The sequence below is a fragment of the Python bivittatus genome, unplaced genomic scaffold, assembly GCF_059951505.1.
Source record: "Python bivittatus isolate LINGU-HERP-01145 unplaced genomic scaffold, Pbiv_v1 ctg000820_np1212, whole genome shotgun sequence".
In the NCBI taxonomy this organism is placed as follows: domain Eukaryota; kingdom Metazoa; phylum Chordata; class Lepidosauria; order Squamata; family Pythonidae; genus Python; species Python bivittatus.
The window spans coordinates 1,738,069-1,809,594 of record NW_028277107.1 but is presented as its reverse complement, the minus strand read 5'-3'; the positions used below and the strand labels follow the sequence as shown (position 1 = coordinate 1,809,594).

General features: G+C 43.4%; 3 protein-coding genes across 3 annotated transcripts in view; 2 read left to right on the top strand and 1 right to left on the bottom strand.

Moving 5' to 3' along the window:
• The window catches only part of LOC148214052 (vomeronasal type-2 receptor 26-like), an 8,727-nt gene extending 6,762 nt beyond the window's left edge, over positions 1-1,965 (top strand). Inside the window, exon 3 of the mRNA XM_088128883.1 lies at positions 1,067-1,965. Within this exon, the coding sequence (XP_087985009.1) occupies positions 1,067-1,965 (899 nt within the window). The remainder of the gene's footprint in view (positions 1-1,066) is intronic.
• A 31,731-nt stretch (positions 1,966-33,696) lies between these two features.
• On the bottom strand, positions 33,697-40,024 carry LOC148214051 (vomeronasal type-2 receptor 26-like). Its single transcript, XM_088128882.1, has 3 exons — positions 39,731-40,024; positions 35,423-35,549; positions 33,697-34,607 (listed from the first exon to the last, which is right to left on the bottom strand). Exons 1-3 carry the CDS (start codon positions 40,022-40,024, stop codon positions 33,697-33,699), a joined length of 1,332 nt encoding a protein of 443 aa, XP_087985008.1.
• Positions 40,025-52,459: 12,435 nt separating this feature from the next.
• LOC148214050 (vomeronasal type-2 receptor 26-like) lies at positions 52,460-61,507 on the top strand. Its single transcript, XM_088128881.1, has 5 exons — positions 52,460-52,476; positions 52,710-53,001; positions 54,029-54,160; positions 58,169-58,340; positions 60,612-61,507. The coding sequence occupies exons 1-5, from the start codon at positions 52,460-52,462 to the stop codon at positions 61,505-61,507; spliced, it is 1,509 nt and encodes a 502-aa protein (XP_087985007.1).
• The last annotated feature ends 10,019 nt before the right edge of the window (positions 61,508-71,526 follow it).

Sequence of the window (71,526 nt, the reverse complement as noted above, 5' to 3'; positions counted from 1 at the left end):
CTACACCTGATTAAGGGAGTCTGGATTCCCAATTTTGAATGCCATTTTGCTTTTATTTTTATAATGCTTTCCATAGTTGTCATGTTTTATAGATGTGGACTTGGGAGCCACCAGTCCCAAGATGCTTGCAGACTAAAACTGATGAGGAACAGTAGACAAATACACCAAAAACTGAGGCAGCAGAATCACTGGAAGACAGAGTTTATTTATTTATTTGTTTCTTTTTTATACAGTATATGCAATTTTCAACTGACATAATCATGTGCCTTATGGTGGTTTATGAAACTGAAACTAGTACAATAGCCATTCCTAAAATGCTATGTTGACCTTTAAGAGGACTCCTGGAACAGCTCCATTTGGCCATTTCTCTCAAAGGCCAACAGAGGCAAGGCAAACCTCATCTCTCACTGTAAACTATTCCACAGTCTGGAAGTGAAAAAGAAGAAACATCTCCTCCTAGACTCAGATCCTTTGATCTCCCGGAAGGGAGATTCCAGGATAAACAGCTGCTTCTGTTAAATGGACCTAGTCTACCATTTCTTTCCTTTGATGTCAACCCTAATTTACCATCCTTTATGTTCCCATTTTTCTGCTCAGAGTCTGCTTCCCTCCAGATGTGTGGAAAGTTGTCAGTCTGGATTTTTCAAGGTGGGTCAGGAAGGGGAGCCCATTTGCTGCTACAAGTGTGTTTTCTGTGCGGAGGGGACCTTCTCCTCAAAGGAAGGTGGGTGACTCCAATGGCAGCAGCCCTTCAATAAGAAGGCTAGCACTTCTCCCTCCATGAAGAACCCACCTTGCTTGGTTTATTTCTGAAACATATTAAAAAATAAACAGACCAGGAAGCCAAGGAATCAAAGATGAACTGCTAACTCATTCGCATGCATCCTCCACCAAGGTTAAAAAGCAGAAAACTGCCCTTGGCGTTTAGTAAACTTGCTCACAGTCCCTAAAATTTCACTTTCTTTTGTTTTTTCTATTTCTTACACCATGCAGCATCTTTGGTGATGGCATAGAAAAAACTAAATTAGTGGCTGAACCTGGGAAATGTTACTTTTCTTCTCTTCAGATGCAGATCACTGCACCAAATGTCCTGAAGACCAGCATCCAAATAAGAAGCGAGATAAATGTGTCCCTAAGGAAATAAGCTTTCTGACGTACAATGAATATCTGGGAACCATCTTGGCTTCCCTTGCACTTTTCTTGTCCTTACCTACTGTATTTGTACTAGCAATCTTTGTGAAACACAGAGACACTCCCATCGTCAAAGCCAACAACCGGGACCTCTCTTACATCCTCCTCATCTCCCTCCTACTTTCCATCTTGACCACCTTCCTCTTCATTGGTCGGCCAAGGAGAGCCACTTGCCTTCTCCGACAGACAGCCTTCAGCATCATCTTCTCGATTGCTGTCTCTTCTGTCTTGGCTAAAACAGTCACGGTGGTCCTTGCCTTTCTGGCCACAAAGCCAGGGAACAGAGTGAGGAGGTGGCTGGGGAGGAGTCTGGCCAACTCCATCATCCTTTGTTCTTCCGGTATCCAGGTGGTCACATGCAGCATCTGGCTGGTGGTCTCTCCGCCATTTCCTGATTCTGACATGCACACCCAACCAGGAGAGATCATCCTGCAATGCAATGAAGGGTCTCTTGCCATGTTTTATATTGCTCTTGGCTACATGGGCTTCCTGGCTGCCATCTGCTTCATGGTGGCTTTCCTGGCCAGGAACCTCCCTGGGGCCTTCAATGAAGCCAAGCTGATCACCTTCAGCATGCTGGTCTTCTGCAGCGTCTGGGTGTCCTTCGTGCCCTCCTACCTGAGCACCAAAGGGAAGTATATTGTGGCCGTGCAGATCTTCTCCATTTTGGCCTCCAGTGCTGGCCTGCTAGGTTTCATCTTCTTCCCTAAGTGCTACATTATTTTACTAAGACCAGATCTAAATACCAAGGAGCAGCTAGTTGTGAAAGCATAAATCAATATCTGATTACTTCTGCAATCTTTTTCTCAAAGTCATAATTTTGTGTACATTGTATGTGTTTCCCATCTCTAAAAAGATTGGTAATACACTAGGCTTCCTAGGGTCAACCTCTAAATACCTCTGGATGGCCTTGCCATGGTTCAGCCACGGTTCCACTGCTACCACCTATTGTGCTGAAAGCAAACTGGCCATACTGCTCCCTCTCCCCATCCCTTTGCACCCACTCCTAAGTGGTTTCATTGAGTTAAGCCAATATTACAAGCATTGAGTAATTCTCAGGCTGCACAACTTGAAAAGGAGGTCTTAGAAGTTGTCCTCCTCTCACCATCTCTTCACAGTCTCCAAAGTGGGGTCTCCCTGGACAGCTGAAGGAAGTCCTGGGAAGTGAAGGAGCGGAAATTTTGCTTTGGAAAATTGGTACAGGTCCAGCTAGGAAATTTCATTTTGTCTGTCTTTTTATCCAGTAAAGTAAAGTCTAATGCTTTATTTCTGTGTAGAAATTAGGATAATTGGATGTGTACCTCACCCTTGCATTGTCATCTTGCAGGTGGGCAGGAAAATGTTAATTTTGCTTATAAATGTCTGGTAGTCTGTAACATCAAACTGCAACATCTCCCATCTTGAAAGGCAAGCATTCCTTCATAGCAGACCATCCTCCTTCTCTGGTTTTCCTGAAATGTTGTGTATACTTCTGCACAATTCTTTTAAAGTAAAAAGGGTTCATAATCCTTTTTGTTATTAAGTTTGATTTTGTCTTTCTTTTGTGATATTGCTCTGTTTCTCGGGAAGGGCAGAAACCAGTAGACACATGCATTTAAGCCACACAGTTGCATTATGGCAATAGAATTGCTCCATATTTCTCCCTAATTTTCTTCCCCAAGGAGGTAGCCCAGAATGTAGGAATGCTCTCTTACCCATACAGCGGTTGGGGGAGGTTGCCAGGCCACGTAGTTCATGGAAAATACCAGCTTCAACCTTGTTCTCTTCCCTTACATCCTCCAGGCACCGAGTTAAAATATTTCCAGCATCCCCTACGACCCAGAGTGGCCAGATATAATTTGGCATAATCAGCATATTGATGGTACCACACACCAAATGCTTAGGTAACCTTCCAGTGGATTCATGTAGATCTTGAAAAGCAGGTGAGCCAGGACTAACCCATGAGCTCTGTGAAAATCAGGTTCCACTGGGGTGACCTTTTATCAAAGAGGAGGAGGAGAAGCCACCAGTGTAAGACAATGCCTCCTATCCCCAGCCACTGTAGGAGGTCCACCAAGATACCATGGTTGACGGGATCAAGAAGCTAAAAGGAGGACTAAAAGGGACAGTGAGAGACATCAAAGCTCCCTAGTCCAAAGCCAGAACTAAACCCAGGATGAAAAGGATCCCAACAACCCATTTATCCAGGGTGCTCTGTACTTGCAGAGTGCTCCCTTGCAACTTGATCAAGGTGTGATCTGGCCAGAGCAACATGCTCCAGATCATGCTACATCTGGACAGTCTGAGACAAAGTAGAGGTCTCATGAGGACAGCCTCCATGTGTCCAGCCTGAGATTACCTGAGACAAACTCCTGGCTGTCAGGGAGACCACGATTTCCTGCTCCTTACCAGACTTGAAGATGAAGTCCCCCGAGCACCGAAAAGTTTCCCTTTGTGCCCATGTACCTGAGCACCATGGGTATGTGGGAATGACCGTGGGAGAGAGGAGGAAGACCCACAGCCTAGACATCGGTCTGAGAAGAGGCAGCTCAGTCCACAGGTGGGGGGAAAGGATTTCAGAAGAGACCTTCCCTGTGTTTAGGGAGTCTAAAAAGAGAAGAGGGGAGAAATAATTTCAGTCTTGCAAGATTCTGTTTAAGGGAACCTTACAATAGAGATCATGCTGATACTCCTGGTAGTGTCAGGTTCAGCCCAAAGGACTCCACGAGACAGTACAGATACAGTTCTGTTGCATTTATTATCTTCAACCTCTCAGACAGAAATCTCTCCCAGACTGAATCTACACTTCCCAAGCCAGCCAGCCCAAACACCGTGAATTCCTTAGGGTGATGCCAGTCTCATCTTCTTAACCTTCCCACGCTCCTGCTGGGGGCTAAGGAAATAATTATCTCCCTGAGCACAGCCTTCATCAAACCATTCCATCACAGGTAGTGCTTGTTGCCTGGACTACCTCAGAGGGCTAACACAGGGGAAGCCCTTGGTGTCTGTGCAGATTTTCTCCATCTTGGCCTCTGGGGCTGGGTGGCTGAGCTGCATCTTCCTCCCCACGTTTCACCCATTCAGGGCTGATGTGGATACCAAAGAACATTTGATGTTACAATAAAATAGAAGAGTTACTTTTAGCTAGTTGTTTCCCTAGTAAGTCCAAACAGTAGTATTTAACAATTGAAACTCCTAAACAATTGAAAAGTCCATCAAGTTCTTTTAATTCCATGTCTTGATAAAAATGGATTAACAGCTGAATTAAATATTTCATACCAATAGAAGCTAATATGTGTAGCTCAGGATTAACTGGGGAGTCCTTGGGGTTCTCTGAGCTTGGTTGTTTTCTTGCAAACCTTTTGTTACCCAGCTAGGTAAAATCTTCAGCGCTAGAATGGAATGGAGTTTGCCCTCTGTTTATATACTGTGGCATGCCCTGCAAGTGTCGGTGGGGGTGGGGGTTTTGTTTTATTTTTTCCATCTGGTAGTTTCTTGATTAGGCTATTGTTTACTGCTTGATTGTATGTCTGGTGGTAATCTTGGTGTTAATCTCTGCTTATCTGGGTGATGACTGCTAGTAAGGAGCTGTAACAACCACTGTGTAGGACAGACAGAGAGAAGGCTTGCAGAGCACATCCATGAACACCAACTAGCTGTCAGAAGACATGATGAAAACTCCTTCATCTCACAACACATGGATAGACTTAACCATAGTTTCAACTGGGAAACTGTCAGCATCTTAGACCAAGCTAAATCCAAAAATGCGAGGGAATTCTTGAAAGCTTGGTATTCAGACAAGGCAGCCATCAACAGGCACATAGAGATCAACAACATCTACACACTATTCAAAAGAGACAATAGAAAGGAAAACAAAAGACCAGAACATCTCCTCATATATATATCCTGAACATAATAAAAAGAGCATTTTATTTAACCTTTTTTAATGATAATGTTTCTAATCTACTCCATATTAATAGATATTATTAGTTTGATTTCAAAGACATGGTCCGAGTTGGTGTCTGGAAAAGAACTTACCTTCTGTGAAACTTCATTGGAAGTTTGACTTATCCTTCTATATAAAACATAGAATCATTGAATCCAAAAGTTGGAAAGGCCACTTAGACCACCATTTGTACACTCAGACACATATATCCAAACACATACAAGGAGCGGCTGTGACTGTTAACAAAGCCAGCATGTTATCAATCTCTGGACAAGTTTTGATTTTGAAGTCCTTGAGTGGAGACTGAACTTCCATTGAAATCATTACACAATTACAAAACCTGGCATTATTTAAACGGCAATCATATGTCAGGTTCAGCCGGCATGGCGTGGCACCGCTAGCAACTTGCCCAGCCGCGCTGAGTCAGTTCTACCGCCCACTCGCAAGCCAGGGGAAAAAGAGGAAGTGAAAGCCACGGCTGATTACGAGCCACCTGCGCCCACTTAACAGGAAAACCGCAGAGTGGAAGTTTTGTATCCGCTCTGATTAACTGTGAGCGCCGAGACAAAGGAATAAGCCGCGGCCCGTGGGAAGACGGTCACTGCGCAATTGGGAAAACCTCGGCTTTGTGCGCAACTGAAAGGACCCAGAGGAAACACGACCACGCCGGTGGGGCAGAGCGATTAAGGGACAATGGGGACTGGCTGAACCTGCCATTGGAGTAGCGGGGGGGGGGGGAGGAGATTACCGGGGCAGTTGGTAAACTGCAACCTGCAATATGTAACCTAGGAACGGGGCAAAGTGCGGGAAGGGGAGAACTATAAACTGTACCATGAAGTGTGCCAAGCCAGTCCTGGCTTTGTTTGTAACTGCTGCGTTACGCTTGAGTAAACCTCTTTGTTGAACACACGTGTCACGAGAGTTTTTCTAGACGAACGGGGCATTCCTTATATCGTACACATTTCAAAATTCAGTGACTAAATGAATTCCTTTCTGTGATTTCTTCATATTATCAGTGAATTTTTGTCCAAAAAAAGAATGTGGAGGTTATCTCATTTTCAATGCAGGGAAAAAATACAGCATTCCTGCAATTTTGTGTCCATGTTGACAAGTGAGGGATAGAAGGGAGTAACCACCCTCCCCATCCACAGTCTGGCTCTGCTCAGAGGATGTCAAGGAAAGTGAGGTGAGAGATACCAAAAGCAGGAGATCAAGGTGACAAAGGCTCCTAAGGCTGGAGGGGGGCTGTCATGCAATGCAGGCAGATTCACTTACCACAATAATTCAGTAGAAGGAGTTGTGTTGAAGCTTAATGGTTGAAACTTAGCCCTGGTTGCAGAGATTATGCCACCAATGAAAAGCCGTCCTGGCCTGTAACGATTCTGTGGGTCCACCCCATCCCTCTTCAGAGTCAGGAGGCATCTGGCCTTGAGCTTCATACAGACTCCCTGGGGCCACAGAAGCAGCACAAGCAGCAACATGACTTGTGTTCCTGACTGAGCCTCCAGTTCTGTGTCTGCTCTGGATAAAGATCAAGACATAGAAGCCCTCTTCCAAGACAGAAGCTTCAGGGGCTTTCCTAATCCAGACTGAGTCCAGACCAGGCTTCCCAGCTGAACGGGAAGGGAGTAAACGCAGCACCCTCCTGCCTGAAAAGCCTCCCCACACTCTCTCTTTCTCCAGACCTGTTTATGCACCCAAGAATTTCCCATGCCATGACATCAGCCAACAAGGCTTTACTGTGATAATGAGGTGAACGTCTGCTATTGACGCATCTGTGTCAAGCCTTCTGAAAGTTTGCAGAGAATTGATTTAGAACCAAGACAACAAGTAAATCATTATGATTTGGATAATGGCAAGGAAGAGAGGCATCACTTCCTCTGAACTTTGAAAACCTCCCAAAGGGAAAAGTTGCAGATGGGGTCCAAACTCTGATGGATATCTTTAGATCTCTTTAAATAAATGTCTGATGTTTAGAGAGTCTACAGCAGTGTTTCTCAACCTTGGCAACTTTATGATGTGTGGACTTCAAGAAGCTGGTTAGGGAACCGCCCAATCTCCTGTCACAATTCTAAGCTAGCACTTCCTGACCAAATAAATGTGAGGTGACCTAATCCTTAACGGTATTACCAAACCAAATCCCACCACTTTCTGCTCTGGTAGCTTGGACCAGGTAGATTAGTGCTGGTGACCTCTACCTTGCCCCCCCCTTACCCTTTTCATAAAACTCTTGTACTTTATCTGAAGGGAGGGCCAGAATCAAAGATTCAGTTGCTAAAATTGGGGGGGGGGGCTAATATAGTCTCCCTAACTTCTTGACAGATAGGAAAATTGGACGGAATGGAGTGGAGAGCAACTCATCTATTATAGAAATTCTCCCACTATTCTGAAGACCAGTGTTTCTCAACCTTTGCAACTTTATGTGTGGCCTTTGTAAGGGCAATCCTTCAGCCTCCATCTGCATCAGTTGGAATATCTAAGGATTGCAGCTAAGGAGGCACCACTGTAGAGCTTTTTTTGAGCAGATGCTAACTGGAGAACTTTTGATTTTATCAAAAGTTTTGGCTATTAACTTTTGTGTATTGACACATTCATTGTATTAATTCTGCTCTTAAAGTTTTAATTCATTTTATGAATTTTTATGTTTCATAATTACCATTGATTGCTACCCTACTTAGGTTTTGTATTCTGAGTTGTATCTGAAAGAATACATGGAAGGATGGATGGAAGGATGGATGGATGGATGGACGGACGGACGGACGGATGGATCTCCAGTAGGTGAGGATAAAGAACACCCAGATGCTGCAGAAGACCAGCCAGGAAAGGGCTGAAATCCAGAAAGAGATTGCTGAAGCCAGTGCTTTCCCAGCAGGTTTACGCATGGGAAACAACTGCTTAAGGCTGCCATGCGGAAAACCCTTTATCCTCATCAGGATTGACACCATTAGCGGGTACCACCAGGGCTGCGAATTTAACAGAAGAACTTTGATCTGAACCTTGTTTTCATGGAATGTAAGATGTTGGGGATGTGTGATCTCCATCACGTAATGGAGAATTTGATCCTGTTGCCTGGAGCCTCTGCTGTGCTGCTATATCCACCTTTTTTAGGGATCAAATGCAACCTCATTTGACCATTGAACTACTTCACTGGATAGCAGGCAATAAAAATCATACTTAAATTAATCTTGTACAAATTAACCTTCTACACACACACAACACACAGCAATTAAATCATCCATAAGAAGTGGCTGTTCAGCTTCTTCCTCAAAATTTCCAGAGTTGGAGAAAACACAGCCTCCATAGTAGACTCTTCCCTTCCTGTGCAGATGTGACACTCAGGAAGATTTTCCTAATATGTAAAGGAAAAATAGGGACCTACAACGTTTCCTCATTATTTCTGATTCTAGTTTCTGTGGCCATGAAAAATTGTTCTTGACCATCTTCCCTGTAGCTTCCCTTCATGTACCTGAATATGGCTATCATATCTGCCTTCAGTCTTCTTTTCTCCTGACTGAACAACCCAACTGCCTTCAGGATTTTCTCACAAGACATGTCCTCAAGGCCCTGAATCATTTTCATTGCCCTCCTCTGAACCTCTCTATCCTATCAAGATCCCCTGGAAATATGGTGCCCAGAATTTTACACAATACTCCAGGAGTGGTCTCACCAGTGCTGAGTAGAGGGAAATAGGGATATGAAGGGGCTTTGATAAATTGCTTCTTCCAATGATGGCCAGCACTATTGGGCCTGTTCTGCCAACTACATTTAATTAGATTCTTGAGGCCACAATTCTGGAATCATCTACAGGTAGTCCTAGACTTACAGCCACAATGGGACCAGAACTTCCATTGCTAAGTAATGTGGTTGTCAAGTGAGTTGAGTGCCCAATTTTATGACCTTTTTTGCTGAGGTCATTAAGCGAATGATTGTGGTCATTAAGTGGATCGTGTGGTCGTTAAGCGAATCCAGCTTCCCCCACTGACCTTGCTTGTCAGAAGCCCCTGGGAAGGTTCCAAATGGTGATCACGTGACCCCAGGATGCTGCAACTGTTGTAAATACATGCCAGTTGCCAAGCACCTGAATTTTGATCACATGACTGTAGGGATGCTGCAACGGTTGTAAATGTGAGGGTTGTAAGTCACTTTTTTCAGCACCATTGTAACTTTGAACAATCATTAAATGAATGGTCATAAGTTGAGGATTACCTATATGTGATTCTTTGTTCACTAAAGTTTTCTGTGTTGAAAAGGAGAATACCATAAACAGCTGCATCCTTTGAACTTTCTGCCTGTCTCCACTCTCTATGACCATCCTCTTGCAGAGAGAGGGAAGGGCTGGATTGAAGGCCTGTTCCATAATTCAGATGGCATTGTAAATGTGATTGCTATCTAAGAAGAGGACTTTATCAATCTCTTCTTGAGGGAGGGTCACCAGTTATTTCTCTGTGACTTTGTGTAAGCTTTCATAGACAGAGGGGGCTTTGTATATGAGCAATGGCATGCAGAAGCTGCAAACTGGTTGAAAGATTGATAGAAGGATAAAAAAATGTCACATTTTGTCCTTTGCTTTGTCTGGATGAAGAAGGAAAAAATACCATGGATGTGTTGGAAAAGCAGAGAAGTACTAAGAGTCAAGTCCAAGGTTGGATCTCACAAAACTGTTGTGATCCACACACTGCCTACTATGGCTTCTATCAAACCAGAAATCAGCTGTCGAATCATCATCAGTCCATTAAAGAAGTCATATATCTCATTTGCCTCCACTTGTGAAACAGAATGGGATGGTTCTGGACCAACACATTATCTTGATTTAGACCTGAGGAGATTCTTTTTGAGACAGTAACCCAAACTTTAGAGGACTCTTATGAAGTTAAAATATTTGGAAGGAAGAAGCAGACTGTAATTGTCTCAATGGAGGAATAAGTATTAAAGGATTGCATCAATTGGCTTCCAAGGAGAATGACAAAGAAAAAGAAAAGGAAAAAGTAATGTGTGTGATGGAGCTGATAAGAAGGCAAATGCTAACTTGGGGTGCTTCAGCAGAAGCGTAGTGTCCAGATCACAGGCAGTAATTGCCCTCCCCCACTCTGCCATGGTCAGATCCCATTGGGAATCCTCTGCACAGTTCTAGGTACCAGGGTTTAAAAAGGATGATGTAAAATTGGAGTGAGCTCAGAGAGGGCTACCAAGATAATGAAGGATCTGGAAACCAAGCCCTACAAAGAACGGTTAGAGGATCTGGGCACGTTTAGCCTGGAGAAGAGATGATTGAGGGGAGATAGGATAAAGTTACACAGGAGAAGGAGTGGACTTATGTTCTATTGACCCAGAGGGCAGGATCAGAACCAGTGGGTTAAAATTACAAAGAACTGGTTCAGGATAGACATCAGGAGAAACTTCCAGACTGTATGACCTCTTCTGCTGTGGGGTTTTTCAAACTGAGTTCTGCAGAACCCTCAGGGTCCACAAGGACTTGAATGGAATCCATGGGACTAAATGGGTTGAGGAGGGGACTGTCTGCCAGGAAGAGAGTTTTCCCTTAGACCCTTGCAGAGGGAGCCCCCCCCCCTTAACTACTAATATACAGTGGGAAGGCCAGAGCTTCTCAGCTGACATTCAGAAGCACTTCAACACAGCTTCTGGGATTTTGATTGATTGATTGAACAATTTTTTGTTAAATTGATTTAACAAAACAGGTTCTATGGCCTGAAAAATTATGAAAGCCTCTGCTCTGGTGGATCCTGCAATACACAGAGGGTTAGGCTAGATGACCTCTAAACTTCCCAACTCTATTATTCGATGAATTAAGGAAGATGCATTTCCTTAAAGAAGATGGAAGGAGTGATTTATTTATTGATCCTAGCTGGTGTGAAGGTAACTTTTAGGAATGGCTGGAGCCATTCTCTCTGCTTTGCTCACCAGGTCACAGTTAAGAATTGCATCAGACGTTCTCCAAGTGTTTTACCTGCACATGGATTCATCCCAAAGTTCAGGAGGTCAACAAAGTGAGGCTTCTCTTTGTAATTAACAAAATGATAGTGATTTTTAGTTGTTTTTCCATCTACTCTCTGTGGACTTTTTCAACTCTCAGCCTAAACATCAAGCTAAGGAACAAGACAAAGAGATTGCTTGCACAGAAAGGCCAGAAGCATAAATCCTTCCAGCGTGCTCCTGAGGCTCTGGGATGAGTTTTATGGGAGGGGAGGGGCTGCATCAGTGATCTTACCCTCACACAAGTCTTGGGTGGGTCCCATCTCTCTTAGCCAAGCGATCAAAATCTCAGTCCTGCTGGGACAGGTCTGTGGCTTCTATCATCGACTGATTGAGTCGATTAGAGTTTCTGACACAGCAGGACCAGGTACCCTTCCAGGTCTAGCAAGGATGGTGCTCCTGCTTCTCTTCCTGATGCAGCTGCCCTTAGCAGCCTATGAGATGCTGAGAGTCAAATGCCCCTTGACTTTGAAAAAGGATGAAGCAGATCCATGGAATCATTACAGGCCAGGAGACCATCTCATTGGGGGATTCATTTCTGCAACATATGCTCCATTTAGAACCTATAGTTTCAACTCGGCTCCTACTACTGAAGTTGCCTTGTAAGTCACTCTGAGAAGGTTATAAGCACAACAATTCTGTACTGATTCCTAAAGGGGTTGTCCCCTTTCTCTGGGACTTTCTATAAATTTCTGTCCTAGTTTGACTCCAAAGAGTCCAGGGATACAGCAGTTGAAAAAACAGTGATTTCTTGCATCTGGAGAATATGGCAGGGTCTTCTGCTGGATTGTTCTACTGAACTCCAGCCCTGGGCAGAAATGAGCTCTCCCTCTATGCAAGTCTTCAGGCAGAGAGAAGATTCCCATCTGTCGATCGGCTGTTACTGTTATTTCTCATTTTAGATCTTCCCTTGAGAATGCGATCAGTTGGATCAGTACATTTCACCTTCTAGGTCTCACATTCTGCACTAGTGCGAATGTGTGAGGGACAGCATTTTTCAGTAAAGGAGGAGCAGGTCCTCTCAAAAACTGTTCACAGTATTCAAGCTTTCAGTGGTTCTTGATCTTTCATGTCTTAAGTTCCAGTGAGCTCTCTGACAAAGAATCTGGGTTCCACCAAGAAGGACATGCTTGCATCTGAAGGTAGTCTGTCATTATCAATTAAACTTTTAAATTTTAAATTGTACAGTTGACAATAATGTGATTTTTGTAAAATAGTGAGTGATGCTAACTGGGACTGAATCCATGCTGTCCAAAGACTGCCTAAGCCCAACCTAATCCAGCCCAACTCAGCAACCCAACAATGAAAGAATACTAATTAGTATGAAATGTATTTTATTTTATTTTATTTTATTCCTTACCCTAACCCTAACCCTAACCCTAACCAATTTAGAAGATGCTCCAGTCCTGGGAAACCCTCTGCCAAGATCCTCAGTTCCTTTCCTCATTGCTCTTCCCACTTGTTTGGATGCTGGTGGTTGTGGGTCCTCCTTTGCTTCTCTCTCCTCCTTCTCAGGGGCTTTTCCTGAGTCAGAGGAGCCCCGTCCCACCCAGCCTCCATCTACAGGTCATCAGTAGCACAGATATGACCACTGTAGAAGCCCACCTTTGAAAGAACAATTCTGCTGGAGTGTGGAACAGAGAATGAAGGTGGGGGTGTGAATCTTTTTGTGATCTCAATGGCTGCTTGTGAGCATAACTGTGGATTTCATTGCACTGAGGCTGTGTTGCCATCTCAGCTTTTGACTTCCCACTTTCTGGACAATATGTAAATAGCTACAGTATTATATACTGTAAGCAATTTAGATCTAATAACAATAAAAATGTTTTTCAGATATATGAACTCAATAGGTGTCTCTGGCCCCAATCACTACATTCCCCTGACTTCCTGTGAAGGTATTCAGTGACAAACCTTAAGAAGTATGACAAAAGTTGTGGCCACCTTTAGATGGTGTTGGACCAAGGTGAAAAATATTGATACAGGACTTAAAGTTATGCTATGGGCTTGAGAAGATGGGGACATATATTTGTGCCATGGATCCTTGTTTCGACATGGAAGCCAAGAACAGTTGGTCCTGGTAGATGGGAGACCACAAGAGACTCCCAGGGGTGCAGGCAAGACTGGGAAGACAAAAGAACATCCTGAAAGGAGGCAACAGTGAACCTCATCCCTACTAGTCTCAAGAAAGCTCCATGGTGTTGTCATGTAGTCCCCAGGGGTCAAACTCCACTTGAGGGATCTTGATCGGATTTATTTTTATATTCTGAGATAAGGCATGCTGAAGGCACTGCACTGGGTCCCAGTTGGCTAAAAGGCCATTTTCCAAGTTGGGCTGTTTGTTTAGCAGCTCCGAAACATAGCATAACAAGGTCCACCTCTTCCCTTAGTCATTGTTGTGGTCTGTACAATCAAAAGCCTTTGTTTAATCAATAAATAAGAAATGGACATTTCCTTGGAATGCCTTTGCCTTTTACATCATCCATCAGATGTCAGCAATGTGATCTCAGGAGCCCCTGCCTCTTCTGAATCCCACTTGGACATCAAGCAGTACTCCTTCCATGTAGTGTGGAAATCTGGATTGCAAAATCCCGAGCTTCATTTTACCAGCATAGGAGATAAGTGAAATAAATCAGTAACTTCAGTATTCCCTATAACTGATCTTTTTGGTATTAAGATACAAACTGATCTGGGCCATTCCTGCGTTTTCCATACTTCCTTACAACTGCAGGTAGCATTTTACACAGTCTTGTAAGCTTTTAAAGAGCTCCACTAGCATATGTGAGTTGCCCTTATGGACTCGGGAGGCTGCAATGTCCCAAATCATCATAGAACTCATCAGCTTCTGCTTCTTCTTCATCTGTGGTTGGATTAGAATACAGTGGTTTGCCTGGGCTTGAATTAAGGTCATTCAGTCATCTTTATGTTTATTTTTATTTCTTTATATATCAAATTTGTCACCATCCATCTCACTAAAAAGCAACTTTTTATCAAAGTTGTTTTCTACAAACCTCCCCCAGATCCATTAACAAGGCGATATATTTCCAGAAAAGGATCCATGATGGCAACATGACTTCCTTATTTCTAAGAGGGAAGCAAAACAGCCCATTTGCTGTCCTTTGCCTGGTCCGACAGACTCATCTACCAACTGTAATGCCTCAAAGAGGCTCCTGAACCTGGACTTTGCATGCACAGCATTATTTAGTCAGCTTCTGGAAGCCTCTTCTCATCTTGCAACTCTCGGTTGAGACTATGAGGTCCTGCCAAATGCGTTATTGAGGAAAACGGTGTTGCCTCTCAGCACGATGGGGAGAATCATATTGCCTTTGTCTCCCTAGAGATAAATCAAAGCCACCTCCCTCAAATCAATTAACAATACGATATATTTGCAGGAAAGGATCCATGATGTATTGGAAACTCCTGTCCTTCCAGATCGCCATCCAAGAGATCAACCAGAGTCCCCTGTTCTTACCTAATATCTCCCTGGGCTACACCATCCATGACAATTATTTTGACCCAAGAATGACTTCAAATGTTCTGTTGGACCTGCTTTCAGTTGGGGAGGCCAATGTTCCAAATTACAGCTGTGGAAAGAAGAAAAACATATTGGCTGTTCTTGAAGGGACAGACTCTGACTGCTTGATTCAAATTTCAACCATGTCAGGCACCTACAAAATCCCACAAGTATGTTTCTATGAAGTTAGCTGCTGACTGATTTCTACTCAGATTTCTTCACAGAATTTCAAGGAGAGGTTTTTTTCCTAACCATTGTTACATTCAGGGAGGCTCCTTATTGATGGTGGGCCTCTCATCTTTCTCTTGGAAAAAAAATGTATGGGAAAATCCCATTCATTGGGAAAAATTCTACTTAGGGTTAGAGCCTTGTCAAATGTATTATTCCCTGATAACTTTGGGGAGATCCTATATTTGTGCCTTTGACTTTTTCCTACCAGAACATAGAACATCTTCCACCATTAGAATCTTTACTTTCATTTTTGGGTTGTAAATACTTTTGACAGTCAATTTACACAAAATAAAACTAGCCTCTTTCTTTTTCCAGGTCAGCTATGCTTTTGCTTCACCATCTCTGAATGATAAGACTAAATTCCCATTTTTCTACCAGACAGCCCCCAAAGAAGGGGTCCAGTACCCAGGAATTATCAAATTGCTCCAGTATTTTAAGTGGACATTGATTGGTCTTGTTGTTGCTGACACCGACAATGGAGAGCAGTTCATCAGAACATTTACACCCATGCTCATCCAAAATAGTATTTGTGTCGTTTTCTTCCAAACAATCTCATTAGATTTTAAAAAACTGAAGCTTGATGCTGTAAGTTTCCTTAAATGGAGTCAAGTCAACGTATACCTTTATTATGCTGAATCTCTTTCCTTCATAGAGGGAATATTCATTATACAACATATCCTTGGATCCTTGAGAAAGCTCACTGTAGGGAAAGTATGGGTCACAACTGTTTTGTGGGACCTCACTTTTGAGATCACATATTCTCCTCTAACTTTCCGATACACCCATAGCATTTTTTCCTTTCTTATCCAATCTGAGAAAAGAACAAAATATGATGATTTCCAACATTTTTATACTTTAATCAAGAGATTTGCAGATGATGCTTTTCTATGTTCATACGCAAAGCATCCCTTGGCTGTGAAAGGCTGGACCAGATGCCGAGAGAAGGAGAAAGTGGAAATCCTGCCCCAAGGAGTGGTTGAAAGGATCTTGACTGTGGACACTTACAACATCTACAGTGCTGTGTGGGATGTTGTGACCTCCATAAATGCTGCATATTCATCCAGATCCAAGAGAATGGTGACGAAGCATAAGAAGAGGTTAGAAGGTGAAAAGCTGCAGCCATGGCAGGTATTTCTTTTTCCCAAACATGGACAACTCTGCCTGTCTTCCCCCACTTAACACTGCTACTCAGAGAGCTGCACAGATTACTGTAGGATTTTGGATGCAATTCAAAGGTTGTCATTTTTAAAGCCCTTCATGGCTCCTGAAGTCTTTGAGACTGCCTGTTCCTAATAATTTCTGCCTGTCCAATTAGGTGCTCCAGATCTCTCTCTTCAAGTAACTCATCTGCTTCTCAGAGGTGATGCCTCTCAGCCACAGCCCCCTCTTTGGAACAGCATCTCACCAGAGGTTGATCCTGCCCTTATATTACCAGGATGTAGGAAAGCAACCAAAACTCGGTTATTTCTGCAGACCTTTGAGGGGGAGATGCATTGAGAGAGGTTCTTCCTGGGAATGAGTTTATTTAAGTTTTATGGTTTCTCAACATGGTACCATTTTACTAGTATTGTATCGAATTTGTGGATGTAATATCTGTTTTTATCTGGTCCTATTTTTAGTTGTTTTAATCCTGTTTATTTGAGTAGAACTATATGATGCTTGAAGTTGGTCAATGAGTAAAACAGTTTTTAAGCCTAGCTAAATAAATAAATAAATAAATAAATAAATAAATAAATAAATAAATAAATAAATTCTAGCAACAGAATGATTTAGTAGCTCCTGAAGGATGCTATGTTATGGCTGAGCCTTCTTTCTCTTCTTCCTCACTGCCCTTCTGTGAAGCAGGAAAGTGATGGGTCTCTTCACTTCTAACCTAGAAGCTTGAGTGGCAACTTCATCAGTCTGAGAATGAACCACGCTATTCCCTGTCAAAATAACTCTCCTCTTTTCTCCATTTTCTTTCTCATTCAAGCTTCACCCTTTTCTCCAAACCACCCAGTTTCACAACACCTCCATGAACAGCATATATTTGGATCAGAATGGAGAGCTGGCAGCTGATTTTGACATTGTGGACTGGGTGAAGTTTCCTAATCATTCAGTTGTCAGTGTAAAATTTGGAACTCTCTCCAGACAGGAGTCCCTGGAACCCAAACTCAGCATCAACCAAAATGCCATTGTGTGGCCCAAATGGCTCAATCAGGTAGAGGAGATCACTGACTGTATTTCTCCATTTCCTAAATTCTGTCTTAATTCTCAGACAGATCTGTCCTCCCGCAGAATCCAGATTGACATGAGACACACTGCCTTCAGTTACAGGCTTGAGGTCACTTGAATTATTCTTAATGTTTGGATGATCTGAACCCTTGTGCCCAAAGGATATCCTTTTGTTGACATTGTTTGTCAGGAATTAGTTCTTTGAGTTCTCTTAAGCTCATTCTTCTATGCTCGGCCACAGTATCTAGCCACTGTGTCTTCTCTCAGCCTTTTCTTCAATTGTCTTCCCTTTTTCCAATAATTCTTCCTTTTATATTATGTGTCCAAAAAAATGTACTCCATCGCCTATTGAATGCTTTGTCCTCTTGAAGCCCCAGCTGTCTTCAACCATTTTCTCCAGCATCATAATGCAAAGGCATCCATTTTTCTTTTATCAGCCTTTCTGAAGGTCCTGCTTTCACATATTACTGTTGGAAAACCATGGCTTTGACAATAGATACCTTGGTTGGCAGTGTGATGGCTCTGCATTTTAAGATTTCATCTAGATTTCTAATAGACTTTCTCCCAAACAGCAGACATCTCTGTCTTTCAGGGCTACAATCACCATCTCTGTGAATTTTTCAGCCAAGGAAAATTAAATCTGCTTTTCACCTTTTTCTCCCCTTATTTGCATTGGGTTGGCAACAGGATAATCCTAGGATTTTTTTAATATTAAGTGGCAAACCAGCTTTTTGATTATTTTTCACCATCCAAATATACCTTAAGTTTTCATTGCTTCTAGCTATCTGACTGGTATCAGCAGCAGATTGAAGGTGGTTGATGTTTCTCCTAGTGATTATAATTTCAATCGATTCTTCTTCTAGTCAAGCATTTCTTGTGATACTGGTTTACCTTGGGTGCAGGTACATTTATTTTTCTATTCTGACAAGTAGAAAAATAAATGTACCTGCACCCAAGGTGTTTATATTCTAATACTAGAGTATAAACATTTGTTTATATCTGTTGTACACCTCCCAGAGTCACCTGTAGTGAGATGGGCAGCTATATAAATTGATTTAATAAATAAATAAATAAATATTAGATAGAAGGAAATGATGGAGGAGGGAAAGGAAAGAGGTATCTCTGAATCGTAAGAGTTCTGTCAGTTGTGCTCTTGATTTTTTTATGATTATTAAGATGAGCAGGCTATTGAGAGAGAGAGGCAGAGAGAGAGAGAGATTAAAAATGTATGCACAGCTGTGTTTATAGGAACTAATGTTCAAATTTCATTTTCAGTAACAACTTTTAAGCAATTTGTCTCATGCAAGTTCTTCAAATCTCTCTAGAGCAGCGGTCCCCAACCTTTATGGCGCCAGGGACCGGTTTCATGGAAGACAATTTTTCCACAGACTGGGGGGGAGATGGTTTTGGGTTGATTCAAGTGCATTACATTTAAAGTCCATTCATTCAGTGAACATTCAAAGTTACACTGGCACTGAATGAAGGGTACTTACAGCAGGTCCTCATAGTTGTGACTGTCGCAGCATCCCATGGTCACATGATCACCTTTTGCAACCTTCACTGCCGGCTTCTGACAAGCAAAAGCAGTGGGGAAGCCAGCAGGAGGTCACAAATGGTGATCACACCACTGCAGGATGCTGCAATTGCATGGAATTCACCTTACAACAACAACTGGGACTGCTGGAATTCCCATCATAAGTCAGTGCACTCACGTGATGTTACACCTTACAACCATGTCGCTTACCAACAGAGTTCCCAATCCCAATAAGTGTTGGTAGGCAAGGACTACTTGTATTTTTGCATTAATATATTTGTCATTTGGTGCAAATCAAATTAATTAAAGGGACCAACAGAGCTTGTCTCTGGTTTAGAATTAAATCTAGGATAAGGTTTCATTCTGTCTTTCATGTCCTTTGCCTTGATGTTCCTTCTCCTGCTCAGGCCCTGCCTCTCTCCAGGTGTGTGGAAAGCTGTCCTCCTGGGTTCATGAAGGTGCCTCAGGAAGGGAAGCCCATCTGCTGCTATGACTGTCAACCCTGTGCGGAAGGAACCATCTCCACCGTGGAAGGTAGGTGCTTCCAAGAAAACGTATTTCTAAAGCTGGATCCTTTCATCTCTTGCTTGGTTCAATATCCACAATCAAATCCACAAGGAGAGTCTGGGAGAATAAATGGGTTTGAGGTTTTGTGATACTGTGGATGGAAACGTGAGTCACAAGGTTCTTTTGTAGAAAATTCCCTCAACACTTTCCCATTTTTTCCCCCCAAAATGTATTTGTAAAACCTGAATCCTTTCTATTTTTTCCTTGGTTTAGTAGCCACCAAGAATTTAATACTTTTAAAGAAGACATTCCTATCAATGGTATTTCACATGTGATCCATGCTAATTTGCACTCCTTGGGAATCACAGAGAACCAAGAGCTTCATGCTGGTTTGTGTTGGGTCAGCCACAGTTTGTCCCTCTCGCCAACTGCACAGGGTTCTTGTGAGAATAAAATGGGCTTAATTCAAGGAAGAAGCACTGGGTTCAGACTAATACACATTTTTTAGTCTTCTCCATCTGGAATTCAACTTACCTGACATCCTTCTTATGTTGGGGCATCATATAAAAGTTGCTTCAGAGTCACCACAATCTGCTAGATCCTTAATTCTTTGGCCAATGACTAGCAGTTGGTTCTTTCAAATTAAATGGTTCAACAAAAAGTTATTGTTAAAAATCAAATTTTTCTGAAGAACATGTGGGCATGTTTATTACATAAGTGGGTTATTGTGGAGGAAATTCCTTGCAAAAAAGCTATGGATTTTATGCATGGAGTGGAAGTGTGCAGAAATAGGAATGCAAAATTGATTGTAACATTTTTTTTAATAATGGATGGAGATACTGGATCCCATTAATACATCTGTTTGAAAAAGATGTGTGCAGAAGTAGTGTTTTTTTAAAAAAATAAATCTCAACATTGTATTGCATTATTGTACTATTGGCTGGAGTTTCTTTTGTTCTCTTTTAAAATCTTTTTATAATTTTTAGAGGGTTTTTTTTTTTTTTTGCTTTTTCAATGTTTTCTCTGTTTTTGATTGTTTTTCCTTCTTTTTTAATGTGCCTTGTTTAGTTTAATTATTTTTAGATAGGCGCTTTTCAATAAAAATGTAAATGCAATGAAATCTATTACCTGTGTTCTAATTTGTTAAAAAAAAATTAAAGTTATTTTTTATAGCATTTGTCTTGGTTCAAAACGCGAAGGGTTCTATATTGATATGTGTGTATATATGTGTAGATGTCTGTATGTGTCACAAAGAGAAGCAAAATGAATAATTCTTCATTGCCTAAGCAAGTTCCCCACTTTTGTGATAATACAGAAGAAAAAGGTCAGTTTCTACTCCCAACCCTCAATCTCAGAATGGTCGTTGTGAACACAGTTTACAAAGAAATGCTGGTACTGGTGAAAAGAATAAGTGGTACCTCAGTTCACAAACTTAATTCGTTCCACAATTCTGGTCGCAAGCCAAATTGGTCGTGAACTGAATCAAATTTCCCCATAAGGTTCAATGTAAATAAGGTTAATCCGTTCTGACCCCTACGAACGTGGTCGCCAACCGAATCAAATTTTCCCATAAGGTTCAGTGTAAATAAGGTTAATCCATTCTGAACCATATGTATTTTTTTTTAACCACAAAAATATGAAACAAAGTACAGTACAGTACAGTATGAAGAGAGACAACACTAACCTTGCTTGAGGCGACACCAAAAAGCTTCACAGTGGAGGGCGGAGCTGGCGTCGCAGCGATACGGCGGGCAATCCTGGGCTCCCAGGATCGCAGCCAATATCTCCCCCCCCCGGATGGTCCTGATGGACCTAAGCCGTCCCGTAGAGATGGCGATCGCAAAGGGCGCGTCCTGTGGATCTCAGGGACACCGCAAATCCCAGATTGATCCCAGGAGAAGCTCTTGAAGCTGGCGGAGGAGAGGCAGCCATTTAATGACTGCGAAAGCCGGGACAGCTCCAAAGGAAGAAGAAAGAGAGGGGTGTCAACCGGGTGAGATGGACCTTTACTATTCAACTATTCTTAGAGAACACCTTAAGTAACTTAAAGAGATTTTTAAAAGTGAAGAAAAGTGGATTAAGCGGCGAGATTGAGCCTTATAAAAAAAAGGGGAAAAAAATATTTTCTTTTTAACTTTCCCTTTTTAGTGGAATTGGCAAGATGTTTTTCTTTTAAAAAATATATATTTTTAACTGGACTGGCTTTTTCTTTTCAATACTCAATAATCTTTTATCTCAAGCTTCTTTTTTGATTAAGATTTTTCTATTGTTATAAGAAACTTATATTTTTTGATTTGGAAATGGGGAAAGTGGAGTTAAGAGAAAGTAAATGAAAGAAAGTTGCACTGCCATCTAGAGGCTCGATATAGTGTCTTTTTTTTCATTGTGACGTATGCTCAAGGACCCTGGGCTTTCTAAAAAGATAGTGGGATGTGCATGTTTATACAGGTGCCATCCGAATAACTATAAACAAGAAAGCGGAGTTGAAAGCAACTTTGAAAATATTCAAGATGGAAAGTTTGAGTTAGTCACAAGAGCCTTGATTAGTGGCAGTAGCTCTTCTTTCTGCTAGAAGCTCTGCTTTGCTCTCTATTCCCCCCCCCCAGTTGGATTTTTAAAGAGACCTAGCCTTTCCCCTCCTCTTCTTTTTTTTTTCTTTTTCTTTTTTTTTTCTTTCTTTCTCCTGGCAAGAACAAAGATAAAGAATCCTTTGACTTAATGAAGGTTTATACAAGATAATAGACTATACGAGAAACACAATGCAGAAAAAGATTTTTAAACTATCGAGGATGACTATAAAAAACTGGAAGAAGAGCTGCAGAAATTCCCGCAAAAAAAAAAAAAAGATATTAAAGCTAAAATGGACTTAATTAAACATAAAACGGGATCAATGGAAAAGGAAGAAATAGCACAAGAAATCAGAAACACTAAACAGAATTATTTTGAGGCTTATAAACTGAGAATCAAAAGGGTTAATCAATTGATAAATGAAGAGGGACAGACTTGTTCTTGGTACTGAGGGTGAGAAAAAGATTATACAAGATTATAATGGAAAATCGTACTAAGAGAATGCATAAAAAGAAGAAGTAAAACAATATTGAAAGAAACTACTCCAGATGTCTAAAGAAAAAACGAGGGGAATACAACAATGATGGAACTGACAGAAGCTTCAAAAAGCAGAATGCTTGAAAGGACATTTATTATTGCTTTCTCTTATCCAATAATATAGAAAAAGGAATAAACAGTCAGATATTTTGGGATATTGAATGAAAAGGGTGAACTTAAAACTATGCAAGCGTTTGAATAAGGTATAAAACTGAGATATATAGTAAAGAATTGTATTTGATTGTAAATGTTTTAAGAGATTAGACTAAAATTCATACATGGTTGGATATAGTAACATATAGATTTTAAACTAGAGATATTTTTGTTGAAACATGTAGTGAAGAATTAAGTATGTTTTGATAGTGGTTAGAACTGTAACTTTTAAGAATTGGAAGAATGAAAAAGTACCTATGCAGGAGGAAGTTATTGAAAATTATGGAATGTGCAGAGATGAGTTAAACTGATATTTGAAATTAGAGTAAGAAGATAAGCAATTTTATATGACACGGGATTTGTTTTATTCATGATTGGATGAGAAAATATAGTAATGTAATGGATTAGGAAATTTGATAATAGAAATTTGATATTAATTATTATATATATACACATATAATCGATGGATAAAAATGTATTACTAATCCTACTGAAAGCTAAAATTTCTTGTAATAAATGATTCTATAGACTAGCTATGAATGATTAATAATTGATAACTGATAAGTATACAAGTATATTTTGAATAGATGACATGAGAATTTAAGATTATGAAAGGGGCACCAACGAGTTGGTAACTGGTTGACACATGGTATAAAATGGAAGATGTTTTTTTTTTATGCCTTTGTATGTTTTTGTTTGTTTATGTATGTTTTGTGTTTGTTGTAAAGAATAAAAAAATTTATTAAAAAAAACAAAACAAAAAGCTTCACAGCAAGTGTCTGTCTGCGACCGCGATCTCGCCTAGAGGAAGCCAGGACCACGTGTTAGAGCAGGGAAGATGGCTGCGGGTTGTGTTCATCACCTGATGTGGAGTTCGCAAACGAAAGCAAAAATTTGCAAACGCTGCTGTTTGCGAACTGAGTTGTTCGTGAACAGAAGCGTTCATGAACCAAGGTATTACTGTATAGAGGTTATGAAAAATTGACTTGCAAAGAAAAAAGACAAAATAGGTGATGAAAAATATAGAAATATATATATATATATTTTAAAGGATATTTCAAGGTAGTGAAATGTCCTTCAAAAAGGTCAAGTTAATGCAGCCATAGGATGAACCAAGTTTATCAGGGGAAAATCGGAAGTGGAGAGAAACAAAAGTAACATATTTCCCCAACTTTCAGAAGCAGCAGTTGTTCTGCAATTAGTTTGACTGTGTCTGAAGAGAAGCAACACCTGCTACAGGTGACAATTGATGGAACGTGTTTTCTTCCAATGAATTTCTTCACTTCTAACCATGTCACTTTTTTAAATGAAATTTCTCCACTCATCACCATAAACAGATTCTTTCATAGTTTGTTTTTCTGGTTTTGGGGTATCAATATTTTTTCACAAATTCAGAAATACAATGGGAAATTGCCAAGCAAGCAGTAAGGATAAATGTTTCTGTTCTTCCTCTTATACTTTGCAGATGCAGAACAATGCACCAGATGTCCTGAAGATCAGTACCCAAACAAATATCGAGATCAGTGTATCCCTAAAAAGATCAATTTCCTCAACTACAAAGATTATTTGGGAATCATCTTGGCTTCCATTGCCATATTTTTGGCCTTAACCACAGGCTTTGTTTTAGGAATCTTCATTAAATTCCTAGAAACTCCCATTGTCAAAGCCAACAACCGGGACCTCTCCTTCATCCTCCTGGTCTCTCTCCTGCTTTCCTTCTTGATCTCCTTCCTATTCATTGGCCAACCAATGAGAGTCACCTGCCTTCTTCAACAAACAGCCTTCAGTATCATCTTCTCAGTTGCCGTGTCTTCTCTCTTGGCCAAAACGGTCACAGTGGTGCTGGCCTTCCTGGCCACAAAGCCTGGAAATAAAGTGAGGAGATGGCTGGGAAAGAGTTTGGCCAACTCCATCATCCTTTGTTCTTCCACTGTCCAAGTTATCATTTGTTCCATCTGGTTGGGAGTCTCTCCCCCATTTCCTAGTTCTGATATGCAATCTCAACCTGGAGAAACTGTTCTGCAATGCAATGAAGGCTGTCGTGGCATGTTTTACACTGCCCTTGGTTACATGGGCTTCCTCACTGCCATCTGCTTCTTGGTGGCTTTCCTGGCCAGGAACCTCCCTGGGGCCTTCAACGAAGCCAAGCTGATCACCTTCAGCATGCTGGTCTTCTGCAGCATCTGGGTCTCCTTTGTGCCCACCTACCTGAGCACCAAGGGAAAGTATATGGTGGCTGTGCAGGTCTTCTCCATCTTGGCCTCCAGTGCTGGCCTGTTGGCCTGCATTTTCTTCCCAAAGTGCTACATCATTCTGCTAAGGCCAGATCTAAATACAAAAGAATATTTGATGATTAAATAAATAGAAAAATGAGATGTTAGGAAGCTATTTCTCAAAAATATGATTTCAGTAAGTTCAAGTAACAGTATTTGACAATTTAATGTTTATAAAGAAATGAACAAAAAGCCCAAATTACAATTGAAATAAGGTACTTTTAAATAAATACGATTTACTCCTCTGTGTTTCCTTTGTTCTTGAGTGTAAAGAATACATATGAGTATGTGGGGGAGGGGTGTATGAGTGATTGTAAAAACTCTGATATTTAAATCATGATACCAAAGATATCTATGTTCAGTCATGCTCAAAAATTGTGAACTATTCGTTTTCTCAAAGAAATAGCTTAAAATTGCACTTGCAGAACTGAAGTTAAAGCAGTGATGTGATTCTGAGCAAAAGGTCTCCTCCTGAGGACTTTTAGTGGATTTTTGGGGAGGTATAACTGAAAATCAGTAAAACCAACAGGGCGTCCTAACATGGATCAATTGCTCATGTCAAAAAGGGATCCACAGCTTCCTGGAGGCCTATAAGCAAATCCTCCTAGAAAGAAAGACCAACTAAATCCAGGTTGATCTGCAACTCTGCATGTCCATGCCAAAAGTCTCACTTGATTTAGGTTTTTTTTTTTCTCTCTAAAAGCACTTTATTGGAAAGCTTTGTGGACAAATCTCCAGACTCACTCACTGGCCCATCTTTAGTGTTTGGACCCCCATCTGTGAGCTTTCCCTTTGTGCATCTGCGTGTCAGGTCACATGGAGTTCATAGAGATGTGGCCAAGATAGTCAGGAGCTTTTGAGAGAAGAAGTGGCATGCTTGGAGAATGCTTCAGAAGAAGGGATTTGGACCAGGAGCGAACTCAGCACCTCTCTGCTGTTCATTAAATCAGCCCAACTTTTTTCAGGCTTTTTTTTCCCCCCAAGATGGCAGCGCGAGTGGTGGATGTGTCTTGTGGGCTCAGTTTGTATTAGATGGACTGGCACGTTTTAGAGGGTGTTTTTGTGTATTGTAGAGGGTTTGTGAGGTGATAATGGGTGAAGAGTGGATTATGTGGCTAGTTGGTGGGTTTCTGGACTGGCTCCCAAGCTGGATCAGCTGGGCTTCAGGTCTTGTACTTCTTCTCGGGCTGTGTGTTGTGAGGGAACAGAGTTGCGTGCATCTGCTGCTCCTGCAGACTTACATCGGTAACAGGAGTTTGGCTAGGGCAGTTCAGGCAGATGAGGAGGCTTACCAGATCAGTGCAGATCCAGTCAAGCAGATGCCATGGTGATGCTGGAAACCATAACTGGAGGCCTGAGTAGAGGTGCTGGTGAGAGCGGCCCTCTGCCTACCGGGACTGTTTTGTGGATATGCATAGGTGCTGGTTGTTGTCACAGCGGCAATGACAGGAATGAAGCAAGGGACAGCAGCAACATGATGCTTGCCCGGCCTCTCCTGGAGAGGGATGGTGGGGTGGGGTGTAGTTGGTGATCCCCAGATTCAGCCTGGGATTTGAAGCTTTTCCTGATTCCACCCTTGGAGTTGTCAGAGAGGGGTGTTTGGCTGAATTGAGAGAGAATAGCATGGTGGTAAAAGGTACCTCCCCATACAGCTGCACCAAACCTCTGGGATGCCCCCAGTACCTATGAACTGCTGAAAGTGCCCTTGTAAGGAAACATTCACAGCAAGCTGAATTGACCCTGAGGGGTGACAGGGAGAAGACTCAGTCAGGAACCAGGTTCTTTTCTTCCTAGTGTTTTTCCCGCATGTACATGGTCAGCTTCTTTCAGATCGGCCGAATGTTGATCCGTGGGTTGTGATAGGAATTGGCTGACTGGCTTGTCACCCTGACGTCAGGGGCTGAGAGAGAGTGACTGGCCCAAAGTCACCCAGCCGGCTTTCATGCCTAAGTTGGGACTAGAACTCACCGTCTCCTGCTTTCTAGCCTGGAGCTATAACCACTAGACCAAACTGGAACTCCAGTCAGGAACCAGTGTGACCCAGTAAATGGAATTGTTTGTATTCACTGACCATATCTCAAAGATGGTGTGGCGAGCATGCTGGCCTAGTAGGAAGGGAGAAATAATAAGAAGGTCACTCAGATGGTTTATCTATAACATTCCAACCTCATGCTGCAATTTCCTCTGCGTCTGCCTTTTTCTTTATCTTGCCTTTGCGATGTAGGAGGCCAAGAGTCTATAAGCCCCGGTTCTGCCTTTGCTCGGGGCTGCTCAGCAAAGTATTAAAGCTTTGCTGGGGGTCCGGTATATACTGTTTTCTTGTTTGCATGCTAATAAAATTATGTTGTATCTTCAAAGTGACTTGGTTGCTTTAGGTGAGCCAGATTATGCCACAACAGTTTGGTGCCATGACTCGGATCGGAGGGATGAGAGGGGAGGCAGCCGATCACTTGCAGCAACTCCTGCCACTCTGCAAGCTGGTGCTTTCTGCCACTTCCCTTTTCCTCTCCAATCCTGCACCTGTTTGGAGATACACTCAGGGGAATTATAAATTGGCCAGGGAATTTTTTATTTTGGGAGAACCCTGCGAGGTAAGGGTTCCAGTGATTAGAGGCACTGGGCAAGGCTGTGAGGGTGCGGGCATGAGTGTCTGAGTCTGCACACTTATTCCCAAAGTTCAGTAAATCCTCTGGAGACCAAACAGTTCCATCAAAGATTTCTTTATTGGGAGATATGCACAGCAGCTATAGTTTGTTGAGTCTAATTCTACAAAGCAAAACCCTTTCTTTTTAAGCCCAAACTCCCCCCCTTGTTCTTCTCTTTTCCCACTTGAAATTCTTCGCACCTTGCTCCGGTTCTCACAGCGCTTGCCCTTGGAGATGCCTGTGTAAAGATAACAGCACCTGGCATTCTCTCCCCCCCCTTCCTTCTAACTTCAATGGCAGGTCAAGCAAGCGGTTTGCAATTAGCATTTTACTATTAACCATTTAATATACATTGTGAAAACTAAATTAAAAGCAATCGAAGGTTCTAGCTTGCGCAGATCCTGACATGCCGCCCTCTAACAGAATGAATGGTTTCACATTCGGAAGAAAACCTGAAAATCAGAAGTAACATATATACAGACTGGTGATTATAATATAGTTCATTTAGGTTTATCAGGATATTTTGAATGGAACAAAGAAATGAGTTTAGGAGCTTTAACATTTGAACTGTCAACTCATTCCTGTTGAGTTTTTGGGAAATGTTTCCATTGAACCAAGTATTGTAGTTTGCCTTTGAATTTCCTAGAGTCCAATATGTCTTTAACTTCAAAATGGCTTTCTCCTTCAATCATGATGGGATTTGGAGGTTGTATTGTTGGATGCCAAGTATTTGATTGTTCGAAGGATTTTAATAAATTAACATGGAAAACTGGATGTATATTCCTGTAATGTTTTGGCAGAGTTAGTTTAAATGCTACAGGATTAATAATTTTTTCAATGGGGAAAGGCCCAATGAACTTTGGGGCAAGCTTTTTGCATGGCTGGGAGGATTTTAGGTTCTTGGTAGACAGCCAGACCATGTCACCTACTTTCCAGGGAGGCTTTGCAGAACGTCTTCTATTAGCAAACTTTTTATGTTGGTTTCTGGCCTTTTGTAGCGATTTTACAGTTTGAGGCCACCGTTGTGTGATATTGGTTATCCATTGATCAGCTGAAAGTTCAGGAAAGTTCTTTAATGGCAGTTCTGGAAAAGGTAGAAAGTCTTGACCAGTAGCTATTTTATAAGGTGTAAATCCAGTACTTTGGTACACCGTGTTGTTATAAGCTACTTCAGCAAAAGGTAAAAGTTCTGACCAATCATCCTGTTGGTGATTAGTAAAGCATCTTAAATATTGTTCCAATAATGAGTTAGTTTCCTCAGTCGATCCATCCGTTTCCGGATGAAAACTGGAACTCAGGGCCTGAGTGGAGCCAATTAATGTAATAAATTCCCTCCAAAACTTGGAAGTGAACTGTGGGCCGCGATCTGAAATTACCCTCTTGGGGGCGCCGTGGAGGCGGTAAACATGGAGAATAAACAATTTGGCAAGTTTTTTAGCATTAGGAATTGAAGTACATGGAACAAAATGCGCTTGTTTAGAAAAAAGATCCGTTACAACCCAAATAACAGTATTATGGTTACTTTCAGGTAAATCAACAATAAAGTCCATAGAAACTTCTTTCCATGGTTGTTGAGGAGATGCGACAGGTTGCAAAAGTCCCAAAGGTTTCCCTCCTCTCTTTTTTGAAATGGCACATATAGGGCATGTAGATACATATTCAGAGATGTCTTTTCTCATGGTAGGCCACCAAAATTGCCTACGTAATAAATCCAAAGTCTTTATAAATCCAAAGTCTCCAGACGTTTTGTCATCATGGCCCTTTTCTAAAATGTGCTTACATAGTGAAGCTGGTACATACAATTTGTCTCCCATCCACCAGGCTTGTCGTTCATGTGTTAAGGTATTTTTATTGTTTTTAAATCATTCATCAGAGTCCATTGCTGCATTTAATTTCTGAAGCAGTTCATTAGTAGGTGCTTGTTTAGGAGTTTTAGTTTGAGCTCTGGTAAGTGCTACTGAGCCAGGTTGTGATTTAGGGATAACAGGAGCGACCATTTGCTCTTGTTGGCTGTTGTGCTGAGGCAGTCTGGATAACGCATCAGCCAAAAAGTTTTTTCCCCCAGGGATAAACTTCAATGTGAAGTTAAAGTGGCTAAAAAATTGAGCCCAGTGCACTTGTTTAGGAGAGAGCTTTCTAGGTGTTGTAAGGGCTTCTAAATTTTTATGGTCTGTCCAAACTTCGAACGGATGTGGTGATCCTTCTAAGAGGTGTCTACATGTCATCAAAGCCCAGCGGACAGCAAAAGCCTCTTTTTCCCAAACAAGCCATCTCCTTTCTGTGTCAGTAAATTTGCAGGAGATGTAAGCACAAGGCTTGAGTGATCCCCCTTCATCTTTTTGGAGCAAAACTGCTCCAATGGCCACATCAGAGGCGTCAGCTTGAATTACAAACGGTTGATTAGGCTCAGGGTGCTTCAAAATTGGTTCCGCAGTAAATAACGCTTTTAAGGCTTCAAAGGCTTTTTGGCACTCCTCAGTCCATATTAATGGGGCTCCAGGCCTTTGAGCTTTTGGTGTTCCTTTGCCTTTGGTTTTTAACAAGTCACTTAAAGGCAACGCCACTTGTGCAAAGTTTGGAATGAACTGGCGGTAGAAATTAGCAAAACCCAAAAAACTTTGTAATTGCCTTCTGGTTTTGGGAGCTTCTCACCCCAAAACATCTTTTACTTTGGAGGGATCCATTTCAATTCCTGCATGTGATATGCGATACCCCAAATAGTCCACTTGTTGTTTATGAAATTCACATTTTGACAATTTGGCATATAACTGGGCATCCAGTAGCTTTTTTAACACATTACGAACCAACTTTACATGATCTTTCAAGTTATCAGAGTAAATGAGGATATCATCCAAATAAACCAATACTCCACGATACAAATATTCATGAAGCACCTCATTAATTAGTTGCATAAACACCCCAGGGGCTCCAGAAAGCCTGAAGGGCATGACCTTGTACTCATAGCAGCCAAAAGGGGTGGAGAATGAGGTCATCCATTCGTGCCCTTCTTTAATGCACACCCGGAAATATGCATCCCTTAAATCCAGTTTGGTAAACACTTTCCCATTAGATAATTGAGCTAACAAGTCCTTCATAAGGGGAAGGGAATATTTGTTTTCTTTACAAATAGCATTTAGGCCCCTATAGTCAGTACACAGTCTTAAACTTCCATCCTTTTTCTCCCGGAACAAAACAGGAGCAGCCATCTGTGACTTAGCAGGTTGTATAAATCCTCTGGCCAGATTGGTATCTATAAATTCTCTTAATGCTGCCAGTTCCTTTTGGGTCATAGAATATGTCTTCTTCTTTGGGAATTTAGCCCCTGGTTCAATTTCAATAGCACAGTCAGTGTCTCTGTGGGGAAGCAATGTGTCTGATTCTTTTTTGCTGAAAACAGCTTTCAAATACCTGTAAGGTTTAGAAATGTTCTCAATTGACTCTGGGTCCAGGTTTTGAGGTGGACTCCCACTGCTTGTGGTTGCAGCCATCACGCCTTTTCCCTTGCCCGGCTCAGACTCCAGATAGACACCATCCGCAAATTGCATTCATCCTGTTTTCCAAAAGACTCGGGGGTCCCACCGTCTCACCTGGTTTGCTCCCAGGATCAGGGCATAACTACCCAAGGGAGCTACTAAACATTTAAGAGTCTCTCAGTGGGTCCCCACTTGCAGTTCAAAAGGCTCAGTGCGGTACAGCACAGCCCCTCCCCCTGCTTGAGATCCATCCAATTGGTTAAATACTATGGGTTTTTTTAGTTTAAGCATTGACCAGAATTGGACTGATCAGACAGCGCGAGCAGCCAGTATCCATTAATGCAGTTAGTGTAGCTCTGCGCTCCGTTCTGGGCGCTGATATAGTCACTTTTATGGTGGTAACACTCACCCCCTTGTCCTCATTGGAATCGTCATCCTCATCGTCTGTCGCGCCCGCCATTTTGTCAGGAGCCGTTTCGGGCTTGCCGCTTGGGGTTTTCTGCTCCTTCCCCACCGAGCCTTCTTCATAAAGGATGAGATCTGGGAACAGCGACTCCGTTCCCCCAGCTGCGGTTCCCTTCTTCCCTTTACTGCCGGTAGGTTTTGGAGCCGCTCTGGAGGTTTTCCGCAGCTCCTGCGCACACGCAGGCATCGGTTTGGTGCAGGCTGGCGCAAAATGCCCTGGCTCTCTGCAACAAAAACAGACGCGTTGCTTTGCCGCTCTAGGAAATTTCTTGTCTCCTCCTCTTGTTGGTGGTTTTTGAGGCGCCTGTGCAGAACCGCTGAACTTCCGCCTGAACTCCGGATCCACAGCCATCCAATCAGCTTCCATCTCCACAGCATGCTCGATCCATCTGTCAAGGGTATGTGGGCTTCCTCGTGTGTAGCATAGTTGCCACAGGTCACGCCGCATACCTTGCTGGAAGCAGGCGATTTTAAACTGTTCCGGCCATTCGGGTAGCTTCCCCGCGATGCTCCGGAATTCTAAAACGTATTCTCTGACACTGCGAGACTCTTGCTTCACTTTAACTAATTGGGAGCGAGCCTTCGTGACTGCTCCCAGGTCCCCAAATCTCCTCCATAGGGCTGTTAGAAACCGGACAAGGTAGTGCAGCTTGGGTGCTTGGGCTTCACCCATTTCGATCAGCTACTCCCCTGCCTTCCCAGAAAGCACCCTGCAAATGTAGATCATGCGCTCTCGGTCGGAGGTGAATAGGTGGCCCATTTGCTCCATGCACATTGTGACTTGAGCCATGAAGTTAGGCAATTCACTCGGTTCTCCGTTAAATTTTTCGGTTAACCCCCAGCATTTTAGGAGGACGTCTTGGTTGCCTTGAGGCGGGGTGAGCCATTGTCGGGCAGCTGGGAAGCACACAACCCGCGTGGCTTGAGCAGGTGGAGGACCCTGGGCTGCCGGAGCAGTTGGAGCTATCGTCGTGGGAGGAGGGGAGATGGCTGGCTGCATCTCCTCCACCCTCTCTTCTCCACACTCCCCCTCTGCCTCGGGGCCCCAGAACATACCTGAATGCCATATTATCTCACTTAGCCCTCTCAATTCATTTCGTATCATGCTGTTCTCGGCTTGCAGCATGCTCATGGCCTCCTCTATGGCTCCCATGCGGGTGGATTCTACTCTCCCCGTAGTTAGAGCCCAATGCTCTTCGGGACCCATGTCCAGGAACGATGATCCCCCGAACAACTCTTCCTGGCTCCATATCTTGGTTATACGCCGCTCGGGTCACGGGGTATAGTAAGGCGCGCGAAGGTGGCTGTTAGGGGTTCTTCTTCCTCTTTGCACCCCCCTTCTGCTCCAAGTTCAAGAATCTCTTCCTCCATCCTGGGCTTACGTTGAGAGGGATTTCCACAGTGGGATTTTCCCCCGGGTAAATCCCTCACTCGAAATGGTGAGATTCAGCAAAATGTCAGAGTCTGCACACTCATTCCCAAAGTTCAGTAAATCCTCTGGAGACCAAGCAGTTCCATCAAAGATTTCTTTATTGGGACAAATGCACAGCAGCTAACTTCAATGGCAGGTCAAGCAAGCAGTTTGCAATTAGCATTTTACTATTAACCATTTAATATACATTGTGAAAACTAAATTAAAAGCAATTGAAGGTTCTAGCTTGCGCAGATCCTGACAATGAGATTCTCTATGGATGCGAGACCATTGAAGGTACAAGCGGATCTGAGACGATCTCTGCAGGAAGCAAGGTTGAGAAGTGTGGGTTGAAGTGGAGGTGCCTCTGCAGAATGGTGAGTGATTGGCAAGTCAGGGCCCGATCCTGTCGCCTGACCCTGCAATAGGGTGAGTAACGGACAGGTTGGGGAGGGGTTTCTTTATGTAACCAAAATGTTTGCTAAGTAACTGTACTTATATTTGTCTGTGTACATTTGTGTGGATATTTGTGGAGGGAAATGGATGAGGTGCAGGTTGCATCTGGTGTTTGTGTGTGCCTATGTATGCATGTCCATGTCAGATGAACATCTGGGTTGGGCTGAAGAATGTTTGAGAAAAAGGCAATGTGAGTCAGTCCCTGTAAGAGCTGAATGTCTCCACAATAACAGGAATGCTTCAAATTGTTGGGTTCCACAGCTCCGGCTGCACCATGCGTCTTCCAACGTTTTGGCTATGCAACCCTTTGCTATTTACTGCAAATGGTTGGATGAGGGATTTGATCGTGCCATTAATGACCTCGAGGAAACAAGATGTGTCCAGTCAATGGGAGCTGGTTTTGCTGGACCCCCTTTGTCTGCCTTCAAGAGAGGGGAAATGGTCATTAAAGGGCCAGCAAAACTCCTGCAAAAGATTCATTTGGCTTGGGAGTAGAATCATTACCACGTTCTGCAGGTGCAATTGGGCTGTTTCCATTTCAAAAGGAATAATTTTTGATTATTTGTTGGTTGATTTATTTCTTCACAATTATTGGTATGGAAAGGGGTATTCTAAAACTCACTTTTCTGTTTTATCATCAAGTGTTCTTTTGTATTCAGATGGGGCCTTAGCAGAATGATGTAACACTTGGGGATGAAGATACAGCCCAACAGCCCACCACTGGAGGCCAAGATGGAGAAGACCTGCACGGCCACCATGTACTTCCCTTTAGTGCTCAGGTAGGTGGGCACAAAGGAAACCCAGACGCTGCAGAAGACCAGCATGCTGAAGGTGATCAGCTTGGCTTCGTTGAAGGCCCCAGGCAGGTTCCTGGCCAGGAAAGCCACGGTGAAACAGACAGCAGTCATTAAGCCCAAGTAGCCAAGGGCAACATAAAACAGGGCAGCAGAGCCTTCATTGCACTGCAGAATGATCTCTCCAGACTGGGAATGCATGTCAGACTCAGGGAATGGGGGAGAGGTTCCCAGCCAAATGGTGCAGAGGGCAACTTGGACACCAGAGCAAGAAAGGATGATGGAATTGGCCAAGCTCTTCCCCAACCATCTCTGCACTTTATTCCCTGGTTTTGTGGCCAAGAAGGCTAACACCACTGTGATTGTTTTGGCTAAGACTGAAGAAATGGCAGCTGAGAAGATGGTGCTGAAGACTGTTTGTCGGAGAAGGCAGGTTGGTTTGATTGGCTGACCAATGAAGAGGAAGGAGGTCAAGAAGGAAAGCAGGAGGGAGACAAGGAGGATGAAGGACAGATCCCGATTGTTGGCTTTGACTATGGGCGTTTCTAGGAATCTAATGAAGATTCCCAAGACAAAGCCTGTGGTGAAGGACAAGAACAAGGCCATGGAAGCCAGGATGATCCCCAACTTTTCTTGATAGGCTAGGAAGGTTTTAATCTTTGGGATACAGTGATCTCGATTGGTGTTTGGATGTTGATCTTCTGGACATCTGGTGCATTTTTCTGCATCTGAAAACAGCAAGCATAAAATCTACCATAATGCTTATCTGAACGCATACTTTGGGTGAAATTGGTAATGGTGTGGCTGAAATGTCTGTGGAAGAAGTTAATATGCAAGAAGGTTCAGGAAAGGGAGATATTCAGTGAGAGAAGACAGACTTCCCATTCAGCAAACTCCAGAGGAGTGTTTTCAGAGGCCGAGTGCCAAAGGAAAATGAGAATCTCTGCTTCACATTCCTAGGAAAAGTTGTGTCTGCATTAAAAAGGCTTGAAGACAGATGCTACATTTGCAATTTGCAATTCCTGAAGCACCTTTTGGGGATCAAAATTCACAGCACTGTGCAGTCCAATACCAAACACTCAGAGAAGCACTGGAATCCTTTCCCTGGACTTCTTCAATGACAGGGTAGATTGTCATGTGTGGAAAATGCTTTCGATTGCATTGCTGAAATCACCAGGGGGGTTAACTCATGTCCTCAATGGCCCATTTCAGGTCTGATTCTTCTAAAGGGCCATTATATCTCTCTGATGGGCTGCTTGTCTCCCAAGTATGAACCAGCTGTTATTCTCTTTTTCTCTCTTTCTACTTTTCAACCCCTCCCTCTACTTTGGCCAGAGAGATGGACAAGTCTTCTGTCCTCTCATTCTTTTGCCCCTCCAATGATATGCCCAAACTTCTTATGCCCTATAATCCTGGAAAATCTCAGTATTCAGAAAATAGGGGTAAATTACAATTGGAACGATGTTTGTGCCTTTTCCTGGGCAATTGGGGGCTATACAGTGTTCCTATTAGCCTGCCCCTTTCCTCCTCCGGTGTCACCCACCTTCCATGGTGGAGATGGTTCCTTCTGCACAAGGAAGACAGTCGTAGCAGCAGATGGGCCTCCCTTCCTGAGTCACCTTCATGAATCCAGGACAGCAGCTTTCCACACACCGGGAAGGAGGGAAGGGCTGAGCAGAGGGAGGAAGAACATCCAGAAAATGACTTCATTTCCAGAAAGAAGACAAAGGAGGGAAGAGTTAACTATCTCCATGTTAAGGCATAGCTCTGCTTCTGCTGAAGCCTCTAAAAAGCCTGGAGCTCATCACACTGATTTGGCTGCATGTTGCTTCCTTTTTTATCTTTCCTTCTAATGATTCCACTCACTATTTTTTTTAGATCTTGATACTAAATTTACATATCCAGCTATACATCTCAGCTCTGGGCCTGCCAGGTGATGCTGTCAAGCTCCTGTTCTGGAGACTGGATAGGTTCTGGGTGGGGCAGAAGTGGCTTAGCTCAACCCTGCAAGACTGAGTGGCTGTGCATATTTGGATCTCCAAAGACTGGATCTCCATCGTTGGTCCTGAATGGGGCTGCATTTCCCTCTTCAGGACTGGAGTGCAACTTCAGGGTCTTCTTCATAGCTCTTCCTCAAGCAGCAGGTGGTAGCAGTAGCCAAGAGGGCCTTTGCACAGATTCCTCTAGTGGGCCAGTTGTGCTCCTACCTACATCAGCAGGCCCTTAGGACTATCACTTGTGCTTTGGTCACCTTACAATTGTATTTTACAATGTGCTGTATCTGGGGATCCTCTTAAGGCCAATCAGAAGCTTCAGCCAGTCATTCAGCATGCCATCATGTGGTGGCATGGAGAGTTATGCACAAGCCACTCTGGGCCCATGAAATATCTCTGCTCAGTGAGCTGCACTGGTGGCCAGTAGGTTTCCAGGTGCAATCCAAGGTGCTGGTTATGACCTATAAGATCTTTCATGGCTTAGGGCTTGGCTATTTCAGCAGCTACCATGTCTCTCTTCCCATCCCATATAATCTGACAGAATTGGCATGCTCCAGGTCCCATGGATTCAACAATGCCGTATGGTGAGATCCAGGAGAAAGCCCTTCTTCATCATGGCTCCTGCCCTCTGGAACCCCACTCTGCCTGAGACTCATATCCAGGCCCCCAGCCCTATTTAAGCAAGCCCTTAGAACCTGCCTCTACCTTCAGGACCTGGGTTAGAATGGGTGGTAAGCCTCTTCTGTGATGTTTCACTTGTTTAATTGATTGTTGTGTTTCTCCAGCATTTCTTTTGGAGAAATATGCTTTGATTTGGAGTATATATTCTGTGTTTCTGTTGTTCTTTATTGTGGCACCCCAGAAAGTCTCAGAGTTATACAGATTTGGACAGACTATAAATCAGACCACTGACTGACTGACTGACTGACTAAATAAATAAATCAAGGAACGTTTGGATGCATTCTTTGCTTTGGCAAAGTGAATCACGGTGTTGCATGGCTCAAATCCTCTGTCCCTTGCACGGGGCCAATCAATTGTTTACTCAGATAGTCAAAGGTACATTTCTCATGGACTCCTGGCTTGTTCAGTCGTTAAGTCGTGTCTGACTCTTCGTGACCCCATGAACCATATTGCTCCAGGCCTTCCTGTCCTTCACTGCCTCCCTGAGTTTGCTCAGTTTCATGCTCATTGCTTCAGTGATGCTATCTAACCATCTCATCCTCTGCCGTCCCCTTCTCCTTTTGCCTTCAATCTTTCCCAGCATCAGGATCTTTTCCAAAGAGTCCTCTCCTCGCATTAGGTGACCAAAGTATCTGAGCTTGACTCCTGGCTAGCCAACAACAACAAAACATTCTTCTCAGAGAACTTATGAGAAGACATCCACAGCCACCCCTTGCCCCAAGAGTGCAATGCCGTTGGTAAGAGTTTCAGAAGGAGTGATGCAAATTTCCCCCCCACCTTGTTCTGCATTTCCACCTCTGCAATGCTCTTCTGGTTCATTGTAAATCTGAAATCCCACAATCCTTGTCTTTCTAGACTCCCAGATTTTATTTTCTTGACAGACCTGTTGGTAAAAACCATCCAGTTCACAATGTGTAAGTCAGCTGCCAGGTTTCTCTTCTCATCCAAATAAACCCCCTCTCTGGTGTTATTGTACAAAAGAGAGTTTTGAAGGAAGGAGTGAAGCTGGAATGGAAGAGAAAATGAGTATGTTTAGGCAGGACCTCCAATGTTTGATGGCAAGACCCCTTCGTTTCTCCTGGGGGTGAACTGAACATTCCTCATTCTCTGCATAAAGGCTGGGTTCCAGATTTGCTTTCCAACTTCAAAAGGAGAGAATTTATAAACATCTGAATAACACCTAGTGACTTACTGCTTAAATACATACAGTCCAGACAAACAGTGTAAAGCAGAGGACTTTAACATCTGCTCATGTTCCTGCTTGACCAGAGCAATAGAGGTAGGATTCTTTGTTGTTCCCTAAATTCCTCAGGGTGTTTAATTATGATCCAGAAGAACTCTAGTGAGTTATCACATCTCTCTTTTTTACCAAGAGAGAGAGAGAAAATATCATTCATTTCTATGAGTTCCTGATTATCTCCCCCCCCTTCCTTAAATTCTACCCCCAATTTGACTAAATGTTTGTCCAGCCTTCACGCGTTGATCAAGCAGAAGTCAAAAATGTTGACCGCATGACATAGTTCTCATCCACACTCCAACTGACATCCTTGTGTATGAGAAGAATTGTGCCAGGGATATGTGGTGTGTTCTGCGTGCATGTGACCTCTTGTAAATGTCTCCCTCTCTGCTGTGCCAGGAAGCCTCCAAACCTCTGACTTTCTTTCTTGTGGCAAGAGTCTTCATTTTCCTCTTTCTGCCCTCTCCTATGATGAACTACTGCAGAGGGGCCAGAATGGATAGTGGGCTAAATTCCCAGCATTGATTTCAGAAGAAGTTACTAGCTGTTTACTATGCAGAATAAGTTAAGGAGATATTGGAGTGTTGAAGACAATGGAGAAAGAGGAAAAAAGGAGGGAGTCTTATGGGAAAGGGAGGGGAATGGAAAGTTGGAATCAGATTTAATATTCATTGCAGGACAAATTATTTTTTCAGAATAATCATTCAGGATATCTACTTGTACAATTGATTCCCACCTGCCAGAGGGATGTGAGTAAAAGAGAAGAAATACCTGCCAAGCCTTCAGCCTTGGACCTTCGAAGTTCCTACCACCTTTCCTCACAGTCCTCCTGGATCTGGATAGATAGGCCATATTTAAAGCCCGTGCCACAGCCCAGATGGTGTTATTAATGATATAGCTGTCTAGAGAGAGGATCTGATCAACCTGTGCTCGGGACAGAGTCTCTGGGCTCTTTCTCTCCCTGCATCGACTCCAGACTTTCACAGAAAAGGCATCCTTAGTATACAGACATGTGAAGGTTTCCTCTACAAACTGATGCATGGATTCAGATAAGAGCTGAAAAGCTTCATAGGTCACCATGGTACTTGTCTGCATGAGGAAAGAAAAAATGCCATGGATGTATTGGAAGGAAAACATACGATACATCAGTTCTATAGTGAGGTCCCACCAGGTTGTTATAATCCAGATTTTTCCTATAACGGGTTCCTTAAAGACTTGAAGCAATCGTTGCACAATCACGAGTCCAATCTGGAATGAACTTGTCTCTGCACCATATAGGAAGACATTGACTTGTCTCCACTTGAAGTATGGAGCAGATTTTACCTTCACATTCGTGGTCATTACTGAAAAGCTTTGTGACAAAACAGGACAAAGTCCATTCCTTATCAGCATGGAAGTCATCATCCTCATGAACCTCTGCCCCTGGTCTGTCTCTGGAGCCACCAGGCCAACCAAGGTCCATCTGAAATGGAGGAGCAGCTTGACCATCCCCAGGTACTGGACTCCTTCAATGGGAACCATATGGTAGAAGAAAGGAAATTGAGTTTGATCACTAAGAATCTGGGAAACAAAAGTATAGCTGATCTGAAAAAGAAGGAAAGAAGGCAGTAATTTATTCTGAAAACCATAAAACCAAATGTTTAAGGGGAGAATTCTGGCCCTAATAAAGGGAATGACCAGTTCTTCCAATGAAGACCCTTTGCTGGGGCTGTGGTCCAACAACTTGCTGCTTGCATGCAACTCTCCTCCTCCAGTACATATTGGAGCCATGGTAATAAAAAATATGCCTTCTCTTTCCCTGATCTCTTATCCCCAAGGCTGATCATTTCCACCATAAACTCTTCTTATCATTGTCAAGGAAGCCAACATTGATTGAAATGTTCATGGCTGATCAGCTGCTCAGACCCATGTTTGCAATTGAAAGATATATAAGTCGCACAAACAAAGTGTCCCCTTGGAGAGACACCTGTGGGATTTTGTAGATGCCCAGCAAGGTAGAAATCTGGATGGAGAGGTCAGTCTCAGCCCCATCAAGAACAGCCACTGTGTGTCTCTGCCTTCCACAGCTGTAGTTGGGAATGTTGGCCTCCCCATCTGAAAGCAGGTCCAGCAGAGCATCCGAAGTCTTTCCTGCATGGAAATAGCTTTCATAAGCTGCGTAGCCCAGGGTGATATTGGGTAAGAGACGAGGATCCTGGTTGATGTCATGGATGGCCAAAAGGAGGGGCAGCATTTTCCAGTAATGTTTGGATGCTCTCCTGCCAGGATAAATATATCACCAAATCAATTTTTTTTTTAAAAAAGTGTTCATTATTGAGCTTTTTAGCCACCTATGGCAAGAGCTTGGATGCTTTCCTGCATGTGTGTGTATGTGTATTATATATCACACAATAAAACATTGAAAATAACATTTTATTTAGCTTTCTTTCACAATAATATTTCTAATCCATCCAGTACGAAAAGTTCCTCTGGGTGGATTACAACATTCCTAAAAGTATCAATGTAGAAAAATAATAAACCATCTTAGATCAAAGACTGGCTCATATGGGATAGGTGCTGTCTCAGTTCTCTACAGGAACAGAACTTCAATATTTTGAGTAGGTTTTTTGAAAAAAAAAATTTCCTCACAAAATATTTGGATAGATTGTTTCTTCTCTCCTAATTGGGATGGGTGATATGCTCAGAGAGATCCCATATTTCAGTGCAACTCTGGGATTCTTTCCATTGATATCACATTTTAAGATTCTGAACGCAGGTTATTATTATCCCCTGATTATTCTTGAACAAGCATAAATATCTTTGCAAATGAACCACAACTTAATTGATTTAAAATATTGTCCCTCTTTTTAAATCAAGTGATCTTCTCCAATACATCCTGGACGTTTGACCTAGTGTTCCATAATAATTATAAAATCACAGAATCATAAAGCTAGAAAGGGTCTTTTAAGCAACAGACACACTTCTACACAGAATCAGCTCTGAATGTTAACTAAGCCATCAGATCACCTGTTTCTGGACACGTTTAGATTTTTAAGTCCACTGCCAAACTTCTATAGTGGAACCTAAATCTATATTTAGATCAGTCTCTGGGACTAAGGATCTAATCTTTTTTTTTTTTTTTTTTTGGTATTACCATATATTGCATAAACTCAAGCACAGCATAACATTATCATCATTTCTATGCAAGTAATAGATCAGCAGTTTAACATATTAATCGAAGGATAAGGTGAAAAGAGTGGACCACAAAGGACCTTCTGAGCCATTTCTCTTAAGGATTCCTGACTTCTTCCCAGGCATAAATTTGCTGGATACCTAGCATAAATTCACGAATGGAAATCTTAGACATCTGCAAAATCAGTGAATCAGTAAAAGCCTCTCTCAGACTCTTTCCTAACATCAATGTGTTTTGGTGTAGAAAAACAGTGTGAGACATACAATTTTAACTCAGACGTTCTCCTGTGGAGATTCTTTTGTCTACAAGGAAGCATCGTTCAGTCTTGCATCGACCCCACAGGCCAGGATCAGCTGGAGGGCTCCTGCCCTTTATGGGGCTGAAGAGGGAAGAGGTACAGGGGAGAGACTGTCCCATCTTCTCTCTCCACAGTCTAGCTCTGTTCTGATGATGACAAAAGAGGTGGACATTCATTCTGCATGCTGAAGAAAAAGAAAAGGTCTCTTTGGTCACTGTACTTGATGATTTCAGGGGAGCCTCATCACCTGCAGTATCTAAAATGGGTCCCCAAAGATGAAAACTGCAAAATAGTAAAACTACCAGATCAAGGGGACAATGTCTGGTGAAAGAGGAGGAGTGGCAGTTTAGAAGTCAGTCAGCAAGAGAGTGGCTGCAACACAGTGCAGCAAGAGAGACTTACGAGGAAAACTGAGTCGAGGGAGTTGTATTGAAGCTGAACGGCAGGAATCTCGCTTTGAAGGCAGAGACCATGCCGCTAATGGAATACTCTCCCGGCTTGTAATGATTCTGCAGCTCTACTTCGTCCCTCTTCAGAGTCAGGAGGCATTGGGCTTTGAGCATCCCAAAGACTCCCTGGGGCCACAGAAGCAATGTTACTAGAAGTATCAGCACCATGATAATTTGTGCTCCTGATTCAACCTCCTGCGTTGTGTCTGCTTTGAAGAAAGAATGAGAAGGAGGGGTAGAAAAAACCAAAGCCCTCTTCCAAGACAGACTCTCTGGAGGCTTTCCTAATCCAGAGAGATTCCAGGCCAGGCTTCACATTTGAAGAGGAAGGAAGAAAAGATGGGCCCTGCCTGCCTAAATTATCTCCCCAGGCTTCCTCTTTCTCCAGACCCATTTATGCACCAGGGTGCCTGATGTAACACTTCATCAATATCGCTCTTGAATCTGATCCTGACATCAAAGCATGTTTTTGACACATTTGTGTGAAATCTGCACAATTGCAGAAAAGTCTCTAGAGACTTAAGCACAAGTCAAATCATTATAATTTTGTATAATTGCAGGTAGAAACATCCCTTCCTCAAATTTTGAATGAATCAGCTTGTGGGTGACCAGAAAGAGAACTCCCAGACAACTTTGAAGATGGCCCAATTAGTAAAAAAATAGAATTTGGCCCCCAAATTTTCCAAGAAATAGCTTTATACACCCTGTTGGAGGTAGATAAAGATTGGAATTGATGCAGACACATATGGAGCCAAAAAACAACTCAATTATTACTTATATTTATTGACAGCTTTTTACAGAAATGTGATGATGTCATTTGTGTGAAATCTTCAGAAAGTCTGCAGAAAAGACTTTAGAGATTTAACAGCAAGACAACAAATAAATCACTATGATTTGGATGCTGGCAAGGAGGAGAGACATCTCCTCTCTGAACTCTGATGCACAAAGGGAGAGGTCACAGATGGAGTTCAAACTTTGAAGATGAACCAATGAGAGAGGCAGGAGAACTTGGATCCAAACATTTCCACAAAAAGGTCTTCATACAATCTAGTACAAAAGTAATATTTTTGCATAGGCTTCAACAATCACACATCAATATGGATTTAGTTGATCTTGATTTGTAATGGACTTTGACTATATTTGAAAAATTAGGCCAGGATCTGTTGAGATTGATGACTGCTCCTTTATTTATTTATTTGTTTGTTTGTTCCATTTATAGGGCCTCCAACTCACTCATAGTGACTCCAAGTGGCTTACAAAAATAAAAATCCCAATACAGAGCCCACTCTACCCCCCCCCCAATTCCCCTGCCAACAGCAATACATTTACACTAGCCATTTGATGGGCTCCAGGTCAACCTGGGATCCCCAGGCCTGTTGACACAACCATGTCTTCCAGGCCTTGCAGAAGAGCATCAAGGTGGGGGCCAGTCTTATCTCTGTGGGGATGATGTTCCACAGGGAGGGAGCCACCACGGAGAAGGCCCTTCTTCTTGGTCCCACTAGATGGACTTCCTTAATAGAGGGGACCCGTAACATACCCTGCCTCCCTGATCTGGTGGGTCAGGCAGATGAAACTGGGAAAAGGTGGTCCTTCAGATAACCTGGCCCCAAGCCATATAGGGCTTTAAAGGTGACAACCAGCACCTTGGATTGGACTGAGAAGCAAATCCGCAGCCAATGCAGCTCCCGCAAGAGAGTTAACGTGTGTGCAAACCTAGGCTTGCACAAAACTATGCGGGCTGCCCCATTCTGAACCAACTGAAGCTTCCGGATCCTTTTCAGGAGCAGCTCCATGTAGAGTGCATTACAGGGTGTCAATGCAGGGGTGACTAGGGTATGGGTGACTGAGCAGGGCCTGTTGGTCCAGGAAAGGGTGTAACTGGCACACAACCTGCAGTTGTACAAAGGCCTTCCTGGCCATGACCGCCACCTGATCCTCGAGGAGGAGTCGCAAGTCCAGGAGAACCCCAGATTATGCACTGGGTCTGTCTGGGGCAGTGCAACCCCATCCAAGGCCAAAGATGGAAATTCTCCATGGGCCAAAGAACCCCAAACCCAGAGCCATTCCGTCTTGCCAGGGTTCAGTTTCAACCTGTTGCTCCCCATCCAGACTTCAACAGCCTCCAGGCGCTGTGAGAGGGAGGTCATGGCATCGCTTAACTCACCATGGGCTGAGATATGCAGCTGAGTAGCATCAGCATACTGATGATATCTCACCCCATGATGGCAGATGATCTCACCCAGCGGCTTCATGTAGATGTTAAAGAGGAATGGAGAACGTAACGAACCTTGTGGAACCCCACAAAGCAGGAGCCATGGGCTGGACCTCTCGCTCCCTATCAACACGGACTGGGAATGGCCGCAGGGGAAGGAAGTGAACCAGGACAACACAGTGCCCCCCACTCCCAACCCCTGAAGCTGCTCCAGAAGGATATCATGGCCGATAGTATCAAAGGTTGCCGAGAGGCCAAATAGAGCGAGAATGGACACACTACTCCCATCTCGCCCCTGCCAGGGGTCATCAAAAAGTGCAACCAATGCCATTTCCATCCCATATCCAGGCCTGAACCCCAGCTGAAAAGGGTCCAGATAATAGGTTTCATCCAAGAACCTCTGGAGCCGCAGCACAACCATCTTCTCAACCACCTTCCCCAAAGAGGGAAGATTGGAGACTGGACGAACATTATCCAACAGGGTGGGATCTAGTGATGGCCTCTTAAGAAGAGGGCAGACCACAGCCTCCTTAAAAGGTTGGGGCACCACTCCCTCCCCCAGAGAAGCATTCATCACTGCCAGAACCCACCCATGTGTCACATCCCAGGAGGCTTTCACCAGCCGGGAGGGGCCTGGGTCTAAAACACAGGGGGTTGCACTCACACTCCCTGGGATCCTGTCCACTTCCTCGAGAGCAACAGGATCAAACCATTCCCAGATAACCAGGCAAGAGACTGCCCTAGGCACCTCCACTAGACCAGCAGCCACGCCGACGTCTAACTTGGAATGAATCTGAGTGACTTTTCTTCCAGAAAATCAGCAAAAGCCTCAGCACACAGCTTAATCCATTTCATCCCTCTCAGTTCCTCCATATACCATGGAGGGCATTGAGGTCCATGGGTTGGGAGAGTCGCAAGGGGTACAACTAGTACACAAGATGGATTTCTGCAATGTCTCTTCTAGGACTGGGAGTCATGAGTCCAGGAGGACCCCCAAATTGTATACCATTTTGGTCTGGGGGACTACTACACTATTCAGAGGTATTGATGGAATGGCTCCAGAACCAGGCTGCCCCCAAACCCAGAGATACTCAATTCTAGCTAGAGTTGAGATGCAACCTGCCATCTCCATCCAGACCCTCACAGTCTCCAGGCACTGAATATTCAACTCTGTGGCATCATTGCTATAGCCCAGGGTGGAGATGTACTACTGGGTGTCACAAGCATGCTAATTGTCTCACATGCTATGCAGATGGATTACTTCTCCCAGTGACTCCATATCTATGTTAGAAAGGAATGGAGAGAGAATCAAACTATCAAACCTCCATCCAAGGGCTGGGAGATCATGGCCTTCATGGCAACCATAAGCTGGTCTCAGATAATGGAGGTGGTCCTACATTAGACCTCATCTTTGCCTCAGAGTAAATGAGGTCTGATCTGAAGATGGAGAGGATTTCAGCCACTGCATTGCTATGGTCAGATCACACCCTGATTCACTTGCAACTGGGCACCACTCACAATCTCCAAGGGGCAGTGGGAAGGATTCAGAAGGTCTGTCTCAAGCATCTAATGGAACCAAACTCTCTGGCAGGTGGTTCAGTTCAGTGCCTGGTAAACGGGAGGAAAGCAGTGCACTGGACTCCATTGCCCACATGTGGACCCTTTCTGGTTGGCTGCTTGGTTTACTGAGGCCCTGCAGGAAATGAAGCACCAGAAATGATGCCTGGAGAATTGGTGGGGAAAGGCAAGAAGCGGATCCAACGTAGCATGGGGACATGCTCATGTTCAAGCTTACACTATGGCAATAAGGGAGTGAATTGGGTTCACTTTTCCTTCCTTATTGCCTTGGTGGGCTGTTGTCCATCTGCCTTGTTTGGATGACAAACTCCCTTTTAGTCATTACAGAGATTCCATGCCTGCCTGCTGTGATCAGTTTCCATCGTACCTTGCCAAGAAAGTCACTTATCTTTGCCCAGGTCCTGATTACCCATAGACATGTTGATGGCAATTAAGGCATTATGAGGAAAATACATCTTTGGGTGAAGGAAGTAGAAGTAAGTTTCTAGAGGCCTCAGATGAATGGGATCACCTTAATAAAACTGAAATATAATGGAATGTGCAGCACCCTTGAAGCTGACTGTTTGTAATTAATTTATCCAACTGGTGTCAACTCAGCTGGTTGTAAAAAGCCTCATCTCAACACCTTCTCACAAACATCCCAGTGTAAAAGGCATCTGTCTCGCAGTTCTTCCTGGCATTTGGCACCTGGAACTAACCGGTGTCTTCCTCTTAGTAAGGCTGTTGTTTTCCTTGAAGATAGCAGACAAGAAGAGGGGCAAATACACAAGGGATCTGTCTCAAAGGAAGATGAGATAAGAAGGGGGGCAGAAAGTAACTTGGGATCTATTGCTTACTGATGTATGCCTGCATCATCACATGAATATGTATGTGTATGCATTCTTTTTCCTTCCCCTTCTTGTAGAAATGTATAAATATCAGGACATCCATTTTGCCTGCAGGGGAGTATCTCCCACTAACTCTTGATGAGATCCCCTCCAGTGCATGCTATCTAATAAACACTGCAGGGAAGCTTTGATAATGTTGCATTTGAGTCCTGTGTTTTGATTCCACATAAGTGGTTGAAAAACATACACTTAAAGCAACTTCAAATTGCTTGAAATCAAGGAATAAAGAAATACCTCAAACAGAAGACTTGAGTCCTTCACTTTCCCTCCTGGGGCTCATTTCTAAGTGGTGGAGTGTCCCCAAGAACAACTATCTTGTTTGAGGATTGAGGAAAGGAATGGTGGAGCCATAACTGCTTTCTTAATTTCCAAAACTTTTAGAATATGATACTCAGACATTGGAATATAGAAGAACCCCCACTCCTCTTCCTATTATTAATCATTATCATTCTATCTCTTTTATCTATCTCTTTTATCTGTCTGTTCATATCCCACATCATTCAATGACTTTGTAATGACTTCCCTTGAAAAACTATCACATCAGGTTATTTTCCCATCAGGAATATTCCTATTGGATCGAAAAGCTGGAGCATAGGAGTGAAAACAAAGTTACGTACATAGATTACATTTTTACTTTTGTTGGATGCTCCTTTGTATTCAGACCAGGCCTCAGGATGATAATGTAGCACTTGGGGTTGAAAATGCAGCCCAGAGGTCCAGCACTGGAAACCAGGATTGAGATGATCTGCACGGCCACCATGTTCTTCCCCTTGGTGCTTAGGTGGGTGGGCACAAAGGACACCTAGACACCGCAGGAGACCAGCATGCTGAAGGTGATCAGCTTGGCTTCACTGAAGGCCCCAGGGAGGTTCCTGGCCAAGAAAGCCACCATGAAACAGATGGCAGCCAGGAAGCCCATGTAGCCAAGGGCAGAGTGAAACACGCCAATAAAGCCTTCGTTACATTTCAGAACAATTTCTCCCAGCTGAGATTGCATGTCAGAACCAGGAAATGGGGACTCCCACCCAGACAGAGCAAATAATAAACTGGACACAGGAACAGCAAAGGATGATGGAATTTGCCAAACCCATTCCCAGCCATCTCCTCACTCTGTTCCCTGGCTTTGTGGCCAGGAAGGCCAGCCCCACTGTGATTCTTTTGGTCAAGACTGAAGATACAGCAACTGAGAAGACGATGCTGAAGGCTGTCTGTCAGAGAAGGCAAGTGGCTCTCCTTGGCCGGCCAATGAAGAGGAAGGTGGTCAAGAGGGAAAGCAGGAGGGGGACAAGGAGGATGTAAGAGAGGTCCTGGTTGTTGGCTTTGACGATGGGAGTGTCTCTGTGTTTCACAAAGATTGCTAGTACAAATACAGTAGGTAAGGACAAGGAAAGTGCAAGGGAAGCCAAGATGGTCCTCAGATATTCATTGTAGGTCAGAAAGCCTATTTCCTTAGAGACACTTTTTTTCTACATATTTGTCTGTTCATTATCAGTTTTAGTCCTACACACTGCAGAAGAGCAGCAGTGAGCAGTCTGGCTTCGTTGAAGGCCTCAGGGAGGTTCCTGGCCAGGAAAGGCACCACGAAACAAACAGTTCTACAAGTGCAACTCAGTTCCTCTTAAAAAAGCAATAATAGTTTTAAAGAAATGATTAATCTTTCTTCAAGGGAAGGGCCTTGGCTTGTAAGGTGGACGTAATCAGTATAGCATATATTTGTTCACTAGATGCTACATTTTATCAATCCACTGATGGACTAGTTAAAAAAAAAGAGTTCAGACTTTCACCTGTGCATCACTGGACCACGGGTACAAAGAGGAACATAAAACAGCCAGATGTTCCCCATTTCATGGGTGGAGCAAGCAAAAAAGAGCAGAGGTCCACCACCACACCTAGGAGGCAGCGCAGCAACCCAGGAAGAAAGGGCCATGCAGGGCAGCTGCCAGGGCTGGAGGGAAGGGGGAAATCCTGAGACACTGAAAGAAATCAGCCGGAGGGGAAACATTGCTTACAATGGAACAAAGGACAGCAGAAAGATCACTTAACACAGCTTCTTTCAGCAGACGTTGAAAAACACTACTTCAGACATGGAGCAAGAAAAATTAGGTGGAGGTGATCTTCAGGGAGGGAATGGGGAGGAGTTGAGGGCATCATCAGGCATTCCTGTAGGTGGACCATCTTCCCACCTGGACAGGAAGTAAGTGTGGTGCAGCCCCGACATGATGTCTCTCTTCTCACCCCCCACCCCATAAAAAGAGAATGCAGGACATGGAAGAGCCATTTAGTCATTGAGTCCACCATCCTTGACCAATGTTTTGAGAACCCTACACTGTGGGTAATAACCTGGATGTTGTGAACATAGCAAAGAAAAGCAAAAAATGGAAGAGGGTCATTGGGCTCTGGAAGGATCTTAGACAGTTCCCTGCCTCTTAGTTTCTCAGGAAATCTGGTACCATGAACTTCAGATGCCAATAGAAATGGTTCCATCCAGACACAGGCCACTGCAAGACCCAACAAATGCCTTTATGCTCTGGCAATTATTACTGTTGAAAGAAAAAAGGATTAATATCCTTAGATCCTTTATATTTTATTTTAACATCCAATATGCTGAAGGTGATCAGTTTGGCTTCGTTGAAGACCTTAAGGAGTTTCCTGGCCAGGAAAAGCACCACGAAACAAACAGTTCTACAAGTGCAACTCAGTTATTCCTCTTAAAAAAGCAATAATAGTTTTAAAGAAATGATTAATCTTTCTTCGAGGGAAGTGCTTTCGCTTGTAAGGTGGACGTAATCATCATAGCATATAATTATTCCCGAGTTATGACGTTTATCATCCACCATTTTGGAGCATGAATGAACTTGGAAAACACTGACAAAGTATCTCGGATTCACTCCAAGATGGACTCCGGAGTTGGAGGAGGTCCTATGGAGATGACTGGGGCTCAGTCTTGCTCAGTTATCTGGGAGGACTTTGGTCCTGTTGGTCCTGATGAAGTGGACAAGGTTCTGAGCTCAGCCACCTGTGTATTAGATCCATGCTCCTCCTGGTTGGCTAAGGCCCCTTGGGTGGTGACAGGTGGTCAGGTTCTGGCAATTTGCCCTCTCCTCAAGAAGCCATCACTAGGTGCAAATGTACTAGACAATTTTTGTCCAGTTTCCAACCTGCCCTTTTTAGGGAAGGCTGTAGAGAAGGTGCTTGTACACCAGCTTCAGAGAATCCTAGCACAAGTGGATTATCTGGACCCCTTTCAGTCAGGTTTCAAGCCTGTGTATGGAACTGAAACAGCATTGATTACATCTGTCAATGAGCTCTGTGAATAGGGGTAGGGAATCAATCCTTCCTTTTCTTGAACTCTTAGAGGTTTACAATACCACCAATCATGGTACCTTTCCAGTTTGGCATCTTGCTATGTTGGCTGTCTTATTTCCTCCAGGGCAGTTCCAATCAGTGTTGATCAGGGGCAGAATTGCAGCCCTCAGCTTCTGCTGTGCAGGGTACCACGGGATTCAGTTCCCTCTCTGATCCTGTTTAACATCTATATGAAACTGTTGGGTGAGGATATTCAATGGCATGGAGTGAGGCACCATCAGTACGTGGATGATACCCAGCTTTACATTTCCACCCCCGGCTGTCCAAGTGATGCCATGGAGGTCCTGTTTTGGTGTCTGGATGTTATGTGCGGTTGGATGGGAAACACAGCCCACTGCTCGACCCTAACTAGACTGAGTGGCTTTGGATATTAGGGCCTCCTGGTTCTGAGGAGTTTCCATTTCATGTTCTAGATGGGATTATACAACAAATAGAACCTGGGTGCAATTTGGAGGTCCTCCTGCGCTCACTCCTACTTGAGGAACAGATGGCAGTGCTGCCAGGAAGGCCTTTGTGCAACTTTATGTCATGCGCCAACTGTCATGTGCCAAAAGCTCTGCTCACAGTAAATCATGGTTTGGCCACCTCTCAGATGGACTACTGCAATGTGCTTTACATGGGGCTACCCTTGAAAAGCATCCAGAAACTACAGCTGGTACAGAACGCAATGGTGCGGGCACTTATGTGCCTTCCTACATCAGCATATATTGCACATCTGATCAGGTGCACTGGTTGCCAGTCTGTTTCCAGATGCAGTTCAAGGTGCTAATAATGACTCATCAAGTCCTTCATGACATGGGGCCAGGTTATTCGAGGGACCACCTCTCCCTGAATATGTCCCATTAAGTCTGGTAAGGAAGGGCTGATTTGGGTCCCATCTATTAGGGAATGTCCCATTGTGGAGAGATGGGCAGGGACAAGTCTATTAAATAAATAAATAAAGGGGAGGGCCCAGAAAGAGAGGTTTTTCTGTTGTTGCACCACCCTTTGGAACATCATCCCCAGAGAATGGATTGGCCCTGAGCCCACCGGCTTTTCTCAAGACCTTCAAGACCTGGTTTTATCATTGGGCTTGGGCATCCAGGTGTGTGCAATGGCTATATCAATTTGTTGGTGGTTCTGTTTTGTTTACCTTGGCTGTTGATTATGTGTGTTGTTTTTATAGTCATGTCTGTTATGATGTTGTTATCCACCCAGAGCCTAAAACTGAAACAAGAAATAAAGAAATAAACATGTGTCTGCATTCAATAAATGAGCAACCACCCATCTCAGCAGGCCCTTGGCTAACTTGACAACTAGAGCCAAAGTCCATCACAAATCAAGACCAACTTCATTTGTACTTAGGTGGGACTGTTCACACCCTTACCAAAAACTTTTCTTGATACTTGATTGTATAAGGACATTCTCTTGCAGAGGTTTGGGGCCAAATTCTCCCATCCCATCATTGGCTCATCTTCAAAGTTGGGAGCCCATCTGTGACTTCCCCTTTCCATATCTGCCTGTTGACTCATTCAGACTTAAGAGGGGTGATCTTTCTTCTCCTGACAATGATCCAAATCACAGTGATTTACTTGTTGTCTTGGGGCTCAATCTCTAGAGACTTTTCTGCAAATCTTGAGAAAATTTGACAACAGATGTCAATAACAGGTTTTCACTTCAATACCAGACTATAGCCTTGTGGGCTGATGTCATGGCATTGGAAAGTTGTGGGTGAATAAATGCTTCTGCAGAAAGCAAGAGCAAGGGGAGCCTTTTAGGGCAGCCGGGGGCCGTGTTTATTACTCTCCTCTCCAGATCTGAAGTCTTGGCTGGAACCAGTCTGGATTAGGGTGAAGCTTCTGTCTTGGAAGAGGGCTTCTACATCTTCTTGCTCTTTATTCACAGCAAGAAAAGGGCTGGAGGCTCAGTCAGGAACATAAATCATGTTGCTGCTTGTGCTGCTTCTGTGGCCCCAGGGAGTCTGTATGAAGCTCAAGTCCAAATGCCTCCTGACTCCGAAGAGGGATGGGGTGGACCCTCACAATCGTTACAGACCAGGACAGCTTTTCATTGGTGGCATAATCTCTGCAAGCAGAGCTAAGTTTCAACCATTAAGCTTTAACGCAACCCCTTCAAATGAATTATTGTGGTAAGTGAATGCCTGCATTGCATGACAGCCTCCCTCCAACCTTAGGAGCCTTTGTCGCCTTGATCTCCTGCTTTTGTTATCTCTCATCTCACTTTCCTCGACATCCTCTGAGCTAGACAGTGGATGGAGAGGGGGGTTGCTCCCTTCTACCCCTCCCTTGTCAACACAGACACAAAAATGCAGCAATACTTTTTTTCCCTGCTTTGAAAATGAGATAACCTCCACTTTTTTTTTTTTTTTTTAATGAACAAAACCTCACTGATAATATGAAGGAATCACAGACAGGAATTTATTTAGTCACTGAATTTCCAAATGTGTATGACTGCCATTTGAAATAATGCCAGATGTTGTAATCAGGTAATGATTTCAATGGAAGTTCAGTCTCCACTCAAGGACGTCAAAATCAAAACTTGTCCAGAGGTTGATAACGTGCTGGCTTTGTTAACAGTCACAGCTGCTCCTTGTGTGTTTGGATGTGTGTGTCTGAGTGTGGAGATGTTGGTCTAAGTGGCTTTTCAACTTTTGTACTCAATGATTCTTTGTTTTATATAGAAGGATAAGTCAAACTTCCAACAATGAAGTTTTGCAGAAGGTAAGTTCTTTTCCAGTCACAAACTGGGATCATACCTTTGAATTTAATCTCATAATATCTATTAACATGCTGTAATGTTTTAATTATTTTTAAATCAATATTTTTCAGAATAGTGTAATCCATTCAGAGAGAGACTTGGACTTGGGTAGATTAGAAATATCATCATAGAAAACGGTTAAATAAAATGCTCTTTTTAATGATTAAGTTCTAATACTGTATATTGATATTTGCAGGATAGCATCAACAGAAGATTGGAAAATGCTCTCCTTCCTTTTTGCCATCCAGGAGATCAACCAGGATTCCCGTCTCTTGCCCAACATCACCCTGGGTTACAATGTCTATGAAAATTATTTCAGTGCAGGAAAGACTTTGGATGCTCTGCTGGACCTGCTTGGGGACGGGGAGGCCAATGTCCCCAACTACAGCTGTGGAAGGCAGAGAAACACAGTGGCTGTCCTTGAAGGGGCCGAAACTGACATCTCCATCCTCATTTCAACCATGTTGGGCACCTACAAAGTGCCTCAGGTGTGTCTTTCCTGGGAAGATACTTTTTAGTCATGCAGCTTTCAATCTGAGCTCCTCTCTTGTAAAGGAAAACAAGAGTTTAATTCTGGGACTGATAGGCATTGAGGATGAAAGTTCAGGTTATCCAAAGAAAGGGAAGATTTAGAGCAGATGTATTCCCTCTACAATGGTCCAAGTCCAGATTGGGGGACCTTCTACTTCCCAGAGTTCAGAAAATTCTCCACTGAAGGAGCAAATGGGAAGGGACACAATGCCTGAATCAATCCCTCCATTCACCCAGAATTGTTGTTTTACATTTTGGATATTATGTGTATCAAATAAAATACTGTCTCTCATTCCTTTTCAGATCAATTACAATTTTGTTTCCCAGACTCTGACTGTTAAAACTCAGTCTCCTTTCTTCTACCCAATGCTCCCTCCTGAAGGAGTCCAGTATCCGGGGGTGGTCAAGCTGCTCCTCCATTTCAGGTGGACCTTGGTGGGTCTCCTTGCTCCAGAGACTGACAATGGTCAATTGTTCTTGAGGGCGATGACCTCCATGCTGATAAGGAACAGCATTTGTCCGGTTTTCTCACAAACCTTTTCTAAAACGATCTATCGTGTTATTATAAGTGATCGTCCATACCGAAAGTGGAGACAAGTGAATGTCTTTCTTTATGGCGCTGAAGCCTATTCATTCAATATAGGGCTAATCATTTTACAAGAAGTCTTTGCAACTTTTAAGGAACCAGTTACAGGAAAAGTCCTGATCACAACAATCCGATGGGACTTCACCATTTTTTTGAAAAATACTATCTTTCCCAATCAATTCATCCATAGCATTTTTTCCTTTCTGATGAAGAGAAACCACATGGGTAAGTATGATGGATTGATTCATTTTTCCCCTGTCATGCATTATCTTGCACAGACATCTTTCAGATGCTCCTACACCAAGGATGCCTTTTCAGTGAAAGTCTGGAGACGGTGCAGAGAGAGAGAAGAGTTGGAGGCTCTGCCTCAGGAGATATTGGATCGGGTCCTGTCTCAGGACAACTATTTCATTTACAACACCATCTGGGCTGTGGCACGGGCCTTACATGAAGCCTATTTCCCGAGATCTAAAAGGACAAGAATCAAAAGTGGGAAGAACTTGGAGACTCCACGGCTGAAGGCTTGGCAGGTATTTATTTTCTCCTGTACAACTCTCTTCTGCAACTAAGAATTAGTTTTACAAATGTAAGAATTAGGTTCCTATTCTCAAAATAAAATAAAATTAAAATTAAATTCAAAGACAGACATTATACTGAATTCCAGCTTTCCATTCCTCTTTTGAATTCCCTTCAGTTTTTTTCTTCCTTTGTCAATAGATTCTCCTTTCAAACTTCATTTGGAAGAAATAATTTGGACATCTTCAGTGTTTAGGCATCCTTTCTCTCGTTCAGTCAAATGTCATTTCATATCCTGGCAATAATGGTTTCTTGGTTAATCAATTGTTTTGCTTGTGTGTCTCCCTTCTCTGACTTTTCTCCTGGCAAGCAGGAGCACCACCATCTCCCACCCAATCCTGTCCCCTCCATTCCAGTGATCTGGGGGGTGTATTAGACAGTGTCATCCTTCTGACTCCTCCTCTGCTGGGCTGCTCCTCTGCTTGAGGACTGCCTTGGCCCAGACAGAGTCCCATTTCTAGGTTAAAAACAGTTTTATTCATTTGATGCTGCTTTAGATTTTCACTAGAATTGGAGAAAGGAAAAGGTCACAGCAAGTGGCAGAACATGGCCAACATTTTCTGGGCTGATAAACGATGTAGGATAAAGCCCAGTGAGAACTTTAATGGTTAGAGTGGAAAGTGGAAAGTATCTGGAAAAAGAAAAGAGGGAAGGAAAGTAGATGGACATTCTCTGGGAGTTGAGCTTAACTGGCAGGAAGCTGCTGGAGAGTTGGGGTTCTTCTCCTGGTCAAGTGACCCATCTATCAGCCTCAGGCAGAGTTCCTCTATCAGCACAGACCAGTAGAGCAAAGGCATCCATAGTAATGCTCAAGGTGAGCAAAGATGTTTCTCTTCGTGAGCTTCCCATTCACCTGTAGAGAGATGGAACAATGTTGTGTCTCTATGACGAGCTTTGTGTTCCCTTTTGACATCACTGGGCAGAATTCTTCTGGTGTGGTTGTGCACAACATCATTTTTCTTTGGGTTCTTAAGTTTTGACTTTTCTCCATAGCACTTCATTCTCCAATTCTTCTCCCAGAACAACACTGCAGATAAATTGGGCTAACTCAGAGTAAGCAATTGGCCTGAACTCTGCTGAGGGGGGCATTCAATCCCTTGTCTCCACAGTCCTCATCCAACCCCTGAGCCACTAAACCTCCTTGGCAAAGGTTTGAAAGGAACCTGGTAGTACATTCAGCAGCTGGATTTCTGCATGTTAAGCATTGATCTCAGAATTTGCTTCATAAACTCAGCACAATGTTGTAGTAGTTGCTTCACCTGTACTGTGTGAATCTGTATTCCTGGATGTTTATCAGCTGAGACAGATTCTGCAAATGCCAGGATCATTCATTTCCCCTTTCTCCACTATCATCAGCTCTCAGCTCTTAAAATTTATTTTTCTACATTAAATGACTTGCAACTTTTTCTGAAGATAGTTCCATTCTGAGAAGATTTATCCTACCACACCTTCTTCTAGCTACAGAAAAAGGAAGAAAATCTGAGAGAAAGATGTGTTTGCAGTCCCTCTTGAGTGACAGGGGGCATTTCTCTTCAAGCGAGAGGCAGATCCTCATGACCAAACAGGCTCTGTACAGGTTCAGCAAGGGGAACTGAGGGACTCCCCCATAAAAAAGTTAGAGGGGTCACTCTGTGTGTGTGTGTAATTGTGCACTTCCTTACAGAAATATACAGAGTAAGATCATCAAGATCACCTAGAAAAAAGACTGTAGTTCAGAAATAGCAAATTAGATGCAATCAGAGAGATTCTCCAATAGCTTCTTGCTTTGTTCAACAATGGAGCTCACTTGAACCATTTCTGAAATGTGTTTTCATGTTGGTTATTAAGAACTGGAGCCTCCAAGAATACCAATTCTCTTCAGAAAATAATTTTCTAAGTTATTATATGGACCTGTGCTTTGAAGAAGACCAAAATCAAAATAATAATTAATAACCAATTGATTGATTGATTATGTGCCATCAAGTCATTTTCGACTCCTAGCGATCACATAGATCGATTTTCTCCAAGACAATCTATCCCTAACCTGTTCTTCCAAGTCTTCCAATGGTTCACTCATTGCCCTGTAACTGAGTCCCTCCACCTTGCTGCTGGTCTTCCTCTTCTTCTCTTTCCTTCCACCTTTCCCAGGATTACAGCCTCCTCCAGAAAGCTGGGTCTTCACATAATGGGTCTGAAGTAGGATCATTTGAGCTTGGTAATTTGTGCCTTGACTGAGAACTCTGAGTTGATCCACCAGTTTGTTTTCTTGGCCGTGCATCGTATTCTCAGGAGTCTTCTCCAGCACCAGCATTCAAAAGAGTCAAGACTCTTCCTATCCTGCTTCTTTAAAGTCCAACTTTCGCTTCCATAGAGTGGCACAGGGAATACCATGCCTTGCATGGCATTTGAATATCTTTTCCAAGGCCTCCATGGCTGCTCTACCAAGTGCTAGTCTGTGGCGTGTTTCTTGAGTGCTTGTTGCTTTACTGTTGATGGTTGATCCTAAAAGGCAGAAGCTGTCCACCACTTTCATATCTTTATTGTCAATTCTAAGGCTGGTTCCTCTACCTGTTGCATTAGTTTGGCCTTCTTATATTTAAATTTTGTCCCATGTTGTCACTGTGCTCAGTGTTTCTTCATTACTATTTGAAGCGAATGATATAGAGGGCAAATAGTAACATAACTGGAAGTTCTGGAACTTTACCATAAAGAAAATTTGAGGCTGACGCATAAGGCAATCAGATAGAGACTGGTTAAGCATCTCTAAAATTTTACCCATTATTCCATTCAAAGAGAGAAAGGCAAGGAGTTCAGAGGACATGGGAGTTTTCCAGAATGATCCCTTGACACCATGGTCAGCTACAGGAGAAGGCAGAAAGAGGAAGAGAGAGGCTCTTGGCACAGGGCAGCAGAGCAGAATATTGGAGGCTTTCTACAACATCAATGAGGGAGATAAATTTCTATGACTTAACATTAACACACAATACATTAACATTAATACACTCTCACACATGTGCTAAGAGGGAGTAGTTTTTACACAAGGAAGCTCTTTGGGTAGTAATAATGAAATAGAGGGAATGGTTCTGGATTGGAGATGGACAGAGGGAGAAAAGAGTCACCTTTCCTTGCAGGGCTAGGCTGCTTCTGCTCACCAGTCTGGTCTTCAAGGGTCAGTGATGGTTCCACCAACACACAGGGGAGCGAAGAGAGGGCTTCTCTATGTGCAGCTTCATGTTGGTGCCCTTTCCCTGGGTCCCCTCAGTGGGTTTCTTGGTTTCTAGACTTCATGTAGATACCCTTTGCCATAACTACATGGGTTTACCAAATGCAGCAAGAAGCATTGTAATTGAGTAGAGTTGAAGGAGATTTGTGCACAATCTTTGTTCAGAAAGACCATCTTTGGATCTTTTTAACATGATTTTTACTTCCTGTTGTCACTTGGCTAGGCAGTCTGTAAAGTGATTTAGAGCTACTAAGCAGTGAAGGAAAGGAACAAGCCATTAAAGAGGAAGTGAGTAGGTGATTACATAGCCCAGAGACAGAAGGAGATTTGGGAAAGAAACTCAGAATAACCCTTGCCTGATTTTGTTGCATGTAAATTGGGACAGAGAGAAACTTGGGCAGGCTTTCAAGTTTGATGTCAGTCCCTCCAGGTAGGACAGGTCAAGTAACAGACATTGCAGGGATTCCAGAAATGCTACTTTATAGTTACTGGGTATAATAACAGAATCTTGAAAGGCTTCCAAGTTCCTCTCTGTCCCATCTCAGTATTGGTCCAGTTCATATATAATTAAAGTGTAAGTTAATAGGTTTTAAAATCATTGTTTATGAATTATCTTCTTAACAATTTGGAAAATGAATCTGACACATTCATTTTGTATATACTGAGAAAAATCTTCATTCAACCCCAGAAAAAATGAAGGGTCTTACCATAGATTTGTGGATGTCCTGTCTAAAAATACCAATTTTCTCTTCCATTGCAGCTTCATCCCTTCCTTCAAAATTCACAGTTTCACAATAACTCCATAGAAGGGGTCTATTTGGATGAGAAGGGAGACCTTGCCTCAGACCTGGACCTTGTGAACTGGGTGATTTTCTCCAATATGTCTGTCAGCAAAGTGAGGTTTGGGAGTCTAGAAAGACAAGGATCCCAAGGTGTCATGTTTATGATCAACCCGAATGGGGCTGCAGAGATGGAAGGGCTGAACAAGGTTGGAGAATGTTTATTTCACTCCCTCTGAACCTCTTACCACCAGGGTTGCATTCTTTGGGCAGGAAGTGGTTTTGAATGTCATCTAGGTTCATTAAGCAAGGCAATATATTCCTTGGGTAGAGGTCAAGGTGTCTACGAGAAATAAACCCTTAAATATTTAAGTAAATCATTCATTAGTCGTGTGCAAATATAGGTAGATCAGAGCCATTGAGCAACAAGATTCATTTTGCCAAAGTGAAATATCTCTCCAATCTTTCCTTGAGTAATTTACTATATAAATTTAAATTCTAAATCTAAACATCATTGTCTGTGAAAAATTAGAAGAGAAGATAACAGGGAAGCAACATGCAGGGAAGCAATCTGTTTGATGAACTCCAATGTTCTTACAAACTTCAAAATTTGTACTCTATTGCAGATCACTACGCCATTCTCCCTTAGCCTGCTTCCATAAAACAAATTCCTTTTTTCTGAATGTTCTTCCTCTCTGTCCTCAGCCCTTGCCTCCTTCCAGGTGTGTGGAACGCTGTCATTCTGGATCCAGGAAGGTGGCTCAGGAAGGGAAGCCCATCTGCTGCTACGACTGTCTTCCTTGCGCTGAAGGAACCATCTCCACCATTGAAGGTGGGTGACACCAAAGGAAAGGGACAGTCCTCAGCAAAGTGTCTTTTCCTTGATCTCTTCAACGCAAAGGCTTTTTCAAAGGGACTTTTCAGCTTGACACCATTCTTGCTCATTTATCTCTGTATTTATTTCATGGTGAGCAATAAGAAATTAGCTTGTTGGGTAAACTGGGTTATGAGATGAAAAGATACTGGACCAACTAGGGCTTAGAATTACCATGAAAATGGGATTTCCTGGACTTTATCTTGTCCACATACCTTTCACGTTTCACTTTGCTAGTCACCCCGTTTCTCTGAATAGTGAGTATGACTTTAGTTCCAGGGCATAATGACACCAGTTGGGTCTTTGGGAAAGGATTGATCACATCTTCTCACAATCGTGCCTGTCTGGATGGAACATTTCTAGTGGCATCTGAAGTTTATAGCTTCAGATTCCCCGAGAAGCCAAAATAAAGTAACTGTGTAGGATTCCAAAACCCAATCACTTCTCTTTATGCCTCTTCCATTTTCCTTATATTCACAAAACCCAGAAAACATGGGTCTTCTACTGAGCAGGGATCATAGACATGGTGGACTCAATGGCCCTTCCAGCTCTTGGATGGTGTCTAAGTGGGGTGGGAAGAAAGAAGTCACGAGTTGGGGCTGAGGCAGACTTCCTTCTTGCTCTGGCAGGAAGGTGGTCACTGAGTCTTTAGAGCAGGGATGCATGAGAATGCCCCAACTCACCCTGAAACCACCCTTAAGGTCACCTCCACCTGACTTTTCTTGCTCTGTGTCAAGTGTTTTCTGACTTCTGCTAACATAAACTGTGCTATGTGGTCCTTCTGCAGTTCTTTCCATTGCAGGGAGTGGGGTGGGGGGCATTTTGGTCCCTTCATGCACTGATGAAAACCTAGACTTGTTTTGTTCTTAAGAAGTTCAACACTGGAATGGTAAAACAGTAGATCCTTCCTTCCTTCCTTCCTTCCTTCCTTCCTTCCTTCCTTCCTTCCTTCCTTCCTTCCTTCCTTCCTTCCTTCCTTCCTTCCTTCCTTCCCTGATGAAACTGACGTTAAAAAAATCCACATAGTCAAAGGAAGAACAGTTCAGACCATTTCCCCTTCCAGCTGGAGGGAATGGAAGAAGCATAACACTCTGGTGGGTGTTATTCAGCATTCCTTGGTCTTCTAAAGTTTTTATGGCTGAGCTGACAATTTTGCCTCCTTCATCAATTTCATCTTTGTCATCCAAGCCATGGAATGGTTTCAGGGCTGAGCTGACAGTTTGGGTTTCCTTGGGAAGTGCATTTGGGGAGGGGGGTGTCCCTCCTTTGACACCATGTAACTGAGCCAGTGCCTTGTTTTCCCTGGGAAGATGTCTTTTGATGAGAGGTTTCTAGCTTGGCCCTAAAATTCTCTTTCACTGATCATATGTGGAAACCAAATACTCAGCAGATTAAGCCCAGCCTCTTTGTGAACAGGGGAGGACAGACCCCATCCCTTTCTTACTGCAGACTGATTTCCTTCACATTCAGTCATTCACAACATCCCAATTTCCTGATGCATTTCTTTAAAGTATATGATTGATGAGAAATCTCACCCTTGCCTTTTTCAGATGCAGAAAAATGCAAGAAATGCCCAGAAGATCAATATCCAAACATCCATCAAGATCACTGTACACACAAGATTATAACCTTCCTATCCTATCAAGAAAATCTGGGGATCATCCTGACTTCCATTACGTTCTTCCTTTCTTTAATCGCATGCTTTGTCTTGGGAATCTTCATTAAATTCCAAGAAACACCTCTAGTGAAAGCCAACAATCAGGACCTCTCTTACATGCTCCTGGTCTCCCTCCTGCTTTCCTTCTTGACCTCCTTCCTCTTCATTGGCCGGCCAAGGAGAACCACCTGTCTTCTCCGACAAACTGCCTTCAGTATCATTTTCTCACTCGCTGTCTCTTCTGTCTTGGCCAAAACAGTCACAGTAGTGTTAGTGTTCATGGCCACAAAACCAGGGAATAACATGCAGAGATGGCTGGGGAAGAGCTTGGCCAACTCCACTGTCCTTTTCTGCTCAGGTGTCCAAGTGGTTATCTGCAGCATCTGGCTGGGCACGTCTCCCCCCTTCCCTGAGTCTGACATGAACTCACAGTCTGGAGAGATCATCCTGCAGTGCAATGAAGGTTCTGTCCCCCTCTTTTACGTTGCCCTCAGCTACATGGGCTTCCTGTCTGTCATCTGCTTCTTGGTGGCTTTTCTGGCCAAGAACCTCCCTGGGGCCTTCAATGAAGCCAAGCTGATCACCTTCAGCATGCTGGTCTTCTGCAGCGTTTGGGTGTCTTTTGTGCCCACCTATCTGAGCACCAAGGGGAAATACATGGTGGCTGTGCAGATCTTCTCCATCTTGGCCTCCAGTGCTGGCCTTCTGGGCTTCATCTTTTTCCCCAAATGCTACATTATTTTTTTAAGACCAGATCTGAATACAAAAGAACATTTGATGTCAAAATAAAATAGAAAATGATTCTTAGATATCTGGTTCCACCTAACAGGTTTTGAAATGTTAAGATTTTTTTAAAAGACAAACACCAAGTCCTGGTGTTTCAAATCATGGGAGAAGTGGTCTATCACATTTTAATTCATATGATTTACCCCTTTCTCCTTCCTGTTAAGTGTGTAACAAAGTTTTGGGTATGAATGAATGTTGCAACAATCCTTAAATTTCACCTATTGGGTCAGAAAACTTAGAGGTTTATTCATGCTCCAGAACCATGGCTAATAAATATTCTATTTAGACAAGGAATACTTCCCCTATGGGTTAATTCCAGCTTCACAAACAAAGAACTGTCTTTTTCTCAAGCAGCACAGTGTGGTCTTATCCACCACTAAATATCCTAATGAAATGCAATTTGACATCTTGACCCTACAATGAGCAGGAGATGTGGTGGAAATCCTGACCTGGTGCCTGGAGGTCGGGAGGAACTAGATCCAGCAAAACAGTTATGGTTGAATCCCAGCAAGCAAAGTTGATGTTGCTCCAGACACTTTGTGGTATCGTGGATGTTTGATCTGGGGTGGAGCTTCATGGGGTGGAGCTTTTCTCGGACTCATGGCTCCTACCGGAAGCCTAGTGAAAACAGTGGTTAGGAGAGCTTCAGCAGGTCTGCCAATTAGCCCCATTCCTGAATGCGAGACAGTGAAGGCTCACATCTTGCCATCTCTCAGCCAGACTACTCTAATTTGCTTTATGTGGAGCTGCCCTTGAACTTCGCTCAGAAGCTACAGCTGGCACAGAATGCGGCATCCCACTCGCCAACTGGCCCAGGATGATATCAATTTTGCAAGAGCTGCGTTGGTTGCCAGGAGGCTTCTCGGACAATTGAAGGTGCTGCTGATTATGGAGGATAGAAGAATAGTGGAATCTGCCTTCCCCACAGAATCTAGGAGGGAGAGGAAGTTCTCAGCACCAGCCCAGGAACAGCTGTCCTCTGAGGATTCTGATGTCTCTCCATGCTGTGTCTTCATTGCATTCATTATAAGCCCCTGGAATCACAAGAGGAGGTGGCGTACAAACATTTGGAAGTAAATTAACCAACCAACACTGAAACAAATATTTTTCTCTTTGTTAAAGGAAGAGCCCAGTGGCATCTGAAGGACCAGAAGCCAAAGCAGAGATCAATCAACTCCCAAGCAAAATCTCTCTTTTGCAGGAGATTGGTTGGGCTTGTAATGACCTCTTAGAAAGAAGGATTTGTCCAATTAAGAGACACTGTTTTTCTGGGCCCCATATATGCTTGCATCTACCGGAAGAAATTGCCCAAGGAATGGGAAGCAACTGTTCATAGCTGTCCAGATGAAGGAGGGAGGGGCAAAGAAGGAGGGGAAGCCCCCAATCAGGGTCATCTCTGACCGGACATAAAAACTGCAAGAATGAAGAGGAAATATGAACGTGCATTAAAAAAAATGGCTTCAATCGTATTCTATTTATATATTGGATACTCACAGCTGAGTTCTGAAATCATTTGGTTTGTTATGACTCTGGTGCAGGGCTGCAAATAACAAATCTCAGTCCCATGAAAATAATCCCTTGGCTCTTACCATTGCTTGCTTTAAAAATATAATGCAAATTAAGGCTTCTTCTGCATCTAAAGTTACTATTGCAGCAAAGTCCATTCCATCTTTAGCTACTTCCAATCTAATAATTATTAAACATAAATTGTTTGATGCTCCTCAATTATTCTTGATAAACCCTAACTGGCAGAAGCGGATCATGTTATAAAACCTTTTGCAACTACCCAGCCAATAAATAGATATGATAATACGCAAATCAATTAATGATACCAGCCTACAGTATAGCCTGCAGAATTTATAATCCAAATTCAAAGGTGTTCCAGGCTTAAGCAACACAGTTCAACTCGATCGGTGTATGGTGTAAGCCTCATTCTCAGGTTAGGAACTATTCTTTTTTTCTTACATTCATAGAATATGGCCTATGCTAGAATTTTTTTTTTAAATTCATCTATGCTACTGAAATATATTTTAGATTTTTCTATTCATCCTATTTTTATATCTGATCATGCTCCTATCATATTAACCCTACAATTAAACAACTTAAGCCAATCTTTGGAAGGTGGTATTTTAATACTTCCTTGTCATGAAAGGAGAGCTTTTAATTTATATCGGAAAATTAACCTTATATTTTTATGAAATCAATCATGATTCATCTACTTTACACACTGTATAGACCCTTCTAAGGCCCGTATGTGAGGTCCTGTTGAGAGGGAAGGAGGAATACAAAAGTTATTGTTGGAAGTTAAAAATGATTTGAGGTTGCCCCACTCTGCTCTTAGGCATAACTTCCCTTTTCTGACCATAGCTCCTGAGCATACCTAACTGCACTATACTCTTGTTTCTGAAAGTACCTCAGACTGGTGAGAGATAAGGAGGCATCACCAAGGGGCTTCAAGGGGCTACAAGAAACCAGAAAAGGGGAGGGAGAGATGTCTCGGGGGGGGGGAGATAAAACCAGTTCGGAGTGGTTTGACCTGTCCAAAGTGATACCTAGCAGAGATCTTTTAGGAATGCATGAACTCTTGCCCCCCAACCCTTATTAGCCTAATAAAAACCATACCCTGCATAACTAATCACCTATTTACCATGAACATGTGATGTATGAAGTAGTCATATGTAGAGTACGTAGTGTTCTGTAGAGGGTAGCAGGAAGTAGGTCCATAGGCGGACGGAAAAGATTGTGACCTAAGAGTACCCCTCAGCCAATGGGGAAATGGCGAGGAATGAGGGTCAGCATAGGGTTGTGTAAGGCACTCTTTGCTACCCAAGTTTCAAAGAGCCAAACAAAAAAACTTGAGACGAGACTTCTTTGAAAGTAAACAGATATATTTTGGCCAAGACACACCTGGATGAGCCCAATCAACATCGTGGCAATGAATGCCGATTGAACCACACCCTTCCAAAACAAACATCAGAAATTTATTTGTTGTTGTTGTTTAGTCGTTAAGTCGTGTCCGACTCTTCGTGACCCCATGAACCATATTGCGCCAGGCCTTCCTGTCCTTCACTGCCTCCCTGAGTTTGCTCAGTTTCATGCTCATTGCATCAGTGATGCTATCTAACCATCTCATCCTCTGCCGTCCTCTTCTCCTTTTGCCTTCAATCTTTCCCAGCATCAGGGTCTTCTCCAAAGAGATCTCTCTTCGCACAGAAATTTATAGACATTTACAAATGTATCAAACTTCTAATCAGATAGTACATCCTCTCATACCCATACAAGGAAATACAGGGATGGTCCGGGGAAGAGGGAAGGTGGATCCCAGGAGGAGAAGGTCAGCTCAACTTTCTTCTCTTGTTACCAAGGAAATACCATGTGTTAGCACCTCCTCATCTCTGTGGAATTCAGGGGCCTCTCTCTCTTTGCAACTTTTCAACCTTGAAAACAATCAGGCATTTAACTAAGAGATGAGGTTGGGGGGAGGAAACACTGTGCTCTTTCGAAGGCAAAAGCAACTTGCAAGTTAAACCTTTATAAGATAGAGTGCACTGTTATATGTATGTTTATACATTGTGTGAAATATATAGAGAGTATAAAAAATTGTGTATTAAAATAATGCCCTTCAGTTGGATAAAATGTGCTGAAATCTGTAATAAGGTGTGGCTTCTGATTTGCAATGAAGCCCACCAGCCTTTGCAAACGCTTCAAGAAACTTTACTTCTGACTAACCCAGAGAGAGACTTGTGAGTGCATTTCTCACACAGTTATTGCTTCTGATTCCAAAGGGAAGCAGAAAAGAATCTTCTGCATCAACTGCTGGAAATTTGAGTTAAAGACCTCATTGTCTTACACAAAGGATCCTACCAGGCAGGCCTGTAATGCATTGGTACTAAGAAAGATACAGTTGGGGGATTTTTATGCTGACAAGGTAGAAGTTTCATTGAATAGGTTATAGGTACAGTATTGCAAGCCTGGAGAAAAAGCTCATTGGCACATTGTTTGGAGGAAGAAAATCGATGGACCCTATTTTTTTAAATTGTTACTCAGGAAGGTCAGACTCTATTGCATTCTGAAGCAACCATTATAACCATTTTTCTCTTTTTTGTAAGTCATTATGTAGTTTGGATGACAAAGGGGAACAATATGAAGTTGACGGACTCTTGAGTCAGATGCATATTCAACTGTCATCTTTGGATAATGTTGATATTCTGAAATCTGGAGGCCCGTCTGTGACTGCTGCATGTGATCCTGAGATTCATGGGCCAAAGAGATGATGTTCCTTCTTCTCATTTTCAAAATCATTTGGAAGTGAGGCGGTGGGCTGTTGTTTTTATGCTAAAACTGGAGGGGAGTTCCCAACACTTTGACACAAATATCAGATTCAAAAAAACATTTCTTGCAACAGAACATCCAGATGAATGAAGGAGTAAATCCATCGGGTGTGACGGAGGACCAGAGATGACAGATTCAGCAGAGAGTGTCATGCTGGTAAAGATGTGCCCACACTGGCAGTTTGCATGTGTGTTTCTCTGTGTGTGAATAGAATTAACTCTTCAAATCAAATCATAGAACTGGAAGAGGCTGTTCAGGCCATCAGATGTCACCCCTACCAACCAGTGCGAAAAAGACAATAAAAACCTCCTTGAGAAATCAATATCTTTTTCTTGTTTTGTGCCTCTGGTTGGAAAGGCAGCAAATCCTGACCCTTTGGGTGACATGTCTTTAAGTGTTCAGAGAAAACTATTGGGCGTCTGGGCTCGAACCGCTGAAGTGTCGACCATTTCTGGCCGGCAACTCCCAGCGTCATTAAGCTGCTGCGCCACGGCGTCCCTTCTCTGGGTCTAATCCATCCTTGGTCAGAATCAGGAGGCATTTAGCTCTGAGCATCCCATGGGCTCCTGGAGGCCACAGAAGCAGCCCAAGCCAAAACAGGATTCGTTTTCCTGACTGAGCCTCCAGCTCTGTGTCTGCTGTGAATGAAGATCAAGGAGAGGGAGAAGAAACCTTCCAAGACAGAAGATTCAGAGGCTTCCTTGATTCAGACAGAGTCCGGCCAAGGCTTCGCTTCTGAAGGAGAGAGGGGTAAAAGGACCCCTGGCTGCGCTGAAAACCTCCCCGGGCTCTGTCTTCCTCCACATCCAGTTATGCACCCAAGATTTTCAACGGTTCCAGGTTCTTCTCCTCAGCCGTGTGTGTCAGGTTCAGCCGGTGCGGCACTGCTAGGAAACCCGGCCAGCCACGCTGAGCCAATTCTACCGCCCGCTTGCAAGCAAAGGGGCAAAGCCACGGGCTGCGGAGAGGCAATCACCGCACGATCAAGAAAACCCCGGCTTTGCGCGCAACCGAAAGGACCCCGAGGAACATGTCCACGCCAGTGGCTAACAACAATCAAAGAACAACAGAACTGGGCTTTGGGCAGGGGATTCTTTGAGGACTCCTGTTCATCTCTGCTCCCAAGTGTGTTTATATGTGTGTGTGTGTGTGTGTGTGTTCCTCTTTCCCTCCACTCTCCAGAATACAAACAGAGAAATGAGATTTCTTTCCAAAGGATATTTTGAGACTTTGGGACCCTCCACCGCAAAACCCTGGATTCCTTTAATGTCAGAATCCTCGCAAGATTTAATACTAGATTTTAGTGTTGGCTAGTTTGGTAGTTGCTGTTTGCTTGCTGTGGTTCTGCCATTGTAAGAGGTGGGGGGAATGGGGGGAATGGATGAAACACTCCTTATCACAGGCGCGGGAATGCTCAAGGCCGTACCAGTGGGAGAATCAGGAGAGTAAGGAGGCAGGGGGTGAAGGAGGGAAAAGAGTAAAAAAACAACTTTTGGCGTGCACAGGCTTAGTCTGAGCAATGCTTTGGTTCTCAATAAATGAACTTTCTTTTGAATCAATATTGCTTGCAAGGAAAGTCACTGGACTTTCGTTACATTTAAGTCTCAGCCCCTCTCGCTAATACTCGAGCTGAAAATGCAGGGCTGCTCTTCCTGCTGCTCTTTCCTCTTCTGATTCATGCCTTCCTTGCTGATTTCTTTGTGATTGCTCCACCCGCTCTTTCAGGCTCTGGGTGGAGACCCCAACCCACCCCTCCAGTTTTCTCCTGGACCTCTCTAGCTTTTGCCACTTTTGAATGAGCTCATCTCCATTCCCCACTCTGTGCCCCAGGCTGCTCCACAAATTCCTATGGGGGAACAAACAAACAAACAAACAAAAAAAGGAAAAGGAACCACCAAGTATAGCAATGGGCAATACAATCAGAATAATGACTGGAATTCTATACTTGGTGTGCATTCCTGACATGCCACATATTTAATCTTTTTTAAATTACTTTTGTAGAGACCTCCTCTTGTATTTGATTTCTGTCTTATTTCTCTTTTGGAACTGACCTTTTCTCCTTTTCATTTCTCTTCTTGAGGCATGATTGCTGGTGTACGGTTTGTAAAGCCAATTCACAACATTTCTGGGTGAAGCAAATCCATACATACTTGAGCCACTGGAGTTGTGTGGGAGTAGGAAAGCTAACCGTGTTCCCGCCCTCCAACAGATCTGGGATTCTGGGCCCTTTAATAGAGCTCTGGGTCAGAGGAGAGGAAATCTCCTCTCCGTGGAAAGGCCCAGGAGAGCTCCAGTGGTCAGGAAGTGACAACCTTTAATAGAGGAAGACGGAAGTCTGTGTGGACTGCTTTGAACTGCTGGGAGTGGGTCTCCATGAAGGTGGAAGGGCTTGGCGAGGCTGCAGAAGAGGGAGGGCGAAAGGGCGAGGTGGTCTTTTGAAAGGCATCAGACGATGAACACGGATGAAAGCAAAAAAAAGAACACTGTATGTTGTAAGAGGGTGTGTGAGGGGTTAGTGTGTTGTGAACAGGGAAGATGAAGGTGGACGTCCGTTTACTGGCAACTCTGTCTGAGGGGCTGATATCAAGGTGGTGTTATCAGCAAAAGGGGAGGTAATTAATAAAATGGGAGTCAGACTGGGGTCATAAGCTATCAGGCTTGTACTCCCCACCAGAACATGTCAAGGATACACCATTAGACTCACATTCCTTCACGGAACATGTCAAGGAGCTCTCCAATTAAGCATGCAGACTGCTTAAAGCAGGAAAAGGCAGATATAAGCTCAGACAAGACACTGTATGTCGTAAGAGGGTTTGTGAGGGGTTAGTGTGTTGGGAATGGGGAAGATGAAGGTGGATAATTGTTTACTGGCAATGTGAGAGATGGATAAAATATGTTATTATTGACAAAGAAATAGTAGCTTGAGTATGCTGAGTGCAACTATGTGAGAGATAAGGAAGTAGTGTTAAGTGTTATGGTTATCAAATAGTGGCAGATGGAGAGGAAGTTGTCTCTTTGTGTGGGGCAATGTAAATACAAATTAATTTGGAGCAATCTTTATCAGTATAATGCAATTAGCTGAAACCTTGAGCAATTACCATAGATGAGGTGGGAGGGACCAGGGAGAATTCCTAGAGCGGCCGGAAAGACTGTACACCCAGAGTACCTTAGCCAATGGGGAAAAGGGGAGGGACTTGCGATGGGGAATGTAATAATTATGCCGGAGTGTGAATGTGGGCGTGGCTTCTTATTTGCAATGAAGCCCATCAGCCTTTGCAAACGCTTCCAATAAACTTTACTTCTGACTGACCCAGAGAGATTTGTGGTGTTTGTTTCACACAGCAACTCTGTCTGAGGGGCTGACCTCAAGGTGGGAAGGCAGCTGATCTACATGCAGAGTTGCAAAAAGCAGCTATAAGCTCTTTGAACGGCCCACCGGAAACGCTACCAGGAATTGACCCAAGTGAAGGAGTGCATGTTCTTCTGTTTTCCTTTTGTGTGAAACAAGCACCACAAATCTCTCTGGGTTCATCAGAAGTCAAGTTTTATTGGAAGCCTTTGCAAAGGCTGGTGGGCTTCGTTGCAAATAAGATTTCTTACCTTCTTACAAATTTCAGCATACTTTATACAATCCTACGCCGACACCCATCCCTCTTCATTTCCCCATTGGCTGAGGGGTACTCTGAGGTTACAATCTTTAGCCGCCCGCCTACTTCCTGTTACCCCCTTCTACAGACCCCTACATACTACATGCTACATACATCACATGTTGATGGTAAATAGGTGATTAGCTATGCGGGGTGTGGTTTTTATTAGGCTAATAAGGGTTGGGGGGGAAGAGTTCATGCATTCCTAAAAGATCTCTGCCAAGTGTCACCTTAGACAGGCCAAACTGCTCCAGACTGGTTTTATCTCACCTTGCCTCATCCCAGAGACATCTCCCCCTCCCCATTTCCTGTGCTTCTTGGAGCCCCTTGGAGCTCCTTGGTAACCATGGCGATGTCTCCTGATCTCTCCCTAGTTTGAGGGAGTTTCAGGAACAAGAGCGTTGGGCAGCTAGGTACTTAGTATTGCAGCTGCACTCTTAGCACGCTCAAGTTACTATTTCTTTGTCAATAATAACAGATATTTTATCCATCTCTCACACTTCTTCCTGGTGCAGAAACACATCTGGCCAGAAGTGAGGGTAGGAGCAAAGGTCTGAAAGCTCAAATGGTATTGTAATGGCAAACGTCTTTGCAACACGCTGCAGTATTTGGTAGTTAATGCATGCTATTACAAAATAACTCCAGCTCCATGGCATATGTTTTATTTGAGAGTCACTGGGGGAAACTGGATCAACTCGGCCACTCTCTGCCCTGAGAGGCAAAGCCAATCTTTGGAGATCTCTTCGGATACTGGCACTGGGTTTTCACAGGGAAGGCCTCCCAAGGCAGCCAGTCCACGTCCTCTCTGGCCACAAATGGTTGAAGGGGAGGAGACCACTATTGGACCAAGCCATCCTGAAGCTCCATCAACGCTTTGTTGACCCCCACCTAGTCTTGCCCAATACCAAAACCTCCCCCAGGAGAGAAGGTGTGCACTCTCCATGTGTGGACGTCAGACCCTGATGCTTTCCTGCTGGTGGTTGCAATGAGGAAGGTGCAGGAGCACACGGAGAGTGCCCAGCGACATCAATGTCAATAAAAAACAACAGACTTGGCGCTACTGGGCACAGATGTGCGGGGGGGAGGATGCAATAGACCCTGGGCACCAAGGAATGCTTCTCCAGCTAGGCCCAGAGAGACCTGAAGGGAGCCTCACAGCAGGAGAGAGAGTGGCACAACTGATCCTGCGCAAAATCCCCTCCCCTCCTGGGACAAAGGGAACCCCCTGCCCAGAGGAAAGGAAAGGGAGAAAGACAGTTTGAGGGCACAGGAGCACATTTATATGGCTTCTCCCCTGTGTGGATTCTTTTATGGGAAATAAGTTCACTCCTACTACGAAAGCTCTTTCCACACTCCATGCACTTATATGGTTTCTCCCCTGTGTGGATCCTTTTATGAGAAATAAGAGAACTGTTTGTGCTGAAGCTTTTTCCACATTCTATCTGAAAACAAGAAGAAAAATGTTTTTTAACAACCTTTGGCTCTGGAGGCCATCCAGATACTCTATCAATTCTTGTGTCAATGTCTGGAGGTTGAGTCACGGCAACTGGACTTCTTTAGTTTTTGTTGAGAGAATAAGAAAAGAAGTCCAGTTGCCCTGACTCAACCTCCAGACAATTCCACCTGGATGCCTGAGAATCCTATGTCAATGTAGATTCTTTCTCTCCAGCTTCTCAAGATCTCATTCTAGGAAATTATTAGGAATGAGAAGGTATTAAAGTCTTTAGCAGTTGAAGTATATAATGATCTTTTCATCAAAGAAGAAATGTCATGAGCAGTCCATGTTTTGTCTCAGGGCTGCTGGCATTCACCCACACCCGTTCACAGCAGGAGGGCCTGCAATCTGGGGGTGCATTTCTAGAGTTATGCTGACCTCCCATGATTTGTCTTCCCTGTGGCAGTAAGAGTCAGCCTAGCAGCTTCATCTTCCAGTGCATGATCAGGGAATTAACCCTAACAAGGCTCAAGGATCCCTATGAAGGTGATCAACTGGATCTGGGACTTGGCCACTCTCTGCCCTGTGAGGGAAACCAATCTTTGGAG

Excerpts from the sequence above, each read along its gene's own strand:
- LOC148214051 (XM_088128882.1), bottom strand. The coding sequence starts at position 40,024 with ATGCTGCCCCTCCTTTTGGCCATCCATGACATCAACCAGGATCCTCGT. Across the intron at positions 35,550-39,730 it reads TCCAAGGGGACACTTTGTTT|CCCTTCCCTCCTTCCCGGTG; the intron begins GTGCGACTTATA and ends CCCTCTGCTCAG. Across the intron at positions 34,608-35,422 it reads AACCATCTCCACCATGGAAG|ATGCAGAAAAATGCACCAGA; the intron begins GTGGGTGACACC and ends TGCTGTTTTCAG.
- LOC148214050 (XM_088128881.1), top strand. Across the intron at positions 53,002-54,028 it reads GCACCTACAAAGTGCCTCAG|GACAACTATTTCATTTACAA; the intron begins GTGTGTCTTTCC and ends GTCCTGTCTCAG. Across the intron at positions 54,161-58,168 it reads CACGGCTGAAGGCTTGGCAG|CTTCATCCCTTCCTTCAAAA; the intron begins GTATTTATTTTC and ends CTTCCATTGCAG.